The sequence below is a fragment of the Salminus brasiliensis genome, chromosome 23 (genome assembly GCF_030463535.1).
Source record: "Salminus brasiliensis chromosome 23, fSalBra1.hap2, whole genome shotgun sequence".
NCBI lineage: Eukaryota > Metazoa > Chordata > Actinopteri > Characiformes > Bryconidae > Salminus > Salminus brasiliensis.
The window spans coordinates 11,737,226-11,809,314 of NC_132900.1; the positions used below are offsets into that span (position 1 = coordinate 11,737,226).

Below are 72,089 nucleotides of genomic sequence, written 5' to 3' on the forward strand. Positions count from 1 at the left end.
TTTAGATGTTCCTTTGAAAATGTTATTTATTGAATTTTATGGTGAGCATGCAGGAAAGGTTTTTTTCAGGTCTTTTGCAGTCACACAGGGGTTTCATTATGCCTTTCTAAGAACTCTATAAACAATTCTCTCAGAACGTTTCTTCCAGACCTTGCCTGTTCCATCTAACTGCCATTCTTGACTTGTTACTAACTACTAAGGAGGCAGCTACCTGAAAACGCTTTGCTATCTGCTTACAGTCATCTCCTATTTGGGGGCATCAGTTATTTTGGTTTTTAGAGTACTAGGCAGCTGCTCTGAGAAGTCATCCATGGTTCATGATAATATTTTAATTAATAATTTGCATCACCTGGCCTTTCCTAATGGTGACTGTGAACAAGCGAACATAACTATAACAAGCTAATTAAGGTCTATGACCTTGAAAAATACATTAATTTTTCTTAAAACGCTGCAAAGAATGTGGCATCTTTACCTTTATGCACAAGATGTAGTGTTGAGTATTATGGTCTCCATATTGACTTTTATACTTAGCAGTATCTTAGATACTTAATGTAAATAATGTCTCAAACTCTAGACAGTATTTCCATTTCGTGTAAATGTTTCAGATGCCTGGTTCCTATCACCAACACTGTGAACACTGTAGAGTTGAGCTGCATTTCACATCAAACCACTCTGTCCTGGTTCACAGCTTAATTAAAAAAAAATTAAAAACATCCCCTTTAACAGAGAATATATATATATATATATATATATATATATATATATATATATATATATATATATATATATATGTGTGTGTGTGTGTGTGTGTGTGTGTGTGTGTGTGTGTGTGTAATTATATGGCTGTTTCTCATTGGTTCACAGGCTCCCCATGGCTCTTTAATACGAATAGATTTATTAGAGAAATAGGCAATACCAAGTAACACCAAGGCTAAAAATGTGATACAAATATTTTTTATTATATAAGTCTTTCTGAGAGCAGAAAAGCACATTCTTTGATTTCTACCAGCACAACTATACAATACAATTACAATGAATTGTCCTTTCCTCAATCACTAGGTAGGTAAGTACTGACCACTGCATACCAGGAACACCTCACAAGACCTGCCTGATGTTTCGGAGATGTTCTGACCCAGCCGTCTAACCATCACAATTCGACTGGTCAAAGTGGCTCAGATTCTTATGCCTGACCATTTATCCTGCTTTTAGCACATCACCTTTACAACTGACTGTTCGCTCGCTGCCTATTATGTACAGTACCATGTGTTACAGTTTTATTCACTTCATTTCACATTTTAATGTAATGGCTAATTGGTGTAGAGTGCACTGTATCTGTTATGAGAGATTTCGAATGCACAATTCGTCTTATCAGGCTGTCTGTACCCATGTGTGTGTGTGCGTGTGTGTGTGAAGCAGGGAGTGGAGGGAAAAAGTAGTCCCTAACCCAACATGAATATTTCTGTTAAAAATGATTGCCCACTCCTAATGTTTTTAAAATAAGTTCAAATAAATATTGTATAACTTTGTTATATTCAGCACACATTATGGTCATAGATTCTGAATGATAAAGCAAAGCTTTCATAAACATTTCCAACTAAAAACATCACTTGCATTGTAATAACTGGCTGTGTAATGAGCCTGTTTGCAGTATTTCCCTCTGTTCCCTTCGATATGACAATCTGTTCCCTCAATTTAATACATCATTACCTTTATTTAATAAATAATTTCCTCAATATAACAGTCTCTTCTCTTAATTTAATGTATTGTTTCCTCAATTTAATTCATCATTCCCTCAATGTAATAAATCATTTCCTCAATTTAATATATATTGTTTCCTCAATTTAATTAATCATTCCCTCAATGTAATAAATCGTTTCCTCAATTTAATATATATCGTTTCCTCAATTTAATTCATCATTCCCTCAATGTAATAAATCGTTTCCTCAATTTAATATATATCGTTTCCTCAATTTAATTCATCATTCCCTCAATGTAATAAATCGTTTCCTCAATTTAATATATATCGTTTCCTCAATTTAATTCATCATTCCCTCAATGTAATAAATCATTTCCTCAATTTAATATATATCGTGTCCTCAATTTAATTCATCATTCCCTCAATGTAATAAATCGTTTCCTCAATTTAATATATTGTTTCCTCAATTTAATTAATCATTCCCTCAATGTAATAAATCGTTTCCTCAATGTAATAAATCGTTTCCTCAATTTAATTAATCATTCCCTCAATGTAATAAATCGTTTCCTCAATGTAATAAATCGTTTCCTCAATTTAATTAATCATTCCCTCAATGTAATAAATCGTTTCCTCAATTTAATTAATCATTCCCTCAATGTAATAAATCGTTTCCTCAATGTAATAAATCGTTTCCTCAATTTAATTAATCATTCCCTCAATGTAATAAATCGTTTCCTCAATGTAATAAATCGTTTCCTCAATTTAATTAATCATTCCCTCAATGTAATAAATCGTTTCCTCAATTTAATATATCGTGTCCTCAATTTCTTAAATCATTCCCTCAATGTAATATGTTTTCTTGATAAAACAATCTGTTCCCTCAATTTAATAAATCATTCCCTTAATTTAATAACTCGTTTTATAAATCATTCCCTTCATTTAATAAATCGTTTCCTTTATTTAATAAATCTTTCCCTTGATTGAATAACTCGTTTCCTCAGTTTAATTATTGAACTTTTAATTAATTTATTGAACTTTAGTCTCTATTTAAACCTTTTTAATTTATTAACATGAGGAGTATTTATTTATTTATTTTTACTTTGAGGGAACGTTTTAAGTATCTTATTTTTTTCTATCTTCAGGGGCTTTAAATAGTAATAAACAACGTTTTGAAGAATTACTGGGTGGTTCAAAATAAATCGGTCAAAAGTATAAACACACTTCAGCGGAACACTTCAGGGCTGGTTGGTGAGCCGCTGCAGGCTTCGGGCTCCTGGTGGCTGAAAAGAGTGAAAACGTGTGACCCGGAAGTTTGGGGGGTGTTGTTTCTCTCCCTCAGCAGAAGTTGGCAGTGCAGGAGGAAAAGAGCCGCGACTTTTCTGGAGTTGTAAAGAGCAGAGATAAACCCACAAATCAAAACACAAAGTACAACTCACTGGCAGAAATAAAGTAGTGAACGACCGACGCAAAGATGTCTGTCGCTGGCTTGAAGAAACAGTTTTATAAGGCTAGTCAGGTGAGTCGTTTTCAGTTTCTGTCTTACCGCTTCAGTTCAGGCGGAGTCGGACTCGATTCTGCAGTCGACAGCTTAGACTTCTGGTTCATTTCTGCTATTTATTATTATTATAATGTCAAAAAGTTAACAAAAACTGACATGGGCTTAGCGTTTAGCCTTCGTCTGTTGAAATGGCTGTTATCTCAGTTTTAAACCGACTTGCTTTACGTCAGAAATGTCTCTTTCTTTGGGCTCAAATCTTCCACCTTGTTTGGGGCCGGGGGTGGGGGGGGGGGGGGGGGGGGGTGATTCAATTCAGTGATTGGCAGAAATGCACTCCTTCTCTGAGCTCCAGGGTGAAGTTGACAACATGCTGAACTACAGTACATGCCTGTAACCCTGTACTGTAGATTACACTGCTGAACTAACCTGTTGTTAGTAGACTTTAGCAGACATGCCATCATTATATGATCCTGTCCACCCCACCACCACCACCACCAGCACCACCTCACCAGCACCAGCCCTCCTAACAGGCACTGCTTTATGTACAGTTGCTACCCTGACTGATCTGATCTCAGTATAATAGCTCACCTGTATTGTTTACTCTGGGTCAACTGCAGTTTTCTTTTTTTCTTTCTTTTTTTTTTTTTTTTTTACTGCCACGTCATTCAAGCTATGTTTAATATTTTGTCCTCAGGCACATACCTTCATACCCAGGCCCCAGCACCATTAAACCTGAACACCGTAAACAAGGAACAAAGAGAAAACCCAGGCTCACGTAACAGGCCCTAACAAGAATGAGTGCAAAAGCTACAGAACGGCAGTCTCACAAAAAAAATGATAATGGACCTCACAGAGCCAACAGTTATTAAAGAACTGTTATTAGCTTTAGGAGAAATGGCAGGGATGATGGCTGATAACTTAAAATTGTATCGGGAAACTTAATGTTGTGAGTCCAGATTATAGAGCTAGGGGTGGGGAAGAGGTTATCAGAGGTAGTGGTGGGTGATATTGCTAAATTTGATATTGTGATGATATTTAGGTTCACATTACCTCTGCTTTCTCAGTACTGCCAGTACCAGATAAGTAATGAGAATGGACATTTCAGTCAGATTTGACATTTGAACTATTTAATAATGTCTTTCTAGGATAAAAATCAAAATGAGATGCAATTATATCTGGACATTTTTTTTTCAAAATTATATCTGGAAATAAAATCCATGTTGGATTCCTAATACAGCAGACGCACACGTCTAAACTCTAGGTACACACAGCTAGGGACCTCCTGCCCTGTTCAGCGTCTCTGAGCACTACTTAGCCTTTACATTTAACTGGGTTTAAAAGTCCTAAAAGGTGCCAGAGAGGTGTCCAGTATTTTAAGCAGTTCTTAGATGTATAATAGTGAGGTTGTGACTTTGAGTGGGCAGAAAAACAGTCAGCTGCAGATTAACAAGCCTATTTACCCTGTTATTTTGCCTCAGAATGAAACTTGCAGATTTTTCTTGATGGCGATTAAAACCCTTATTTTTTTTTTTTGGATGGTGTATGGCATCATGACTGATCACCGGAAGTATAGCCTAGCCTGCACCAAGAACAAATGAATTTGCCTAATTAATTCCCTGTCTCACCAGATAGCGTAGTAATAGTTTCTATGCTGCCATTTTTGGACTTAACAGTTAAGAAACTCTGACCAAAACATAAAACACTACCTTCTGTACCTCCTTCTGATGAAGTTCAGACTTCTCACAGTTCTCTAATACGAGAAAAGCTCATCTCTGCATACCTACAATATGATCCACCCAGCAAATGACAGGATTGCAGTTGACAGTCAGGTCGAACTAAATATAATTAAAACTGAACACTGTAATTTGAGCACTAAAATAAATATACAAATATTCACTAGGGGTGTCCTGATACAACTGATATTTTGTGTTATTTTGTAGTGTGGTGAATGCCCTATGATTTATTAGCCTGCTCCTATCTGTTTTATTTCCCAGCAAAATGTGTATTTTTCTGCAAAAATGGCTGAAAATTAGCAACTGTGGAGAAAACACAAGAACCAGAGAGTGTTACGTTTTCATGTTCATATTCATACTTTCAGTCTGCAGACTGCAGTAACTGTTCTGTTACTTTAGTTGGTCAATTATATCTGGTAATGGCGCTTAGAGGACACCAGAGGGTGTTCTGCTAGAACACTGCGGTAAAAAACAAAGGATCAGAACTGGATCAGACTTAAGATAGCAGCTACCCGATCCTATTTTATTAGCTTGGATCGGCTTTACTGAAGGTGAACAGGTTGTCTCTGATATCCACCATTAAAAAAAAATAATAATAATCATAATAATAAAAAGGATCAGATCAGTGATGTACGGAAGAGAGTTTATTGTCATTTCAAATATATGCAGAGTACACAGTGAAGCGAACCAATGTTCCTCCAGGACCATGGTGCACCGCAGCATAGTGCGGACAGAACACGAGTGCAACACAGAAGTGCAGACAGACATAACAATACAAAACCGTGCAGACAGACAGACACAACACAACACAGCGCAGACAGACAGACATAACACAACACAGTGCAGATAGACAGACAGACACAACACAGTGCAGATCGACAGACATAACACCACAACACAGTGCAGATCGACAGACATAACACCACACAGTGCAGATAGACAGACAGACACAACACAGTGCAGATAGACAGACAGACACAACACAGTGCAGATCGACAGACATAACACCACAACACAGTGCAGACAGACAGACAGACACAACACAGTGCAGACAGACAGACAGACACAACACAGTGCAGACACACAACACAGTGCAGACACACAACCCTGTGCAGACACACGACACAACCCTGTGCAGACAGACAGACACATACACAACACAGTGCAGACAGACAGACACATACACAACACAGTGCAGACACAACACAGTGCAGACACAACACAACACAGTGCAGACAGACAGACACAACACAGTGCAGACACAACACAGTGCAGACAGACAGACACGACAGTGCAGACATAACACAGTGCAGACGGACGGACAGACACAACACAACACAGTGCAGACGAACAGACACAACCCTGTGCAGACACACGACACAACCCTGTGCAGACACACGACACAACACAGTGCAGACAGACAGACACAACACAGTGCAGACACAACACAGTGCAGACAGACAGACACGACAGTGCAGACACAACACAGTGCAGACAGACAGACATAACACAGTGCAGACGGACGGACAGACACAACCCTGTGCAGACACACGACACAACCCTGTGCAGACACACGACACAACCCTGTGCAGACAGACAGACACATACACAACACAGTGCAGACAGACAGACACATACACAACACAGTGCAGACACAACACAGTGCAGACACAACACAACACAGTGCAGACAGACAGACACAACACAACACAGTGCAGACAGACAGACAGACACAACACAGTGCAGACACAACACAGTGCAGACAGACAGACACAACAGTGCAGACACAACACAGTGCAGACAGACAGACATAACACAGTGCAGACGGACGGACAGACACAACACAACACAGTGCAGACGAACAGACACAACACAACACAGTGCAGACGGACAGACACAACACAACAACACAACACAGTGCAGACGGACAGACACAACACAACAACACAACACAGTGCAGACGGACAGATACAACACAACACAGTGCAGACTAGAAAGTATAATTAAATAAGGCCGTAGTCCGACAGTAGTGGGAAGTAGGGTTGTGTAATAAAATGTGCATACTGTGTTAAAAACAGTAGAGTGCAGCACAGGTGTAAGATTTGCACCTACAGAACAAGGCTTTGCTGGTTATCAGTTATACTGTTGACTGTTTGGTACCACTATCCTCAGGATTACCTTATCCGCAGCTTCTGGTGGGGTGGGAGGGGGTGGTTGGTTGAAGCAAAAGATTTTTACTGGACGTGGCAACCCCATATTCCAGTCATTTGAATCTGCCCTCCTTCCCTGGGTGTTTTTTTTTCCTTCTTTCCTTAAAGCTCAATCAGTGGTTGTATCTTGTATCTGTCTGCTGTTCTCATTATTGTGTCTGTGGGATGTAGATACTACATAGTTTTGTCTGATGGTGAAGAATGAAGAGTGGACAGACTTTTCTTTGGCCTTGTTCAGAGTAAGATATGCGCTCGGTGGCATTCTGTATGTTACAGTTCACAGGTTCTCCTTTACGAGCCTTGAACAGTGCTTTTCAGTAGGTCTAAGAGTGATGTCTTATAAAGAACGGGGTGCGCCCCGAACATGCTGATAACGTACCAGTTTTTTTTTTTGTTGAATCACTTTGTCCATTGCACTGCTCACCTTACATACAGCGATTAGACAGTTTGTGTGCTGCTGGGATTTCTTTTATAATGAACGTCATGGTTTCATTGCATCTGCATTACACACATATTGGTACATATCCTGGCACATTGTGTATATCCACTGCTTGCCTGGCTACTAGTCATTATTAAGGTCATCTGAGAGAGATAATGTCAACTTTAATTTTTATCAGTGAAAGAAATAATTGCAAAAATCATTGAAATAACAGTCATATTTAAAATTTAGAGGCCTACATTAATCTTGAAAGCATCTATACTAAGTCACATTTTCCTAAGTGGCCTTTTATGTGAATGATTCCAGTAATGCTGTGAGGCTAGAGGTGGGCATAATGGCAGTACAGTCACCTCAGCACAACTAATAATGGGTAAGGTCTCCATTTTCTCTCCTAAGAGACCAAATTATTAATGGCATGGGTTCCACAAGATGTTAGAAACCGTTCTTTTGAAATTCTGATCTATGTTAACATGATTGCGTCACACAATTCCTGTACATTTTTGAGGAGTTCTACCTTTCACGTTCTACCACATCCCAAAGCTGTTCTACTGGATTCAGATCCAATGACAGGCCTACTAAAGAACACTGAATTCTTTGTCCTGTTTGTGAAAACAGTTTGAGACGTCAGCCTTTGCTTTGTTTACATGGTGCATCATCATGTTGGAAGTAGTCGTTAGAAGATGGGTAAACTGTGGCCTGGAAGGGATGCACATGGTCAGGCGCAGTACTCAAAAAGGCTGGTGTGCTGAAAATGCCAGTTCTAGAAATACTCAGACCAGCATATCTGGCACCAATGATCACGCCACTCCCAAACTATTAAGGTCATGCTTTCTTTTGCTCCATTCTGATGGTTGAGGTGAACATTGCCTGAAGCTTTTGGCCTGCACCTACTCAATTTAATGTGTTGCACTGCTGCCAGTTGATTGTCCGATTAGATAATTACATGAATGTGTAGGTGAGCAGGTGTTCTTAATAAAGTGCTTGGTGGTTGTAGGTACACAGTACATGAAGTGTATCACTATAATTCTGTTTTTCAGAATGTCTTGCTGAAGTTAAATACCCTGAAAGATCAAATCGAGTAGATTTTATTAATGGGGAAGTGATGGGCACTTGTACATGGCACAGTTTGCATAAATCAAGATTGCTGAGGTTGACCATTTGCATGCAATCTTCAAAGGTGTTCTATCTGTGGCCGTGGATGTTCCCTTTACATCAGTCTGAAAGGTAATTCTGTGCTTTTAGCCTGTAAATGTTTTAAGCAGGTATTTCTATTCACATTCCTGCGATTCCAGACACACGGATCCGGTTTTGTGGTATTGTCCCTCTGGTGAACAGGCTTGGAAATGTTGTGGAGCACAAGTGGAATCCTGTCTGATAGCTTTGTATCGTGGCATTTTACAAAAACAAGGAAGCGCAAGTGTGCATGTGTTATCTTTGGCTGTGTTTTTCCATAGTGGCCTTACAAGCAGCCAAGCAGCTACGGTCAGGACACGGATGCTGCACTCTACTGCAGTCGTAATGTTTGAGTAACAGGTTTTTAAATCGGGCGTTAAACAAGGCACGCTGCAGCCACGTCTCACGGTGAGTCAGAGGCTGTTACGCTGCCAACACCCGGCCTGCAGGTTCCGTAATGCCGTGACATTTGAAGCTTCACAGGTTTTGCAAGCCAGCTGCCTTTTACAGCACAGTCATCTGTGAGCGTGTATGTGTGCAAAAGGGGGATTCACAGTCAGTTAATACAACTGACCCATTTAGCTCCGCATTCCATGTATGCAGCTTCAAAACCCTGGAGTCTTCTCTTCTTTTCCCAGATTCCCTCTTCCCTCCCTTTTTTCCTGTTCTCATTATTGTTCTTCCTGTTTTCCTTTCCCTCATTCCCCCTGTTTTTTTCTCTTCCCATTTTTCCTGTTCTCTTCTCATATTTCCTCGCTTTCATTTCCCTTTTCCTAATTTTCTCTTTTCTTTTCCTTTCTCATTATCCATCTTTTCTTCCTCTCATTATCCCTCTTCTTTGTGACTCATTTTCTGTATACAGGTGGGTGTGATTCTTAAAGCCATTCATCATGTTACTCGTACACTAAGGCTGTTCAGTCTTTTGTCACAGTTGACCTTTAACAGTTACATCAGCATTCTTATTTTCTCACACACTCATGGTGGTGAGGACGGATATCACTGATACATTTGTGTTTACCAAGGTGCAGTCAAACACGATGTACATTCAAAGCTACTACATGGTCCTTAATGTAAAGTTCTGTACCTTTTTAGGGGGCACTACATTCATATGCCCTTTAGAAAGGATTCATAGCCTGAAATAAAAAGCCTGGAGTCAAAGTGGAATGGGAATAAAGGGACTAAAGACCTAACCATAATGGGACCCTTGGTGGTATCACTTAATTTCTGAGAGTGTATTATTACCACTGGTTTTGATGGACAGTGTTTTATCTTGACAACAAGAGACACCATGATGGAAGTTCTGAAATATACTGACAATGATGATGCGGTCTGGACATATAAACTGTTTGTGACAACCCTGCTTGAAAACAGTGTGGTTAGTGGTTTAGCGTGCCTTTTAACCTTGAAACTAAAACGATCACAGTACAAACAGAAGGCTAACACACATGCGCCTTTGTGACTAATTACAAAGAAATGGATTTCTATGGTGACTAACCAAAGAGGAAAGACACAACAAAACTCTCTTGAACCATCTGACGGACCACCAACCACTAAAGCTCACAGCAGTCTGCCACCAATCATATCTAAAGGCATCTCAATAAGTTAGAATGTATAACACTCCAGCCAGCCATAGGGCTGTGCGATATGGTAAAAAAATACTGTATCACGATATTTATCACAATACAAGATTTTTTTTTTTTTTTTTTTTTTTTGGTGATACACGATATTCATTACAGTACATGTAATCACAGACTAAAAGCATCTGTCTTATAAACTACTATTCAGGTCCTCTCCCATACTGAATACAGTGATTTATTTTTTTATTTTTTCATTTATTTAGTTTTTAATTCAGCATCTGCTGATATTCATCTAATAAAACCAGTGTAATTATACAGTCTTTAATAAGTGTTTATTAAGCACTAACAGTATCCTCAATATGCTTAGAAAAGCATATCACTATCATGCTAAGAATATTTATCACGATACAATAAAATATCGTCATATTGCCCAGTTCTAGTCAGCCATAACATTAACACCCCCTGCCTAATATTGAGCCCCTTGTGCCCCCATGATAGATCTGACCATTCAAGGCATTGACTCCACAAGATCTCTGAAGCCGTCCCGTGGTATCTGGCAGGAGATCCTTCAAGTCCTGTTCGCTATGAGGTGGATCCTCCATGGATCGCATCAGTGAGGCTTTGGTGCCCCTGACCGTGTTGCCAGTTCAGTTGCCAGTTGTCCTTTCTTGAATCACTAATGCTCTTGAGGCTGAAAGCAATCAGACCTTCTCAACATTGTTGCTGAGGCGGTTAATACCCTTCATTACAGAAGCAGCATTGGATGAGCAGGTCTCTACAATCGGTTGGCCATTATGAAGATCCATATAGATGCACACATACTTGAGCACTTGCACTACACGTAGCATTTAAGACATAAACAACACTGCGGTTTTAAGTGCAGTGCAGACATATTTCAGCAGCAGTGGATGTAGCTGTTAAAGCCTTCCAGTGGTTTTCCTCAGTGGGCAAGTCTGCTCATGTAGAGATCAGTGTTCATCTTCTCCGTTTGCAGAAGCTTCCAGGAGCCCCCTGTCTGGTTAATGATGTACTATAGTAAAGGTAGAGTCTCCATATACCTAACTATTAAGTTATAAGACCAAGTCTTAAAGCTGCAGCCACTATTTGTTATGGCCTATATTGAGCTTATTGAAGCGTCAAAATTGTCTGGATTAACAGGCCTATTGGACTCTAATCAGAGTGATGGCCTGGGGCATGGACCACTGTCTAAGATGGTATTGTAAGATTCTTGTTGGTATCAAAGAAAAAAGAGGGCCAGATGTTCAGTTTGTCGTTCTGCCTTTTTGTTTTCATCACATTGTCATATATCGGCATAAGGATTTTACATCAAATATTGCTTAAAAATATAAGTCAAATTTAGCAGTCAAAAGCAGTTTGCAATTGGTCAAATAAGTTTATTTTGCACACATTGTGATGTGATGTTTTTCACAGTAATGATAAATCATCATATTACCCAAACTTACTGCACAGTTGCATATTGGTACTTTCATGCAAAAGTCTTATATCCCCAAAATGGAAACTTTACAGGAGAAGCAAGAAACCTTCTTGGCTTAGCTTCTATTTATTTAATAAATAGACATCAATGTAAATAGATGTAATACAAAGTCATCATCAAATTGTGACACTATACTATATACTAAACAGCTGCTAGATTCACATTATATCAAAAACCTGACCTGAGGAACTGCAAAAAAAAAAAATCAATATTTTGTTCGAGGTTTTTTGCGTTCGAACAACGATATGTGAATATAAAACCCCTCATCAGCCCATTCGTCATATTCACACAGAGTTCTCCTACAGGCAGAATATGTCACCACTGTGTAATTAAAGCAGCATTATGCAGGAATTGATCATTATTGCTACTGGGCTCCCCCTACAGTTGAGGAGTATAATTCATTTTTACTTCACCGTCATCAATACAAATCGTCCTCCTCATGGATCACTGTACACATGAATTTGTTGACACGCTGAAGATTTGCATTAGAGTAATATTATAGTAGGAGTTTACACAAATATGCAGCTTCACATTGAGAATGGGAATTGCTGTGCTGTGTTAGAGGATGGATTGATGATAGATTGAAACTTTGAACACTTTGACTGCAACAGTAGTATAAATGTCAGTGCACATGTTAACAAAACTGATGATTCTCCCTTTTATTTTGCAGATGGTGAGTGAGAAGGTAGGTGGAGCAGAAGGCACTAAACTGGATGAAGACTTCAAGGACCTGGAGAAGGTGAGGAATCAATGAGAACCTTCCTGAAGAAGAGTTACTGCTTCTTCCCTTTTTAAATGTCTATTTTAATGTCTATACTTTTAAACAGGCAACATTAAATTCCATCCTAATCAAGACAGTGTTAAGATGGTGCGGTCTCATGTGGCCATACATGTTGCTGTCCCCTTTCTGAAGGGCTTTATGGCCTTAGTATCCCTTTATTGAGCTTTATTTATTGGTTGGCTGTAGATACAGTAGGTAACCATGACTCAAGTAATACATGCCTCTTTTATTGTCCTCTGTGTTTAACAGAAAGCTGATATCACCAGTAAAGCCATTGTGGATGTGCTGGCCAGGACCACAGAGTACCTGCAGCCCAACCCAGGTATTGTAAACAAGCATCGTAAGGACAGATGGATACAGTCGGTATTTGCACACCTATGTGGTGAACCTATAGAGTGGGTGGACTAAACAGGGTGACCAGTGAGTGGTAGAACACTCTGAGCTTCTTGTAGTGGACCATGAGTGTAGTAGTTGTGTATAATTAATGCATTCATTGCCAGAAGCAAGATATTTATGGGCACACAGTCAAAAAGGAGATCTTAAGTTCACACCTGTCGCAGTGATTTGACTTTCCTTTAAATAAGTGTTTTGGACTACATTAGACGGTAGCTTTAGACTGTTCTGGTGGTCAGTTTTAACATGTGCATTTAAGACCATGGTCCCTAGAGGGTTTTAGACCCAGCAGGTCAGCACTTCTTTCGAGACATCAGGGGTGGGGATCTCTAGGCACCTCACAACTCTAATCCGGTTCTGTCCATGGTGTTTTAAAGAAGGCATTTAATTGCCTTTAAAATATTTTTTTTCCCTTGTAGTTACTTCACATGTGCAGCCTTATGAGAAATAACACCCCTGTTCAAATAACATGTATTTTTATTTGTGAAAAGACATCCTTTACAGAGAACACTCATATTTCCTGGAAACCATGTGTTTATTTGCACTTGAGAAATCCACCAAACATGTCATCTGCCCTTTGGCATAACACTGTGTTGTCAGTTTAGCTTAGAGAGAATTTAAATGGAGCGCATGTACGTATAGGTTTCAGTTATGGAAAGTTGTAGGTACACAATAGCACAAGCTTATGTACAACGTTAAATGTACACCTGCTTTGGCAACAATGACACAATAAAGGAAGCTTTATTATAGAAAGCATTGAAGGTTTTACCAGACATTCAGGTAGCATTTTTACTAGGAATGTCCAAACGCACTCCTCAGTACTGGTTTAAAAACAAAGAAAGGTGTGAGGTTCTCCCGCTGGTAAAACGGAGCGCTTTTTAAAGTTTCAGATATTATGGTCTGTTTTCCTGTTTCACTGTAAAGTAGCTCCACACTGTAGACTCTAAACTCTTTATTAACCTACTGAGAACGTTCACACTGGTGCCGGCTGGGAATAACCTCAGTTAATGGCGTCTTGAGGACCCCAGATGACGCTCTGAACAAACAAAGAATCAGACCTGGATCAGGATTAAAAAAAGTCTATACCTGATCCATTAAAATATGCCTGGATTAACCCCAATCCCAATCCACTGTATCGGATCGGGACATCCCTAATTTTTTTTTTAAGTTGCAGTTTAGGAAGGAAATATGTAAACCTAATTATAAACCTAACATGATCCATTAACTTAATTTGGAAACTTCACTATTTAAAGCCTGACTCTAAATAGCACTGCCTTTAAGCAGCCTCCTGAGCTAGTTGTAGAATGTAGAGCATATATTACATAAATTATAAGCAAATATATTACATGCATTACATTTTTATTAATCTATGCAGGCATTTTTGAAAGAGAATTGTGATGCAAGAATGTTATATTATATACTATTATTTGTCCCACCTCTGCTCAGATCTCACTGTGAAACAGTTGATCATTTCCTAGAGAATAGGTTGCTAATCTTTACATATGGGCAAAATAATAAGAATTCAATCTGTCTGTCTGTCTGTGTGTTTCTGTCTGTGTTTGTCAGCATCTCGAGCCAAGCTGTCTATGCTGAATACCATGTCCAAGATTCGAGGGCAGGTCAAGAGCACTGGCTACCCGCAGGCAGAGGGCGTGCTGGGGGAGTGCATGGTCAGATATGGTCGTGACATGGGAGAGGAAACCAACTTTGGTAGGACTGTGTGTGTGTCTGTGTACAAATGTGTGTGTGTGATAGTAGATGCACTCAGTTAGAGTTAGAAAGGACACATTAGTAAGTATGTGTAAGAGGAACCGTAGGAGAACGTGAGGAAGTGCACTGTGTTTGTGTGTTTCTGAACTAGGAGTGTCTATTTTAGTGGAAGAGGGAAGTAGTGAGAGTATGTGAGTGTGTGTGTGTGTGTGTGTGCACGCATGTGTTGTTTTGGAGGAACACCAGCTTTAGTTAGAGAGTGGAAAGTGTGTGTGTGTGTGTGCGCGCGCATTGTTTGTCTGTTTGTTTTATTTGTATGTGTGGGTTTGAATTTCCATAAGGGCTTTAGCTTTGAGCAAGAGAAGGGCCACATGGTCAAAGGGATAAAAAGATGATAAAGGATCTGGAGGTATTTGAAGAAATAGCACCCAATTATAAATACTTCATTACTCTGATATAAATAAGCATCTGATTTCTGAAATAGAGTTGTGATACCAGCTGTCCCCAGCTGCATGCTTCTCAGAGCCTTAAACATTGGGAGAATATTGCGCACAATTCTCTTCCAATTCGCTGGACTGTCCATAGAGGATCACACCATCCAATCAGCTCTACTCTGTTAACTGAGTTAGATGTTGATGAACTAATATGAACATAAATGAGTAATCTGTAATCTATTTTTTTTTAAGTCAAAATGACAAAAATGGACTTAAACAAATCATGCATAGCCTGAAATATCAAAATATGTATTTATAAAGACAAGCAAGAAACCTTGACTACTGTCCTTCAATGTGTGAAAGTAATGCTGTTTGCATCTTTTCTAGTTGTGAAATGCTGTAAAACACTCTTATTGATAGAGTGTAAGTGGTTATAAATGCTGTGCTAAGACACAGTATACAGTACCTATAAGTGCCCATAAGTTTTCACCCCCTAGAATGTTTTCCCTTTTTATTACTTTTATAAAAGGACTTGTGACTTTTCACATTTTGGCTTTTTTTATTATTAATAATTATTTCTCATTTTACCCCATGTTTTCTACCCAATTTGGAAGGCCAGTTATCCAATCCAAATGCATGTGTAATTAGATTTTAGAAGAAAGTGAAGTGGCCTAAAAAAGAAAAACATCAAAGGGGCTTTAATGAGGCTTTAACTTTCAATAAAATATATAAATTATAATCTGTCTGATTGGATTACAGCATCCAATCCAATCTACGTCTTGCGTACAGCATCACAGTATATTGAATCGTAACCCCTGTATCGTGATTCATATCATATCGTCAGGTTCCTGCCAATACACAAACCTAATATTCTGTGTCTGTAGGTGGAGCTCTTATGGAGATGGGGGAGTCCATGAAGAGGCTTGCCGAGGTGAAGGACTCCCTGGATATTGACGTGAAGCAGAATTTCATCGACCCTTTCCAGACCATCGTAGATAAGGACCTCAGGGACATCCAGGTACAGCTTTCAGAGGATTTAGGAGGAGAAAGATGAGAGTCAAGATGGATCTGAAGTCACTGTAACACTCGAATGTTGATAGTATATACAGTTCAGTGTGTAGCGTATCCAGCTTTACTGTGTTATCAGACTCTGTTGGATTAAGTGGGCTGTCAGTGCTGAATTGTGCAGCTGTACTGAGCAACTTTTTTTGTTGTTGTTTGCTGACATTTACAGACACCGTGTTATAATCCAAAAATAGTGTCATGAATCATCGTTCTGCTCACCCACTTTCCTTCCCTTGCTTTTGCCTTGCGCCTTTTTTAGTCTCCCCCTTTCTCTCACACACTCTTTCTCTCTCCACCACCCACCCCCCCCTTCTCTCTCTTGGGTAGTCTGTCTCTCTCCTTGTCTCTCTCCCTGTCTCTCTTGCTCTCTCTACCTTTCACTCTCACTCCCTATCTGTCTCACTCCCTATCTGTCTCACTCCATTTCTTATGCTCTCTATCTCTCCTTCTCCCTCTGTGGCTCGCTCTTTCCCTCTCTCTCTCCTCCTCTCCCCCCATTTCTGTCTCGCTCCCTTTCTTGCTGCTACTCCATCTCTCGCTCTTTCTCTCCCTGCCTTTGTGTTTCTCTCTTGCTCTCTCTCTCTCTCTCTCTCTCTCTCTCTCTCTCTCTCTCTCTCTCTCTCTCTCTCTCTCTCTCTCTCTCTCTCTCTCTCTCTCGCTGCCTCCTGCACATTCTCTTACTTCACTTACTCTCTTACTTCGTCTCTCTCTCTTGCTTTCTCATTCACTCTCTCTCACTCCTTCTCTCGATCTTGTTCTTGCTCCATCTCTCTTGTTCTCTGTCTCTTGCACCCTGTCTCTCTCATTCTCCCTCTCTCTTGGTCTGTCTCTCACTCCGGCTCGTTCTCTTTCTCTTCCCTAACAGCACCAGCTAAAGAAGCTGGAGGGCCGCCGGCTGGATTATGACTACAAGAAGAAGCGTCAGGGGAAGATTCCTGACGAGGAGCTCCGCATGAGTCTGGAGAAATTCCATGAGTCCAAAGAAGCGGCAGAGATCAGCATGCACAACCTCCTAGAAACTGATGTGAGTATGGCTCCAGAACAAATGTCCCAAAAGCATCATAAACCACAGGTCATTTCAAGGTACTTGAGTATGCTTGCCTCAAAAAGGCCCAGTTATGCGGCCCCTGGTTCTGGACAACATAAACCCAGCCTGACATGTCGGTGGACATGTAGCTGTTGGTGGAAAGGGAAAAGATTTCTTTTCTACGGCAGAATGCACTAAATATACAGAACTAAATATACAGAACTAAACAAAATATACAGAACTAAATATACAGAACTAAATATACAGAAACATACTAAATATACAGAACTAAATATACAGAACCGAACTAAATATACAGAAACAAACAAAATATACAGAACTAAGTATATAGAAACATACTAAATATACAGAACTAAATATACAGAACCAAACAAAATATACAGAACTAAGTATACAGAAACATACTAAATATACAGAACTAAATATACAGAAACAAACTAAATATACAGAACCAAACAAAATATACAGAACTAAGTATATAGAAACATACTAAATATACAGAACTAAATATACAGAAATGAACTAAATATACAGAACCGAACTAAATATACAGAACCGAACTAAACAAAATATACAGAAACATACTAAATATACAGAACTAAATATACAAAACTAAATATACAGAACCAAACAAAATATACAGAACTAAATATACAGAAACAAACTAAATATACAGAACTAAATATACAGAAACAAACTAAATATACAGAACCAAACTAAATATACAGAACTAAGTATATAGAAACATACTAAATATACGGAACTAAATATACAGAACTAAATATACAGAAATGAACTAAATAGACAGAACTAAATATACAGAACCAAACAAAATATACAGAACTAAGTATACAGAAACATACTAAATATACAGAACTAAATATACAGAACCAAACAAAATATACAGAACTAAGTATATAGAAACATACTAAATATACAGAAATGAACTAAATATACAGAACCGAACTAAACAAAATATACAGAAACATACTAAATATACAGAACTAAATATACAGAACTAAATATACAGAACCAAACAAAATATACAGAACTAAATATACAGAAACAAACTAAATATACAGAACTAAATATACAGAAACAAACTAAATATACAGAACTAAATATACAGAAACAAACTAAATATACAGAACTAAGTATATAGAAACATACTAAATATACAGAACTAAATATACAGAAATGAACTAAATATACAGAACTAAATATACAGAAATGAACTAAATATACAGAACTAAGTATACAGAAACATACTAAATATACAGAACTAAATATACAGAAACAAACTAAATATACAGAACTAAGTATACAGAACTAAGTATATAGAAACATACTAAATATACAGAACTAAGTATATAGAAAGGAACTAAATATACGGAACTAAATATACAGAACTAAATATACAGAAATGAACTAAATATACAGAACTAAATATACAGAACCAAAAAAATGTACAGAACTAAATATACGGAAACATACTAAATATACAGAACTAAATATAGGGACACAAACTGAAAATATAGAAATATATAAAATATACAGAAACATTAAATATACAAGTAAATATACAGAAATATACAAAATGTATAGAAATGTACTAAGTGTACTATATATAATGAATATACTACATTATAGAAACAGAGGGTCATGTGCATATTTTTATATTCTATTTTTGTATATCAGATTATCTTACTGTTTAATGTGTACACCACATTAACAGTTGTGTTGCTGTGGTTATACAGAGAGAGGAAGTTCCATCTTTCAAGTTTCATTAATTCATTAATTCAGAAGGTATATAGAACAAGAAATGCTGTGCCACTCTTGGCCTTGTTCTCTCCAAGTGAGTGGATGGCGCTCTCTCTTCTCATCACTCTAAAAATGATGTTGGATGGCACAGTCATCTGTTGTTGGGCCCTTGAGCAAGGCCCTTTACCCTCTCTGCTCCCCGGGCGCTGGAGTTGGCTGCCCACCGCTCTGGGTGTGTGTGTACTCACTGCCCCTAACACATGTGTGTGTGTGAGTGTGTGTTCACTACCAGATGGGTTAAATGCGGAGGACACATTTCGCTGTACAGTGTACAGTGACAAATACGTGCACCTTTACCTTACCTAAGCTGATGCGGCAGGCTTTGGGACCCAGGCTTGGGCTTTACTCTGAGCATGTCAGTAGTTTGAAAAGGGGTGGTGGTTGGCTTTGCATGCATCAGAGGAGACATCTTTACCCTCCTGGTGCCGGGAGCATGGCTAGTGTTGGGGGGGGGGGGGGGGGGGAGTTATGAACGGGTGGGTTAATTGGCAGTACCAAATTGGCAACCAGCATCAGCAGAAAGTGTCAGTGAGCATTGTTCTGTGGAGGGTTGTGTAGCAGATGTGGAGGTGAACATCACATTGAGATGGTTTAGGAAATCTAAAGCTTTCACATTGGAGGCCTGGTATTTCGGGCTGTGGTACCATATGTGCAGCTGGAAGTACCATGTGCTGCCACATGAATTCCCAAAAAGGGAATTTAGACAATACCAGGGGATGTTTTCACTCCCAGCCCATTAAACAACAGCCCCCACCATCTGCCTGTCATTAACATATGCCTCAGACACTAAAGTCTGGAGGGAATAGGGTTGGAAGCATATCCCCTGAAATATAATCCTGTGTGTGTCTTCAGTGCCATCTTTGCGAGTGCAGATATGGATTCAGCTGCCTGTGTATTTGTCTGTGTTTATTAGATATCTAGATTAGCGTTCTTGGGCTGAAACACCACTCTGTTCCGTCACCCAGTGTCTCATTCTAGCCACTTTCAGTTCTATACAGCAATATGGCAGAATTAATAGTTAATATCATCGATAACCAATAATGATCGGTTGTTATACATAGTTTTAGGGCTAAAATTCAGTCTGATTGATATTAAGAAGAAAAGGAAAACGCTCCTGGGTGTTCTGCATTATCTCAGCTTTAAGAAAACCACACAGCAAAACATCACAACCACAGTTCCCACCTAAAAATGAATAAAACACTTTTTAACACGGAAAATATCTAGTGTAACTTGTGTAAGTGTCTCACTGGTGTCTTCTGCTGGAAGTGAGGATGTCGTATCCCACATATCAAGCAAATAAAAGGAACATATCGCCACCTAGTGTGCATTGGTGTTATTAAAATATCAAGCCTGTGCTGCTAATACCAGATTAAGCATTACAGTTTTGATGAAAATGCCTCTAACATGGATTAACATTCGTTGCTGTCATGCCAAAATCATATCTCCAAAATATCAAACAGCAGTAAAGTAAATAATGTAGTTTATTTTAGCACAGGAGTTTAAATACAAATTCAATTCAGTGGTTGAATATTCCTGATCTTCTCATAAAAATGTCTTCTTCATACATTGTAATGCAATTTATGAAGGAAATGACAATCCTCATATTGCCTAACCTAATTATACAGTCACAAAAGGTCACTTTCATGCAAAGTCCTCATATCTTCGATGTGGCAACTTTACAGGAGAAGCAAAAAAAACATTTAATGGAAGACAATGCAGAAAGATTCTATTCCAAGGCATTTTGGAGCATTTCTCTTGGTCCACTCATCATGAAATAAGACATTTTTATGTCATAAAATAACAACCAGTGAAAATGTAGATGCATTTTTTGCGACAGTGTTAATATTATTATAGCAATTGTTACATAGTCGTATCATTGCCTATTAATATTAATGAGGGTAGTTCAGTTTTGTCAAAACTCTGTTTGTATTATTTTCATTTTGAGAAAGATCAAGGTACACTGTATGTCCAAATGTTTGTGGACACCCCTTCTAATGTATGCGTTCAGCTACTTCTAAGTACTTCTAAGTACCTCCTACTGGCACAGCTGTGCAAATGCACACATAGCTTGTCTAGTTCCTGTAGAGAAGTACTGCCAATAGAATAGGACTCTCTGGAGCAGACAAACATGAACCTTTGACAGTGTTGATATTATTATAGCAATTGTTACATAGTGGTATCATTGCCTAGGTATCTCTGACTTAACCTGGGGCCTGTCTTACAATGGACATTTTCTTGCTTGGCCAACTAACTTGAACTTTTTGCACAGCTTGTTTACACAGCAACAAATATCACACACCTAACCTGCTCCAAAGGTTTGGGATTTCACATGAAAAAACTACTTTTAAATCAATCAATGTCAAGCTTCTAACCAGTCTTTGACCTTCTTCTGGCCAATGCTTCTTTTTTGCTGTTGTTTTTTTTTCCTGTTTGGGTTGTTTTGGTTTTTTTCCCCCTCCCTTCAAACACGTGAAATATCTCTCCTCCTACATGGGTAACAAAATAAATCATGTAAAACTAATAACCATTAACACATACAGCAGTGCTGCTGGAGGTTTTATACCCTGTGTCCACTCACTGTCCACTCTATGAGACCCTCCTTCCTAGTTGGTCCACAGTTTGTGTTGGTCATCTTCTTGTCGTCCTTAAGTCCATTAGTGGTCACAGGACGCAGGTTAGTGGAATATTCCCAGTTCAGCAGTGACCCTGAGGTGTTTAAAAACTCCATCAGCACTGCTGTGTCTAATCTACTCGTACCAGCGAGCACAACACACACACTAATGCCATCACCACGTCAGTGTCACTGCAGTGCTGAGAATGATCCACCTCCCAAATAATACCTGCTCTGTAAGGTCTTGAGCATTGAAGAACAGGGTAAAAGGAGGCTAACAAAGTATGCAGAGAAACAGATAGACTACAGTCTGTAACTATAGAACTACATATATGTACACACACACATTCTGATTAAAAGGCAGATCCCAGTTGATAAGTCATTTTTAATATGAATAATACACCTGGGGATATGAATATATCATACCCAGGTGTATTAATAGAGGCCTCTGAGTAGCTTGTGTAGGAAACAGCTGGGCTTGGACCAAACCATGTATTACATAATGAGCAGTGGTATGTGTGTGTCTCTGTCGCTCTCCTCGCTCCGCTGCTCTGTCTGTGCTGCCCCTCTGGCTCCTTCTGGAGCTGTGTATTAGCTGCTCTCTCAAGCAGAGAGAAATCTGTCTAGAATGAATTGCTGCCAGCTCACTGTAGAGACACTGCCCACCACCAGTGCAAGGAGATAAACCTACACATATACACAGTCTTATGCTAAGGATTGTGCACCCCCACTAAAATGACTTGTTTTCTAAGTGAAAATAAGGTGGACCTATCCTGTACAGAAAACAAACTTTACTACAGTTTGAACACACTGGAAAAATAAAACATGTAATTAAATGTGACTGTCAAATGTTAAATTCAGCAAATGAACAGTAATTATGCTTGAGAATGTGCAGAATGTGTTCTCTCATTCAGATGTGAACTTATTTACTTAGAAAGTCAAGAATTACTTCGGATTGGATTTGTCCAAACTTTTGCACAAGACTGTATATTTTATTAAAAATAAAAACCAATATTCTGAGGGTAGTTCAGTTTAGTCAAAAGAGGGTAGTTCAGTTTAGTTGGCACAGCTGTGCAAACACATACATAGCTTGTCTAGTTCCTATAGAGAAGTACTGCCAATAGAATAGGACTCTCTGGAGCAGACAAACATGAACCTATTGGCACCATGCCTAATGCCAGACGTGGGCTACATTGCCCCCTCACCAATAAGCTTTTGAGCACTGGAAGAACTGTGTTCTCTGGAATGATGGTTGGTGCTCCATCAAATACTTTTGGGGGGAGTTAGGGAGTTCGGGATGGTGAAGTTTGGTGATCCAACATCCTGACCTCACTAACTTTCGTCACTCAGTGCAATCTCATACTCCCAGCAAAGCTCCACAATCTATTAGAAAGCCTTCCATGGACAGTGGAGACAGTTGCTCTAACACCTCTAAAGGGTGTTTTTGTTTGTTTGTTTGTTTATTTGTTTGTTTGGTTTTTTAATAATACCCTTGATTTTGAAGGAAACGTAAAGAAATTATTAAGCAGGTGTCCCAATACTTTTGTCAGTGTAATGTGTCAGTATTGAACCATTTTGAATGTGTGATAATGCTCTGTGTGCTTTTGTGTGTAGGTAGAACAGGTGAGCCAGCTGGCTGCTCTGGTGGAGTCTCAGCTCCAGTATCACAGACAGGCGGTGCAGGTGCTGGAGGAACTTTCTGACGGAATGAAAGAGAGGTAAAGGTCCTTTACTTTAGTCTCTTCTCGTCCCTTTCTTTTAAGGGTGTACCAGTCACCATTCAGTTCATACCACGGTACAGCATAATGCTAGGTTTCTTGTCCTCTTGTCCTCTATAGACCATAGTGCAACCAGTTTCACCTAGTGTTGTATAGTCCTCCCTGATGTAGATGGTACAGACTGTACTCCTGTGGTTGATGTGGCAATGAGGGATTTGAGCTTGTTCTTTTAACTGTCTGTAAATGTGTTTGCTTCAGACTGGACAAAGCCCAAGCTCAGCCGCAACGGAAGCGAATGCCCAAGCCGATGCCCAGCTTCGACTACTCTGACCCTGAACCCTCCAACGGCGGCTACAGCCCAACAAATGCTCCCCCAGCTTACTCTGCAGGTGGGCTTCACCCACTACATGCACACCAGTACAGCATCAGTACAATCTTATTAGCATAGCCCTAACACAGATGCACAGTAAATGCTCACTAAGAGTTGAGCTAGTACCTGGAAGCTCTCCTGATGATGCTGTGCTGATATCAACAGTGATAAGATGATGGCCTCAGTTACCAGGTCCTGGCTTCGTAAATGCTTTTTTCCCAAAATCATTTTCATTGGTTTAGGCAGCTTGGGAATAAGCTTAGAACACATATTGTACTGTAGCATTAAAATGTTTAGGCGATCATGGTGAAAAACATGTCACTGTAAATAGCTAGGTTAGTGGTAGATGAAGTGATCTCTAAAAGGCATAAAGCAAGATTGTGTAGTGAGGGGGGGAGCTATAGCTTGTCCACAGTCAGTGTTAAGAAAGACCAAGAGATGCACATTTTAAATCTTTATCAATACTTTATCAACTTTATCCCAAGAGTCAGCAGCCACAGGCTGCTCTAAGCAGCTGCCTAGAACTCTGTAAATGAAAATAATTGATGCCCACAAAGCAGGAGAAGGTTATAAGGCTACGTTTACATTACCAGGCTGAATTTACTCAAATCTGCATGCACATAGTGCTGTTTGTGATTGAGGCCTTATGAGAAAGTCTGTTCACTTAGCAGCCATCTATATAGTCTATGTATATATATATATATATATATATATATTACATGTATATTATATAATGCTAGTTATATTACTAGTTATATTATTACTAACATTATTATTAACAATTATTTTAAATAATAATAAGTAGTAATGTTATTAGACAAGCAGAAGCTGTGCCCCTCTAAATTCAGTGTGTGCCCAATTACAAGTAGTCTAGAAACGCTCCTGCATACAGATGACATGATCAGTGACTAATACTTCTTTTTTTTTCTCCATCTTTGCAGCTCCTTCACTGCCCAATCGACCATCCCTGCGTCAGAAACGGCACTGTGAGTCACGCGCACTGTACATTCATACCCCCCCTCAATACAACACAGCTTCTCACATACAAATACGTCTAACATCTATAAGTAGCCTACACCGAAAAGCAGACAAACAACTAAACCGTGATTTTATCTCTGTCTTGGTATCCATAGCGACAGACCAGCCGTGCTGTAAGGCTCTCTACGACTTCGAGCCCGAGAACGAGGGTGAGCTGGGCTTCAATGAAGGTGACATCATCACGCTGACCAACCAGATTGACGAGAACTGGTATGAAGGGGCACTCCGCGGCCAGCAAGGCTACTTTCCCTGCAACTACGTGGAGGTGGTGGTGCCCCTGCCCCGCTAATTCCAGTGACAGGTGGAATGAGCGGTGGAGAGCAGGAGATCGGGAAATTGAAAGAGAATTGGACACAACGGAGATGAACGACAGGAATGCAATGTCTAAAATAGGGTGAAACAGAGGACAGGGACTTGAAACCGTAGGACCAGGCCATAAGACGCTATCATTGTGGTCTCTTTCTGTGCACTTTTGTCCGTCGCCAAGATTTCCGTTTGGAGGGAATTTTTATATGATTTTTTTTTTTTTTATAGCCAGGGGTTACTCTATAGAACACTACCAGATCCTGAACTCCCTCTTAGTTGAGTAACTGAGTAAATTAACAGTATATTTTCGATGTTTTCCTTAAATCCCTTTTATTTCCCGAATATGTTAGAAATAGGTATATTCTTTACGTATTCCCCCCCCTTTTTTAATAATATATACATATAATCATAATGTCCTCTTACTAATTTAGTCTCTCTCCCACTTTCATTGGTTAGACTAAGCAGGGTTTCTTTCACTGTTGTGGTTGAGTGGACCTCACCTTTTGCATGTGATTTCGCCCCCCAGTGGTCATGCCTTGATATATCGCAGAAAATTCAGATAAGCCATTTCACCTTCATACTGATTCTGATCATGCTATACTGATCTGTGCTATCATAAAAGACTGTTTGCCCTGTTTGATATGAGTGTTACTAATTAACGTAGCATGGCTGTTTTGAACATGATGAAGGTCTGAAGCTCAGATCATTTTTAGCCTTGCCTTTACTGCTGGGTCTTTGCTTCTGTGTGCACCAAGTTGTGTGTGTAGTTTTCTTTTGTTTGCTTGTTTTTGTTTTTGTTTCGTAATGTCATTGTGCAGGCGTCCCTTTTTTTTTTGACCCATTTCGCCAACAAACCCTGCTTGTCGGTGCTTGACCATTCCTTTTAGCTGGTTAGAGGAGACGAAACAAACCTGTCGGCTTGAGTTTGACGCAATTTTGTCTTTAGTTTGAGAATTTTTGTTTACAACACGCAGCGGTCTACGGGTAGTGAGCGCCTGAGGTAGAGTGGTGAAATTGTGTTAGCCTGAGTTGAGTGTGGGTTCAACCGTGTGGTTGGTGGGGGTTGTAAAACCCAGGGGTGTGCTTTTTACACGTCTAAGCTCCGGCTTTTCTTTTTTCTTTTTTTTCTTTTTTTTTTTTTGCCCTCTCACTTTTTTCACATTGCATCTCTCTCTCGCTCTCCAGTTCCTCTCCAGTTATCCATGCTCCACCCACAAATGCACCCGACGCTTAAAACCTTTGCTAGGTTGGACAAAGAATTTGGATTGGAATTGATGTTAAGCTGTATTTCATTGAGTTGCCAGTTTATTATGTACTCTACCAAGATGGGCCAAGATGTTGCAGTTTATCAAAATTAATCAGAAAGCAACTAACCATGCTAAATGTAGGCCAGAAATATACTTCATGCATGCATGTGAAAGCAAATGATGCTGGAATGCAGGAAATACATGGTTCTTCTGAACAAATTTGACCTGCGTTCTTATGTTCCAGTGGCGGCTAAACTACCCAGTACTCAAGGGGGCAATAGAGGACAAATCAGAGCTTTAGACTATGGAAGAGTAAGCCTGCTGTTTTTACTGATTCTACTGGAATTAGGAGGCCAACGCCACTGAGCGAATAAGTTTTGCTGATTAATAAGAAAACTGCTGGTTTTCTGTGATATCTGATTGGCCGAGAACTTGCTAGCATTTCAGTAGCTTGATAGTTTGGCCAGTCTTGGCGGTTCCTCCAAGCTTTTGTTTGAATACTTGCAGGAAGTATGTTTCTGGCCTTAGCTCGGGTAGACATCAAACAGACTATACTCCATCCGTCCTAGCAGTGTCCTAACAACGTAAATATGGTTTAAAATCAACGACTAATAAATAATAAAGCATTTCCTTCATAGCAACTGTTATAAAGCTGTACATTCAAGCCACATTTAATCTAATGAACTTCAATTCGAGTTTATATTCATTCCTAGGGGTGTAAGGGTACACAAAGGTCAGGGCCCACACTGCAGTTTGGACAACGGGTTTACAACCCAGGTTTCTTTTCACTGATTTTGAACTGTTGTATAGTTCAACTGGAGGTTGTTGTACAGCCTATAATTTATGTAGCAGACAAGACAACACTTCACTTGGCGATACTCCTAAATCCACTACATTTCCCACAATACCTTGCAAATTCAAGGACTTACAGCTTAAGTGTTCCCGGTTGGCACTAAAGCTCGCTTATGCAATGACTGTATTACACTAATAGGACATATCATACATTCTCTGCCCTACTGTATGCAGCAGTACTGTGAGAGATCAGTGCAAATACAAGTACCGTTACACCTCTACTCGTTCCATGGAACATTGAGTTTCCAGTTGGACTATGATATAGAGAGAGAGAGAGAGATCATTTGGTTTGATGTGCGCTCTTCCATTGCAAGATTTGAGAGAATTTTTATAGAATTTGTTCGTTTTCAGTTTAATATATTACTCTGCCAAACTGCGACATGTGGGGTTGTATCTAATCAAAACTAGGGAGGTTACAAATGACAGACATGCTAATGCAAACTCATTTCATCAAAAGGCCATTTTTGTGGGCAGAGCATGGACTGGACAAGTGCCTTACTGTAAAATGGCACTCCACTGGTCTACAGAGGGCCAGAGAGTGAGTTCCAAACAGATAGAGAGAGCAAGAGAGAGAGAGAGGCAGGCAGGCAGGCAGGCAATTAGTATGAAAAGGTTAATAAACCCTTATTATCTGAGATGATGTTTACAAGAAACCCAAGCTTTTGTCATTTTGTCGGTCGCCATGTTCCTCTTTTAATTTGACATCCCCTCACTATTGTCTGTTCACACTGTTGTTTTGTGGTGTGTTCTGTATTAAACACTATCCTCCCCTCCCCTACCTCTTTGTTTAAAGCTGCTTCCCCTTTCCACAATGAAAATCTTTTTTGTTTGTGTGTTCTGTTAACATAAGCACAAATATATATCTTAAATATGGGTAAAATAATAACCTGCCGGCCCTAACAGTGTTTACATGTCTTTTTGGTTTGTGTGGTTGTTGTTGTTGTTGTTGTTGTATGTCTCAATATCTGTAGATCATCTGGCACACAGTGTTAAAGGGCTGGTGCGGGTTTCATCTGCAGTCCTGTAGACTTTGTTCTGCGGTTTGATGGTTTCTAACACACCAGATTCTGATTCAGGTCAAAGACGTCTTGCTGATGAGCTGACTAATGATGTTTTAAAGCCAGTATATGCCACCACGTGTCTTGAACAGGAGTTAGCCTCTTTGCTGAGATGTCAGTGTCCACTATTCTGGGAAGGCTTTATACTAGATGTTTAAACATCTAGGTTTGTGAGGATTTGGTTGTGTTCAGGCACCCTGATGTTAGATAATTGGTTCTGGATCTCAAACCACACTGCAGCTCCCCCCCCAAGATATTAGATAGAGCTCCATTATTCATAGAAGGAGGCTTTTGCAGGTGCTTTCCTGTGAGGAAAGAATAGTTGAATTCCTTAATTAGAAGGTGTGTCTGGTTGCCTTTGGGCAGTGTATGGTCTTGAGTCTCATGAAGAAGTGGAACCCCCCCTCTTGCCTGGCATACTCAGACATTAAACTGTATATCAAGAGAAAAACTGGATTTTTCAATCAGGGACTTTCACTATTCTGCTCTGGGTGGAACTGACTTATCCATTCTCTTCCTATGGCTTCCTTCTTAGCATTGAAATTGTGAGTTTGAGGCAAGCGCTGGCTGAAATCTTCTTATCGAGAAATTGTAGAGATTGTAGTTATGATAAAACGATATCTCAAACATCAGGCAACTTATCATTAACCGTTGAGTGCCACAGCTTTCTGAGAGGTGGCTGCTAGTCTGGTTCCGATCACCACCACTGTGAACAGTTCTGTCTCTCTAGAATGTGGCCTTTCACACCCAACTACTCTGAATGACTCTGAATTATGTTTATTGACTGTTATTAGAAAAATCTTTGGAATTGCCTTAAAATTACCAGTATAAAATGCTGTGATACTGAGCTGGTCTGTGTTCTAGTAGCCAATCAAAACTGACAGGTATTTTGACTCTTACCCTACATTTTCTCATTAGGTTGAATGGGATTGTTTTTTTTTTTGCCAGCATACTTCAAAGCTTGTCCAACCTGGCAACAGTTGCTACTTCAAGAACACGTTAGAGGACGGAGCAAGAATAGGTTCATCTGATTCTCAGTGTCGATCTAAGATCAGCTCTGCTTGTTTGAGTCTGTCATTTATTGACAGTCAAGAACTGCTCTTGGATCAGCAGCAAACGGCGAACTCCATTGGGGAGCTCTTTCATGGGCCTTGTCCCTCATTAGCCGGTATCTTTTCATCTGGTATAATTACATTTCCTCAGTTAGTCCAGAGAGAATTATGTGTGACAGGCAGCACCAACATGCACCCTTTTGTTAATGGGCTTTTAATTAAACTAATGAAATTAGGTGTCGATCTTTCACGAGTGGCCTACAAGGACGTGCATTGTTGTGGTGTTGGTTGGAGTCAGATTGTTCCCTATAATTTGGAGTGAGTGTACTATCAAACTGTGTGTGTGTGTGTGTGTGTGTTTTTGTGTTTGTGTGCAGCATTTGTACGAGATCTTGTTCTACAAAGCCAAATGCTGAGTTATATTTTTGTCTGATGTGTGTGAGATCCTCTACCAAAGTGTAATAGCTTTATTTTAATACAGTGCAAAGAATAATAGGCCTAATGGGAAACATGATGGAATATGGACTCAATGCAATTCTTTATAAAGCTTTATAATCTGTTTTTTGCAGGGCTGCATTTTGAAATCTGGTTTGTTCTTTGATGGATATGATGAAATCTGGACCTGCTATTGTCTGCAACGTTTGTCATTGTTACAAATGTACAGAGCTAAAAGTATATTTTCAATAAACAGAACAACTGTAGAAAAGGACCAACCCACCATTTGTTGCTGAAATCTTTACCTGTCAATAACCTAGTAAAGCCTGAGGTTTACTAACCCGATAGCACTGACTGGAAATGTAACATGGACATTTTATGTACTCATACAGCTTATAGTAGAACACGCTTTTGGATAGAGCTGTGATACTACATCACAATATTTAATATTTTTTTCGCGATACACAGTATTCATCACGATACATGTGATCACAGACTAAATACATCAGTACTGAATACAGTGATTGTTATTCAGAATGTGCTGCACTTCAGCTATTTAAACCAGTCTAAATACACTGTTAGTAAGAAAATTAATCACAATAAGATCAATATCGTCATATTGTCCAGCTCTACTTATGGTCATCTTATATTTGGTCAAGCTTTCGGTCACTGTTAATAGCTAAGTCCAACTGATCTCCCGAAATATTTTAAGCAAGAATATTTTATTACAGTTTTACAGTGAAGTAAGGAAATGATGAGGGACTTTAACCACAGTCTCAGATCACAATTGGCTTCTCGGGGCTTATGATTTAGTTTTTCTTTAGTTTTTACTGGGATGTTGAGAATTTCAGAATTTTAAGTAGGATATTTTAATTGAAACACCCCCTGAGTTCAAAGTCCAAGATGGCCGCGGGGCACATCAAAAGTAATACAAACAGTAGTATTATACAGTTGATTAGCACGTCTATGTATTCATTAAATGTGCTTCATTAAATCTGTCATACATTCAAAACAGCACTGTGATGAAGGTACCAACAGAAAAATAATCTAGAATATAGAATATAGAAAAATAATCAACAACATGACTCCACCAGCGCTAACCCAGAGAATCATGGGATACATAAAAAAGGGAAGGTTACATACACCCTACCTTCACAAATCCACAAGACGAAGGTCCCTTGGGCAGCATTTATTACAGTTCAGACACAGCCCTCGAACCCTGTTCCAACAATCAGCAGCAATGAGCTCCTCTAAGCAGCTACCAAGCACTCTGAAAACACCCACAAGGCAGGAAAAGGCTGTATGAGGATTACAACGCTTTGACCACAGTGAGCAAATTACCGAATTTCATGAAAAGTTCCCCTCTCCAACTGTTAAAGCGTTCTTTGGGTTTATGTTGCAGCCAGTTGTACAGGGAACTTTTCACTGGTAGAGGGACGAATAGATTCAATTAAATACCAGAAAATTCAGAAAGCAAACATCACAGCATCTGTAAAAAAGAAAAGCTGAAGATGACAAGAGGATAATGATCCTGAACACACCTCAAATTCTACAATGGACTACTTCAAGAAAGGTAAAGGTGCAAGGTGCAGGGAACAGAGCGGGCAAAAGGCCTTTCTCAAGGGCCCAACAGTGGCAGCTTGCCAAGCCCAGGTATCAAACCAACAACTAACCGCTGAGCCACCACTGCCCCTAGGCGCTAGCTAAAGGTTTTGTCATGGCCCTCACAGATGCCTGACCTAAACATCATAGAAAGTCTGTGGAGAGACCTCTAAAGTGCAGTGCAGCAGGATGGTTGAAGAATCCCACAGACCTAGAACATTTTGTCAGGAAGAATAGGCGAGACCTATTTAGGAAAATATGGAAAAGGTAGAAATACAAAATATTTTGTTGCTTAAATATGCCTTTTGGAAATCAGGACATCTTTATTTGTTTAATTATTATAACTAGAAAATGATAAAATTGCTCTCTCTTTTGAGTTAAACTGTTCTATTGAGATCTGCAGTCGTGAGCCACACTCTGATAGTGTTCACTTTCTCTGTACTCCAGAGAATCCAGTCTTTTTACCTTCTCCTAGTTAACAATTGCCCACTTGGCCTGACCTTGATAGAAGATTCACCGCTAGGTTCTGCTGCTACCCGCATCAGACCAGCTGCCCACCCTCCTGCTATTGCTTTTAGCCTACCAACTATGTTGAAGTTTACATGGACTCAAACTATCTGCTACTGTTGTTATTATTCCCACCATTAACCATCATTACTTTCCTTATTCATACTGTTCTCTATTTTGATCACATTAATTAAATACTTTCATGGCTATATCGGCCCTCTTTATGTGGTGGTACAGTGACTTTTTATTAATATTTATCAACAAACGTGGTTTTGACCAGAGGGGGTGGGCCGCCTTTGTGAGTTTTGGTTCCTTCCCAGGTTTCTTCCTCCAGCACTGAGGGAGTTTTTCCTTGTCACTGTCACTTTTGGGCTCACTGTTTTTTTTTTTGTGTTGTTCATGTTTTATGATTTGTTGATCTCTTGTCTTGTTACTGGATTCCTGTAAAGCTGCTTTGTGATAATGTCAGTTGTAAAAAAAAAACAACACTATACAAGTTCATTTAAACTGAATTGAGATCTATTTACAGTAACATACGTTTTTAATAGGGGTGTCAAAACATTTGCATGCCACTGTTTAGCCTAAATATGAAATAGGTATTGCTGTGCCACTGGAAGTGTTTAACTGGAAAGTGTTTTTTGTCAATGTTTTTGTGTATGGATAAAAAAATTAAATAATATATATATATATATCATATAACAATAATAAGAATTTAAAAATATATCTTTTGGACACATCACAGATAATACAGTAGTTGTATATTTACTTACTGAATCCAGTAACACAGAAAAACGTGTGTTTCGCAAGTGTACCAACCATGATTATACACTCATTATTTATAGATTATTATTATAATTAATTATTATGGATATTATGTCTGCACGTCTAAATATATATTTTATATTTTATGTATATATATATATGATAATGTATAATATAATTAACTAGTAGTAACTAATTACAATTGCTTGTATGATAATATTAGTAATATAAAATATATAATAATTTGGACTGAAGTCTTTCGGAGTGTCTGGGAGAGCTGTCATTGTTCTCTTAGACGCCCTATATGAACATAAAGAAGAGGGCCAGCCATAATGCGCGCACACACCCAGACGAGCACACTAGTTTTTGTTCATGGGCTGCTCGTTTTTCACAATAGAGTTCATCCAAAAAAAAGGCATACTTTATACTCCAGATGCCTTGAGGGCACAATCTAATCGAAGCCTGCCATATTGGCCTCTCTAAATGTGAGCTGAGAGCGGACCATTGTCTGCCTGCCTCGCTTTACCACTCACTTCAGCGTTATTTCTTGATACCCGTATTCCGCCAAACCCCGCCTCCTCCTTCAGGATTGGCCTCTGCTGATTTCTCTCACGCGGTCCGCCCAATAACATCGACCCAGCCGAGAGTCCTGATAACACGAGCCAATCCCAGCGCGGGGAAGCATGGAAGGCGGGGCTTGTCTCAGAACGGGTGGGAAAGAAACACAACAACACCCCCTCGCCGTGAAGAAGGCGTGCCGTTTTCTCGCCCAGTCGCCGCAGTCCAGCAGTGGCGACCCACCGAGCTGGCCAGGCCCATGGCGACGGCACCGGTAAAGCCGCGACCCGGCGGAACCCGAGCACAGCTACCGCCCTGCTATTACGAGGGATACCTTGAGAAACGGGGACCCAAGGAAAAGGTAGAGGAGTGCTGTTTCCTTCTTCTGTCACCTCAGACCGGACTGCACACACCGGCATATCGCCTCCATTGCACATGTCTGTGGTACTGAGTGTGTATTGTGTGTGTGTGTGTGTGTGTGTGTGTGTGTGTGGATGGGCGAGGCGAAAAGGAGAGGAGCATGACAGCGGCTGTCTGCTCGTTTCTTCATCAATGTTAGGCTACTAAACTAACCCTCCGAGACCCCCGAGCTGAATATGTGGGGGCTGTGCTTGTTTTAAGGAGCTGGAAGCTCGTTTAGGTGGGAGTTATTGCTGAAGTTCAGCGGTGTCATATGGTCTTTATCTGAGTTAGCTCTGTGTTTGACTCTCCTGGCAGTCAGGGGAGGTGGATGGGATGGGATGGGATGGGATGGGATGGGATGGGATGAGATGGGATGGGATGAGATGGGAAGGGATGGGATGAGATGGGATGGGATGGGATGGGATGGGATGAGATGGGATGGGATGGGATGGGATGGGATGAGATGGGATGGGATGAGATGGGAAGGGATGGGATGAGATGGGATGGGATGGGATGGGCACACCTAAACACAGACTATACACACAAGTTAGGTTCCTGTCTTGTCTTGGTGTATTTCCATTCACTTCGGTATAACTGGATCTAGGACTGGGCAATATGACAGTGTGCTATTATCAGCATAATGTGGGTATTTGCTACAGTCTGCATTTCATTAGACAGGCCATCATTAGTCTTAGTCTGTTTACTTGGATTCATTGGAGAACGTCCAGCACATTTTGGGTATGGGACAGTACTTGTTTGTCCAAAATATCACAATAAAAAAGTTGTGTATCGTGAAAATGTCTTTAAATATTGTGATATCACATTTTTACTATATTCCCAGCCCTAACTGTAACTAACTGCTGCTGTTTACTTTATACCTTCACAGAAGAACACATGTAATTTCACATAAATATTTATCCTAATACTTTTTATTACAATATTTCAACACGCAGACCAAATGCACCAGTAGCAGCACGTTTACAAAACCGCTATCCAAATACCGCCCTATACATACAGTATAATATAGTATAATAATTACTCATAATCGGGTGCACTTTATTCACTTTGTTCACTCTTGAACACTCCTGAAACGTGCAGTTGAAGCACTGTCGATATCTACAGTATGTTCAGAAAAAGCACATGATGTATAACCATAACAAAACTGATCACAATATGCTAAAGTATTGACCAAAAAGGACACCAGGAACCAAAAGGACACATTTTGGCTTTTCCTTTTTTAAACGATGAGGGAAAATGAGAAGTTATATTACGTTGTTTCTTATGGAAGCTGTACAAACGTCTGACAGAGTCGAAATATTAATGCACTGCATGAACACCCCCCCGTAGTCGGGAGCTAAATTCGGACACATTGAACGTATTGAAGCTGCCCAAGCTGAAAGAGTTGTGACTGAACACTATTTAATACAACATGGCTGAACAGTCCAAATGTACAATTTCTATGTTAATTCTGACAGTAACATTGTTTTTATATCTACAATCAACATACATTTTATGTGTAATAAAATTACTTTAGAATAAAAAGCTTCATGTTTTTTTTTTTTTTGTTGTTGTTTTTTTGGTAACTTTCCCAAACAAACCACATGAACATGACCAAGTTGGGTGAATGAGTGTCACCTCAAAGAAGCTCACGCCCGACATGCACTTATAAGCGCCATAATATCATAACATTTTGAAATGCATAAATGTCAGATATGTAAATTTACATTAATAAATGTAATGGAATTATGAGTTGCACAAATAATACTTTTTTCAGTAACTTTCGTTTACTTAAGATTCAGTACATATCAGAATTTCAGTACTTTAAAAGTAGTGACAGGTTCTCATAGCATTCATTCAACTAACAATCAATATGTAAATAATTATTTAATAATTTTAATTTAAAGGATTTTTTCTGTGTTAAGCCTGTTAAACATTTGGTGTTTAGACGTGTACAGTGTATCAAAAGTCCAAAACATGTTCAGTACTGTAATTTGACAGTTTGCAACATTTCAATGTTTAAAACTTGATTTAAATACAAATTATTTTTCCAAATTAAATTCAGTAAATATTTGGTGTTTTGTTACTACACTTGTTATTGAAATCAAATTCTAGTATTGAGACAACTTTAGAAGTACATAGTGGATTAGTTTCCTATGAACCTATAGTGTTTGTTTTAAATTGTTTTGCTCTGTTTGTTTGGGACTGTACATACATTTGAATTATTAACAGGATAGGAAGCACATCCCAATTGTTAATAACGTGTTTGGAAACTATGAGTAACTGGAAATTTTATTAAAAAAAAAAAAAAAAAAAAAGGAACAAACCTTGGCACGACTGCCATCATGGATGTCAGGCTCATTATGTGTCAAATAAAGGGGTGTGACTAGGCCTGTCTGGATGCACTTCTATTGACTGGAATCACAGATTAAATGAAATAATTTCTACTTGCTGTAAGAGAGTGTTTTAACTCACTAAAGTGCTCCTGCTTATAAAATGCTTGGTAGATTCGAACCTTAGCTAATGGGTGTCATTTGGGAAAAGCACGGTTCAGATAAAAGCAGCTAACAGCAGTTGGCTAGCTAGCTGACATTGTTTTGAACAGACTGACAGCTCCAGAGCTAATTTATTACAAGAGGGACCTTCTGGGAAATGAATGGTGGGGGTAACAAAAGACATGGGAGACCAGTCAAGCAAAGGGGACCACCACCCCAGTGAGAGAATTGACTTATTAAAAAAGAAATCGTATTTAATGGTAAACCTGCTGATTTATTTACTACGACTACATTAATAATAACATTAATAGCAGCAATAAATATTATAATTTTTTTTTTTTTGGTGGTCATTTGGTCCCTGATGCTGAAGAGGATTCTTCCATTAGCAGTCCTCCATGATACCTGCTGTATTAGCACATTCAACCATCACCAATCACAGTGCCAGACCTATCAAAAATATAATTCAGAACTAGTTTTTATACGATAGACTTTTAATTTAGTTCATTTTAACATGCTAACCTATCTATTTTGGTTTATCAGAGCAGATGTTCTCACAGGTTCTAGAGACAAGGAGCCCTTCCTGTGTGGGGGAAAAATCATGGATCTCCTCCACAGATTTATTTTATAAATATGATCCTACTGTTCCACTGGTAGGCTCATTAGACTAATACGCACCATCATATTTATTTAATGAGAGCAATGGAGTTTGGCTTTTAGCTTTTACCAGTCTGCTGAAGTACTTATAATATCCAGAGTCACTGTTTGTTTGCTTGTTTGCTTCTTTCAGTTTTATACTCCTCATTCTTGCGTTTTGAGAACTTCTTTTGCTGCTAAAATCAGGGTACTTTGTAACCAGATAAATGGCTTTGTACTCTAGTTGGACCTTTAGATGAGTTACATTTAGGTCTACTGGGGCTGTTTTCACTAAAACTGTACCTGATGTACTCTTTGTACTGAAATTTCATTTCCTGGGTGATGAGCGTAGTGATGTTGTGACCTTACTACTCTCGTTGGCATATAACAATGTCTGCGGGTCCCAAGACCCCACTTTGGGTACTAGTGCATTCAGCCTTATAAGAGTACAAGCTAACAGCCTGTTTGCAAACTTACATGTATTATTATACACTACATTTATTTCATTTCCTAATAAAACAATTCTGCCGCTGTTGCTTTACAATTTTATAAAATGGCATGAAATCTCAATAACAAAACTCTTTTCATTTTAAACGTCAGACACAGTAAGTAGAGATGCATTAGCCGAAGCACTTGGGCGTAGTGTAGTGTTGAGTATTGTGGTCTTCATACTGACCTTTGTGTTTAGTAGTATTTAAGTTTAAAGGTATCTGTTGGATCCTAGCCTTTACAAACAAGCTAAGGATTTTTTCTGAGTAAAGAGCAAAGCACTAAGTCACTCTGGATAAGAGTGTCTGCTAAATGCCTTAAATGTAAATGTAAGCCAGCCTTCCTGTCTCTACACGACCAACAAGAGGTAGGGAGAAATAAGGACAGGGAGAGGAGAGAAGAAGGGAAAGGTAGATTAGGTAATGCTAAATTAGATTAATTTTACAGTTGAAAAGGACATTCATTCACAATGTAAGGTAAGCCCGTCACACGGCATGTGTTGCGTACAAAAATTCAAAACCAGTGTAACGGAGGTGTGCACACGGAAACCAGCGTTGCACATCGATGCACAATGCACCACGCAGCATTTTAATAGTACTGCATTAAATTCAAGCCATACCGAGACACAGAAACCCACACATGTGACTGGAAATCCATACAAATAGGCAGCCAGTCTTTTTTGTAAACAATCCAATGCTAAGGCCAGGTTACTTCAGCTAACGTTACTGTCCCAGCCCTGTCCAGCTTGTATCTTTCAGCTCAAAAATAGCCAGTTCACGCAGTGGGGGAATAATGCTATATGTATAAAACTGATGTAAATAATTCGCTTAAAATGCTTATTTTACATGCAGTTTCTCTGTATTTCATCTCTTATGTCATATTTACTCATTTTAATACATTTTATATGTGTCCTCTAGGATTGGATACATTGTAACATTACATCCATATGTATTGCTAAACATATAGCTAAAAGTGATGTTGAGCATAGCATGATTGTTGGTGCCAGACTGGTTGTATTTCTGTAACTACTGATACTAAGATTTTAATGTATAACATTCTCTAGATTTTTAGTATTACTATTACTTATTACTATTACTAAATCTTGAGGTGTAGCTAAAGTAGCTGAAGACTCTAGGGGGTTCTCCTTCTCTCAGCCAAGAACAGAAAGCTGAGGCTGCATCAAGCTCAAGTTTACCAAAACTGGATAGCCGAAGACTGGAGAAACATAGCCTGGTCTGAATAATCTCGATTCCAGTCGAGGCACACAGATGGTAACATCAGAATTTGATGCCAACAGCTTGAGTCCATGAACCCAGCCTGCCCTGTATCAGCAGTTATGGTGTGTTGAATGTTTTCTTGGCACACTTTGGGCCTATTAATACCAGTCAATCGTTGCTTGAATGCTACAGACTGTTAACTAACCTTCTTCCAAAGGCTACTGATAATGCACTGTGTCACAAAGCAGAAGTCTTCTCAAACTCTTGCATGACCATGACAGTGAGTTCAGTGTTCTTCAGTGGCCTTCCAAGTACGGGGCTGGGCGATATGGTAAACATACTATATCACGATATTTAAAGACTTTTTTTTCACAATGCACAATATTTATCATGATACATGTAATCACAGACTTTTATTCAACATCTGCTGCTCTTTATTTAATTAAACTAGTTTAATTACACTGTTAGTAATGAAACCTGCAGTGGATCAGTGTTTATTAAGCACTAACAGTATCCTCAATATACTTAGACAAGCATGTTGTCATCACGATAACAACATTTATCACGATACAATAAAATATTAACATATTGCCCAGCTCCAAGTTCCAAGTAGAATGCCTTTGGGATGTGGTATAAGGGGGCAGATTCCTGAAAAGTCTGCAGGAGTCATGTGATGCAATCACATCAACGAAGACCAGAATCTCAAAGGAATGTTACCAATTTCTTGTGGAATTCATGCCGTGAAGGACTGAAGCTGTCTTGAGAGCGAAAAGGGGCCCTGTCCAGTATTAGTATAGTGTTTCTAATAAAGTGCTTGGTGGACGTCTATAAGATACCTCCTGAAGAGTTTAGGCTAAAACTGATTCAACACTAAAATACATCTTCTTCATAAGAAGGAATCGTTTGGTGCGTAGTGGAATTTCTTAGAGCTGCTCCGAGGAGAGCTGGATCTTGCCAGCTGCAAGGTGACACAATCTGCTCCCACAGTTCTGTAACAGGGGTTGTTTCTTCACTTCTGAAATTTGGTGACAACAGAGTTTCTGGATTGATTACTGTACACACACGTACACACACACACACACACACACACACACACAAATCCACAATGGAGACAGCAGGTTGATTTATGGTTAAATGTTAAGCATCAGCTGGCTCTTAACTAAAATGTAATTGGGGGAAATGCAGGACAAAGAGGGACAGACGAAATATTGATATTCAGGGGGGTGGGAAGGGGACATGAGGTTCAGGTGCAGAGGGGCTGCGTGTATATGTGTGTGTATATGAGCAGAGGGGGTGTGTGGATTCGAGACAGCTGTGCTCTGGGAGTGTGTGTGTGTGCGCGCGTGGGTGTGTGTTTGTGACAGCCCTTGGGGGCCGTAAGCTGCCACTGAGCTGTGGATTTGGCAAGACAGGCCGTAGAGACTTAGGAGAAAAAAGAGAGCAGAAATCACAGCCCTTTTGCCTCACAATCAGGGTGCTAGCAAGACAGATTAAGTGTGTGCCTGTGTGTGTGTGTGCGCGTGTGTCGGGGGCAAATGACACGATGGTGGTGATGAAACTGATGAGGGCTCTATTTGCAGATAGTGTTGGGAGGTTCAGTGTTCAATGTGATTCACTTAGAAGGACTGATGGAGGAGTCTTTTCTTCCTGCTGTCTGTCGCTGGACGTCGCTGACCAGCGTGGTGCCCCCTAACTCAACAATTATTCATTATCGAAAAACTTTATTAAAGGATAAATAGCACTGGCTAAGAAAATATATTGTTTTAGTTGCAGATCCAGGCATAATTATAATGGATCGGGTATCTGCTATGTTAATCCCAATCCAGCTCTGAGTCTTTGTTTAACCGTGGCGTTAGAGCACCATCTGGTGTCTTCAAGGCACCATTAACGGACATTATTGCCCGGTTGGCAGCAGTGCGGACATTCTCAGAAGGTAAATAAAAGAGTTGAGTCTGCAAGGTTGTACAGCCATGAAGTGAGTTGACTGCAGTGTTGTAAAGGAACTGGGAGCTGACTGGTCAGGGAGGAGAGTCAGACTGGATTGTAAGATATTAAACACGCTGTAAAACACTCATTTTAAGAAAACGTCTAATCAATCAGTCCAGAATGTCTCATTATAGAAACTGATACTAAAAATAAAGGGATTTTACTGAAAGTATTAATCAGCAGCTTATCTTATCTAAACTGAGTGACTGGATTATTTAGACAAGCACAAAGATCAGATTGATATCGGTTGATACTCAGCATTAAGAGACTTGGATTTGATTGGGAGGTAAACTGGCTTGATTGGCACATGCCTATATTACTTACTGCATCACCAAAAATTATGCACCAAAAAGAGTTTTTAAATGATGTAAATATCAGTAGTTTGCTACTTAGACCATGTCCTAAATCCAGACTTTAAAACTTCTCTGTTCCAATAAAATGATACAAAATGTTCCAATAAAATTATAAAAAGTGATCAATTTATTAACTTAAAAACACACAGAATGTATTACTTACATGTATTCTTACATATTTCTGAACAATGTATTACCGTCCCCAACATTACTGTAACCACTGCAGCTGCCTGTGGTTTCTGTAAGGAATTGTTTAAAGGTGACACTTGTTTTTATCATAACCACAGAAACAAAGGCTGACAGAGCAGCACATGTCCATGAGAAGAGGCACATGGTTTTATCTGATGATTTTAAAAAAAGGGGTTTCCTCTTTGCACACCTCCCATGAAAATCAATGTGTGAACATGTTCATGTTTATCTGCTCCAGAGAGTCCTATTCTGTTGGCAACGCTTCGCTACAGGGACTAGATAAGCTGTGTATGTGTATGTCAGCGATAGGCACTTAAAGCAGCTAAATGTATTAATTAAAAGGGGTGTCCACACACATTTGGACACATGGTGTAAATTAGTGTTTTCAAAAATGTTAAAGTTTCTGAGAATGTGCAGTAAAGTCTCTTTCCTCTTTTTCTGCAGGTCTCGCGGCGTCTGTGGACATGTTTGTGTGGAAACACTTTATATTTCTTCAATAATGCCAAGGACACACATGTAAGCATTGCAGTGGATTTGAATGAGAGGCTGATTAGGCCAGAATTCAAAACTCTCACTTTCAGTCGTCTCACACGCTCTGTCAAACCTCTCACACTCGCACACTATCAAACTTTCTGTTCAAATTCATGATCAAGTTGTGAAGCTTTTATGAAGCAGATTACAAGGGTATTGAGGATAAGAGAAGAGGACAGACCAGGAAGACCAGTTTGTTTGTTATTTTATAGCATTTTAAATCATTTACATCAGTCTAAAGGGCCCTTTCACACCAAGTCAGATTTTCACAGACAGACAGAACACACCTATATTAATGTTGTCTTCCGAAACATATATTTTTCAATTAGAGTCTGGATGCATCCTAGTCTGTTAATGTCCACAAAGAACCTCGAACTATAGCGTCCCTCGCTAATGTTCACCTGTGTGGAGTAGGGACGTTAAAGAGAGCAAAAGCAGACAGGGAGCAGAGAAAAGTTTCTAGTCCTGTTTACAGAGCACAGGAGACAAAAATACAGCGGGTATGAAAGTTAAAATCATACTTCATACCACTCATTAGATTGTATACCACTGTATTCGATTATAGAGTATTTCAATCTTATCTTCACTACAGAAGAAAGGGGGTGCCCTGGTCCATTTTTTATATGCATGCTGTGTGTGTGTGTGTCCTCTATGGCAGTACGTGGAGAAGCTGGACTTGAGTGGGTTTGTCTCCCTGATTGACGACTGCAGTCGAGACAGAAATCTGGAGGCGGCCAGACTGAACCTGCGCATGAAGGATGGAGAGATCAAACTCACTGTGAGCAACGTTCAGCACTAATCAGAAAAGCAGTTCAGCATCATGTAGAACGATTCACTCGGTACAGTCGGGGGGAATCATTTGTGTTCAGAAGCAAACCTAGTGGTCAGGTGAACCAAGGCAAGCTGGTCAATCTGAGGTTCACTGTGATAGGTTTTATTAATGAATGAAGCCTCACTGATAATATTGTGCAGTCTACACTTCTGTCAGGATTTGGAAAGACATGTGCTCATAACTCTGTATGTATAAAGCTGATAATTGCATATTGTATGTTTTATACTATATGTCCAAAACTATCCAGACACCCCTTCTGATGAGTAAATTCCTCTAATTAGTTGTTTTAAGATGCTGACAGAGGCATGCAGCTTGTCTGTTCTCCAGTCTTTGTCACTGCTTAGCCATTATAATGAGATGCTCTTGGGCAGCCACACAAGACCTAAGGCAGTATTGGGCTCTGGAGCAATGGACATGCTTTGTCTGGAACGATGGAGCTCCAGCCATTACCTTCGGGATAAGTTGGAGTGGAGTTGTCATGAACTAGTCGTCCAACGTCAGTCATGCTCACTAATGCTTCTGTGCCTTAATGCAGTGTGTGAAACCTTCCCAGAAGAGTGGAGGTACCCTTGATTTCAGACGATATGGTTGAGCAGGTGTCTACTAACTATTGGAAATAGTTTTTCAGCAGTACAAGCTAAACTGGTTATCATAAGGGTAACATGTTCGAACACAGCAGTCTTTCTCACAGGTCTGGAACAAACAGGGATTGGGGGGGTTCCTTAAATATGTGGATATCTGAACTCACATCACATTCGCTGAGTAGCGAATTAGTGAAACCTAAACCTGTTTTAGATGTGAATCTCCTCTGTGATTTATGATCCTTTACATCAATGACTTTTGTTCATTCATAACAACGTAATAAATGAGACAAAATAGATTAGAAAGAATAAGATATACTTGGGTGGTGGTCAGTATACTTGGGGGAGTGCCCACATTTAGCTTATGTATGGACAATACTTTATATGGGAGAACTGTGATGAGGAAAAGCAGAGATGATTAATAGAAACCAGCAGAAGTGCTACAAATGCCGGGAAGTTCCACATACAGTCCTACAATATTAATCACATCAGACCACAGTAAATGTAACTAGCCTGCTGGCTATGTCTAATTAGCCTCTGTAGGAAGGATGGTGAGATCTAATTCACCATGAACCTCACTTACCACTAAACCCATCCCACTAACCGCAGACAGCTATATCACTAACTATAGACAACTCCGCCACCGACCATATATAACTTTATCATTAATCATAGGCAGCTCTGTCACTAACCACTGACCAGTTGGGGAATTGAACCCTCGTCTGCCTTGGGAAGGGCAGTGTTGTTACTTACCACACTACATCATCTACTTGATGTGTTCTGTTCTGTAATACCTCTGTGTGTCCAGATTTATTTAGACAAATGGGGATTCCATGTGTTAATCTTATATAACATACATTATATGTTTGTGTTATAGTCCGACATCTTGGCTTTGTTTTCCAGACAGGGATTAAGCCTAGTTGTGGACCTTTTTCCTTTCAATGGAAAATCTATGTTGTACTTGCTGTGGAGTCCGGGACTAGGCTTAATCCCTTTCTGGGAAACTAGCCACAAAATGTCTCAGAACCATAACAATGATTTTTAATATCATTTTCTAAGAGTTTTTAAGTTCTGCTGCTGTTTTCTTTTGCTGACCTTGGCACATAAAACAAGGAAACAATTTAAACAGTGTAAAATATCTTTATCAGTTGCTGGAAAACGAGCTGGCACTGAATTAAAGGTCATATGAATTTACTGGAATAGAGGCAGTGTTACTGTAGTGTATTCTGTTTTACTGCTTATTTACTTCAGTGTCACGAGTCAGAGAGGGCAGTAAACTATATTAAGATTAAGATCTAGCTTCAGAGTCCACAAATGTGGGTTGTGGTTGGTTTTTGCTTAAAATGTTGTCAAACGTTTGTTGTTTAAATGAATCAAATGTACCTAACAAATGTGCTCACGAAGGCCGCAAGAGTGTGGAGATTGTATTTTCATGAGACTGGCAGTTGCTGTCATTCTCTTTCACCATATTTCCAAAACTGCGTGCTATAACATAATTAATGTGCTGAACTACGGGATATATACTATAAATATATATATATATATATACTAAAACCCTTTATATAGGCCCACACCTTATTGCTATTGTCATTTTATTATTTCGTATTCTATACATTTATAATATTATAAGTCATACATATTATAAGTTAAACAGCAATGCAATAGTTTTCACTTTAGGATTAATACCTGATTAATTGACCTAAGGTTTCAGGGGTTAAAGCACCAGTCCCACATGGAGGCCCTAAGTCCTCTTCTAGGTCAACACACTCTGCTGACATACACAACATGCAGCCTTATTGGGTAAGAAATGTAGAGAAGTGTGTTTGAGACAGAGTCATGCAACTTGCAGGCTTTCTTTGTGCCTACTTGCCAACTAATCAATCAAATGCTCTAACCTGTTTTCCCTCTTTTTTGTGTATTTTGCTTAGGCTCCTAACCTGGAGGCTCGTGAGCTGTGGAAAGGATTCCTCTATACTGTGGTAGATGTGAGTGCAGTGTGTTTATGAGTTCCATAGAGCCAGTTCTGTAGAAAAACACCACTGAATACCTAACCCAGCTGCCCTCTTCTCTACATTCGTCTTTTATTTTCTCGGTTCTCTGTTCTAGTGTCATTTTCTTATGTTATTAAGTTAAGTAAAGTAAAACCCTACAAGTAATTTACCAATACATGAAATTCAGATATACAGTACTGTGAAATATACACGGATTTGCTGTAGCATTAACACACCTCCTTGTTTCTACACTCACTGCCCATTCTATCATCTCCACTGACCATATAGGAGCACTTTGTAATTCTATAATTACAGACTGTAGTCCCTCTGTTTCTCTGCATACTTTGTTAGCCTCTGTTCTTGAATGGTCAAGACCACCACACAGCAGCTATTATTTGGGTGGTGGGTCATTCTCAGCACTGCCATGACACTGACATGGTGGTGGTGTGTTAGTAACGTGTGTTGCGCTGGTATGAGTGGACACAGCAGTGCTGCTGGAGTTTTTAAACACCTCAGCGTTACTACTGGACAGAGAACAGTCCACCAGCCAGATATATCCAGCCACCAGTATCCTGTGGGCAGCTGATGTCCTGTGACCACTGATTAATAACTAGACGATGACCAGCACAAACTGTGTAGCAACAGATGAGCTTCTGCCTCTGACTTTACATCTACAAGATGAACCAGCTAGGCAGGAGTGTCTCATAGAGTGGACACAGTGCTTAGATATTAATGGAGCGGCTTTAATGGAGACTAACAGAAAGCTGCTAAAATGGACAATGAAAGTGGAAACAAGAAGGAGGTGTTAATGGTATGGCTGATTGGTGCGTAATGTGTGTATATACATTTATAATATGTAATTTAGGGTGTTTTTACAGTATGTGATCAAACACACTTACTTCTGAGACCAATTGTTTTGATTAGAGTTTTGCACAAAACTGTAAACAGTGTACACTTCCCAGCTTATACCACCTATGGTGTTGGAAATATGACATTTTACATCATGCACAAGAAATATACAAGCACTTTATCTTGTAGCTGTGCTTCTAAAATAGCACTATATCAGTCTTTGTTCCACTGTGTGGATATGCAAATTTGTACGCTTCTGTAATTTCGTTTTTGTTGTTAAATTTCTCACTGAAGCAAAAGAGTTCAGAAACTCAGCCAATCACATAATATAAATCGAGGAAATGTTGTCTGTATATTGCCATTCAGTCTTTGTATTCGAGAACGAGGTCAGATGGTGTATTTTTCGAATCACCCCTAGCTTAGCAGAACAATGGACCCCATAAATCACATTAATCATAAGCTCTTAATCCTCCATTAATGCATTGTTCTGTATGTTAATGCTTTTGGAATGTGCTGTGTGTTAGGCTTTCTGGAACGTGCCCCCACCACCTCGGTTTATAGCCTTTGTTGATTCTGCGTTTGTTAGGCGATAAAGAGTTGATTGTGGAAGGGTTTACACACTTTAAACCGGCTGAATGGACTTTATTCTGACTTTAGTTATTTCCTGGTAGTCAAAACACTTCGGATTCTACAATTACTTCAGGGGAAAACAGCTTGATTATGATTTAGTAGGGAGAATGGGAGAGGAAAAAAGCCCCCAATGTATATTTACTATAAAACTAAACTGTACATGTACAGAGTGGTGAGGCTTAACCCTACACACAGTTAGGAAATAAGGGACGCATTAAGGTTGGGAAAAGCAGTCAGTGTTGTTTTTATAGCACAAAAATACAAATATGTAAAGTAAAATGTCCCCTGAACCTTTAATATCAAGGTTCTTTATCAATTTAAAGTTCTTCACACTCACTCACTCTCTGTTACAAACATGTTTCTTTATGGGACTGAAAGTGGTCTTTTTTATAGCCTCACTCAAATAACCATTTGAAGCACCTTTATTAAAAAGGTATGTACAGTGTAGCCCATACATGGCCTATTTGAGTTGTTCTGGTTCTGCAAGGACTGTATTTGAGGCGACTAAGAGGTTAAAGTGCAGGATGTCAGCTTTAATTTGAGGGTGTATTTTCTAAAGCCTGGCCAGCTGTCACATTAAAGCTGTCAGTTCAACTTCATAGTCACTGCGCTTCAACTTCACGGTCATGGGCTCATGTGTTTTTGGCAAATGTTGTGTGGTGAAGTACAGAAATCTGCTGGAACAGAAATGATCACTCACTAAATACGGAGGGACGTCAAGATTTAGTTTGTTTTTCAATATTTTATAAAATAAATGATATAAAATATATAGAAAATATATATATAAAAAATGAGGACTACATTTTGCCACAATGCAAGTATTTGTGCTGCTAGTGGAAATAATCTTAGATAAGATGAAGGTCCATATCAATACCATGTTGACTCACCATTCCTACTACCGTGGCAGCTGACAGCCTTGCTACTCATCGCTACTGCATCGTTAGCCATGCTACTACACTGACCGGCTGCCTCGCCCAGCATTGCTACTACACCATTAGCACAGAACCTTTTTTAAAATCACATATGTTTGGACCCAGACTCTCTATTGTTGAAATGTCATTAACGATTCTATGTAGCCAATGGCAGTCTGGAAAATTTTTCTTGTATTTTCAAAATAGATAGCAAAAAATTATCCTGGTCTTGGTGTACTATATTAAAATTGTTACACCCTTAGAAACAACACACATGACATTACTACAGGAACAAATATTGACCTTCTAATAAGGGTGCTTTGGTAGTATGGGGAGTATGCACACCATTAGGGTATATGGTTATTTCACAAGCGCTTACAAACCTTATTTGCATACTATCAAGGGAACTGTAGTGGTATTGCTATGTAGAGTATTGCTATTGTAACTGTAGTCTTACTGGCCTCACTTTATTCAGGTGGGTAGGCTGGCCCTTTTTCTTTACCCACCCCAGGGTGATGCTAGTCTGTGGGGGCGTCTGTTAGCTGATGTAACAACACTGGCAGTTAACATTTTAGTGTCGGAGCACGTTAGCGGCAGTTGACAAGATGCTTCATGTGACTTGGAGGAAGCACATGCTAGCTTTCACCCTCCTGGCACAGGTGGCATCATGTGGTTCTAAGCACTGGGTGGAATTGGAAATAAGTGTGAGGACAGAAATGTCACAAATGAAACTGAGGCACACAAAGTAAATAGGTTGACATTGTGAGTCAACATTTTCCAAATCTAAAATTCACTGACCATCTAAATGAAAACTGCTTTTTGGGGGGCAGTCCCACTGGGTTCAGTTTTAGGGCCTTATTAATTATGAGAGAAATGCAGTTATCAGAGTGAAGAACTGAATGATGGGCCTAATTACAGTGTTTAATGAGTGAAAGAAACATTTTTTTAAACAATATTTTCAATAAATTTAAACATCTTCATCAACTGAACAATTTCTGTTTATCTTTGAAGTCAATATCAAGCATAAACATTTGGCCTGTATGCAGTCAGATGTGTGTATTCTGTTGGCCGATGCTGTATAGGAATAATTAATAATTAATTGCAATTATGGTCCTCAGCTGGCCGTGCCCACCACTCTGACGCTGCTGCCGGGGCAGCTTCACATGCTGAAGGAGGTGGTGGAGAAAGAGAGGCAGAGACGAAAACGCTTACTTTCCAGAGCCCCCTCGTCTCCCCTCTCCCTGCCTCTGGTGGGGGAGATACCTGCGTGAGTATATTAGTATCTGTGCATGTGTGTGTGTGTGTGTAGTTGGTACCAGCAGATTAGTGGGACTGGGATCAGTAGGGAAGGTGTTCTATACGGTGCTGTATATCAAACCTAGCAGACCTCTACTAATAACAGTTGTATGGAACTTTTTCCCCTCTAATCTCTAACCATTTCTTTGCTTTAAGAAGCTATTGGGGTGCTTTTGCAGTATGCTTTGGGCCATTATCCATATGTACGGTGAAGCACCATCCTATCCGCATAGCAAAATTTGACTGAATCTGAGCAGAAAGTAGAGCTCTATACACTTCAGAATTCATACTGCTACTTCTATTGGCAGTCACTTCATCTACAAACACCAGTGACTCAGTTCCACTGCCAAACATACATGTTCATGCCTTAACAGTGCCTCCACCATGTTTGATAGATGATATACTTCAGATTATGAACCCTGCCTTTCCCTCTCCATACTTGAATTAATCTTTGTTTTATCTGTCCAAAGAATCTACTTTTTAGGAGTCTTATCTGTTGTTGTATATAGAACCATGAAATCTCAAAGAACCACTTGAAAGCTTAAAGTAGCGTTTTCTAGCATTTCCACCTGTAATAGGGAGAATAGAGCTTATTTTGTTGCAAAACAAAATAACTCTGTTTACTCAGTTTCATATGATCACAAAAACACATTTATTTTACATGCAAAATCATCTTTTACATGATAATGTGCTTTTTTACACGTGGTCAGTTTTTTTATTCACATTTTGTACTGTAAGGAATGGAAGACCTCTTGTTGTTATAGGTCAAATAGTCCCTTTTCATTAGTAAATTTTTTGCTTAGAGTCTGGCTAAATGTAATTTATTATTGATACATTGCATTTCTTTAAGATTCTATTAATAAATACGTTAATATGAACTGTATATTGTCTGAATCATTTTTGTCTGAGGGTGTGTTTAGTTCTTGCTAATGTGTGTATGGATGGGTGTTTCTGTGTGTTTACTCTGGAGCAGGTGTTTCAGGCCCGTCTCTCGTACAGAAGCAGAAGTGCTGTTAGAAAGGCACCCGGACTGTGGGAACATGCTGCTTAGGCCAGGCAGAGATGGGACGTCCCTTGCTGTCACTACACGACAAGACCTTAATGGGTACGACACAACTAAGGAAATACTCATTACCATTCACTTCTATTTTCAGTTTTTATTGTCTTACACCATTTGGAAATGCCAGCGTCCTTGATGTTGTAGGAACATTTCATGACATGTGGTGCAATAGAAACTCTTCACAACTGCTTGGAACAAAATGACATTACATTAAAGGGCCCATGTTGTACTTTTTCCATGGGTTTATTTATTTAAGGTCTGCTTATAATGCCTGAGTAATTATGTCCAAAAACAGAATTGTACATGGCCAGTGATTCATTTTTCCACTGCCATGTTACACAATATGCTGCAACATAAATGGCCAACCTACTAATAGGGGGATTTAGTCTTTTTTATGGGCTGACATGGGCTGATGTAAATGTAGTCTGTTCTGATTGGCTTCCCAGTAATGTGCCTCATTCAATAGGAAGCAGTCCAGCGTTAACTTGAGTAGACAGAGCCTAAACAGGTAGAGCTAAGCTGCTGAGGGCTGAATGTGTTAATACTTTGTTGCAATGTTTTGTGATGTCACAGAAATTATATATACAAAATTGTCTGTGTTTGAGGCTGTGTCTTAGTTTTTAGAAATAGACCGACCAAGGAGTGAATAGTACAGCTGTGTTCAGACGTTTACATACACTTATCATTGACTTGACTGAATATAATGGCAATATTGGACTTTTCCGTGAACTTTTTTGTGGGGGGGAGTGACCTGAAATCAACACAGGTTACATCTAATATGTGGTTAAATGTCCCTTTAGAAGGCTTTTTGTGTGGTCAGCTGCAACCTTTAGTTGAGCTTGAAGATTTTTGAGATTTTCATTTTTAAGCAAGAGCTTTTTTTTCTTGGATTGCACCCTCTCTCACTAAATGGCATTGTGAAACTTGCTTGATTGGAGACAGCAACACTGGTGCTCCAGTGTTTCTAGTTAATGGCAGGCCTGTGCCTTGGTGTTTCTTGGGTTATTCTTGACCATCCGAACCAGTTTCTTCTCAGCTGAGGGTGACAGTCTGGGTCTTCCTCCAGACCTTCACAAAGTGGTAACTTGTACTTACAAACAGTTATTTAAACTACAGTTATCTTGGACTCAGTTATTTACAGATGGCTCTAAGATATTCCTGACTTTTGATGACCATCTTACTCAGATCTGCACTGAGCTCATTGGACCTTTCTATTCTATTGTTTGTTGGTGAATTCAAGAGAGTTGTCAAACAAACCCTTTAGTCCATCATGATCACTAACAGGAAAAGGCTGGCTTTGGCTTTGGAAAGTTAAAACACATTTTGGAACTTTCAGCACTGAATTAATAATGTAGGTGGGTGTATGTATAACTGTGACCCTGTGCTGATTTCAGAAAGAAACTTATGCACCAATTCATTTTATATCTGTTAAAGACATATGTTGTACAAGGGTTCAAATAAACCACTAAAAGTCCAGTATTGCCATGACATTCATGTTCATGATGAGTCTATGTAAATGTCCAACCACACCTGTATGTTGTGAAACTTTAACAACGTTCATACATACTACATCAATCTCTTTCATTTTGAAATGTTGACAATAAGGGCCCTTCATGCAGGAGAGGGTTTCTCATCTATATTTGGTCAACAGACTCTAAACTGTATTTAGATTTTGGAATGAATGTAAGGTGGGTTTTGCTTGAGCTGCAGCATTAGAATGGGAATATGTTATAGTGTGGAAATTAATAATATCAATAATAATATAAATAATCCAATCAAACCTATTATTAGTGTAACTGTGATTGATGTATATGAATTTAGAGACACCCCCCCACACATTTTCTACTTCTGTCTTTATCCCTAGCTCTATTTTTTTTGTTAAATCTGTCCTTTCTATCCTCTCCCCATGTCTCTCAGTTTTCTACTTTTCAGTATGTCCCTCACTATATGACTATCTGTCCGTCATTCACTCGTCTCCCCTCACTCGGCCTCACACATACTCAATTACTCACTCTGTGACTGACTGGCTGTCTGACTCACTCACTCACATTTTGCTGTTGGCTTCAGAACATGTTTTGTTCCTGTGTGTGTGAGTGTTCTCTTGAATTTGTCCTCCACCAGTTCCGTCTTCAGACACTACCGGGTGACCCAGAAGCAGCAGGGCGGTTACATCATTGATGTAGAAAACCCGGTATGTAAGGCTTCGTCTGTTTGAAACAGATAAATGTGATTAGACAGCGAGATGAGGTAAAAGACTAAGGGGACTGCTGTCCGTCTCTCTCTCTCTCCCTGTCTCTCTTTCTCTCTGTCAATCCAGATACCTTGTCCAACCCTGCATGACGTCATCAACGCTCTGGTGGAGAAGACGGCGGGCACTCTTCAACCTTTTCTACTGGAGGAGCCATACGAAGAGAATATCAGTATGCTTGACAAACACATATATCAGAGGTCACTGGCAGACCTGGACCTATAACCGATAAACTATTGAGAACTGTTTAAATTTAACTATTTAATAGTCCAGTAGTAAAACCTCTCCACAGCAACAACCATGCAGATCTAAAATGGACAGCACAGTGAAGATTTTCAATTTTGTTTGCTACTGTGCATCCCCTACAGTTGGAGCGTGTAATTCACCCCACTGTGGTAAATACAAATCATGTTTTGAAACCCCTCCTTGTGCACAGTTTTAAACGTGTCGGGAGATAAAGAACCGGCTTCTGAAAGTGAAAGAAGCATGTGGACTGACTGACTGACAGAAATATGACTCCAGTATGCAGCGTTTCATAGTGCAGAGAGCAGACGAGAGAACAGAACAGCACAACTGGTTAAAATCAACATCTCTATATAAAGTTATAATACATGCTAGTAAACACAATGGGTATTATCAAGGTCAGCAAAACATATCGAGGTCATGTCCAAATATTGTACGATAAGTCGGTTGCATAATTATAGTGACGGGCCTGTTCTTCCTTTCCAGTGTGATACATACTTTCTAACAGGTTTTTATATATTACAAGTTTATCAGCTTAACAATATAGACACAAGACAACCATATTCAGTGAGCAGTGGGCAGCCCAGGGAGTAGAGAGGGTGCCTGGCCTTGAGGGTGCCAGGCCTTAAGGGGGCCAGGCCCTGTAGTTACTGAGTAATACACCTTAGTGTGTAATAAGCCTTGGAGTGTTAAGGGGTTGGGGAGAATATCAGTATACGCATACACATCGCCTTAAGAAGAGCATTATCTATAGATACGATCCACTACACATACGTCCACAACAGCAGGTGCTTTTGTACTTTGTATTCAGGTACTGGTTAACTGAGGTGACATGTTGTGTTCAATGACCGAATTCAGTACACTGTTCCTCCTCCAGCATACATTTCGTCTAATGATGAGAATGGAGAGAGAACTCTGCACTGCGCACCTACAAGCACTTTCTCCAGAGGACCCGCGCTGCCCCCGAAAGGTACAAGACTACTTGACCACTCTCATAAACGCTCTCATGTTACAGGATGGGTTAAAGGAGGTTAGGCATTGGACATCAGTTTTTAAGTACTAGGGCTGTTGCAACTCGTCAGTGTAATCGGCTGCGCTGGTGTTGTCCAGTAACTGTATATTACAGCCAAGTGCAGTGCAGCCTTGAATTCAGCAACCTGTACATAGACCTGTTAGTGGCAGTTACCTCCACTGCATGTTTCTTGTAGCTGCATATTGAATTTGCACAACTTTCAGTAGAAGTTTGGAACCATTGCTCACTGCAAATATGTTTCCAGTCCATTACCTATAGGCCTATTGATGATTTTTATACATTGATTAAACACTTGCAGACTTACATTTGTTTTTGGTATTGTTTGATAGTTTTTGCTGTGGATTTAATGCATATAAATGTAGATAATGTAATGTAAATGATAAAAAAAGAAACAAATGGCAGTTAGTCAGTAGGGTAAATAAATTAATACATTAATTAATAAAATAAAATAAAACAAATGGCTAAGGCTTCCCCAGTTAGTCTTAAGGGTAATGTTATTGCAGCCTTATTATTTTTATGTGTTGTTTATGATTGTTATTAGTGTATAATGGTAAAACTAAAATGTCAAAACAACTAAAGCATAACTTTGATTTAACAAAAACAAATGTTTCAGGTCATTTTTCTCCAGCCCTCCTCCTGGAAACTACCTTCCTGCAGCCATTCATAGACTTCTAAAGGTAGTAATTAGTTGGATCAGGTGAGGGTGATCAGGGTTGGATCCAAAGTCTGCAGGGAAACTAACTCTCCAGGAGCAGAGTAGGAGGCCACTGTTTTAGATTTATTTATGGGTTATTTATGTGTGTGTGTGTGTGTTTTGTGTGTCTGTGTGTGTGTGTGTGTGTGTGTGTGTGTGCTTGCGTATGCATGCTTTTTCTGTTTTTCTGTCCAGGGCCAGAGAGATGGACGTTGAGATCACAGACTAAATCTCCAAGCCCCTCCACCAGATCATTAAGCCCTCCAGGTTCTCCATCCAGCCCACTGAGACGACTGGTGCTCTCCCCATCACCACTAAAACAGAGTGAGTGTCTCCCATTTGCACAGACAAGTGGAAAATATGACAGAACTGCCCTGACATCTTAAATACAGTAGAAGAGAATTTACAAGAAGGAGAACTGCCACACCAATGATGCCTTTTGTCTTGGTCAGACGAGGGAACTAAAGGGGGTTTATGAGCACTCACAATGAGTCCACTCCTTTGGAGCTTTTTATGCAGTGTTCAAACCTTAGTTTTCTAGGTTCTATCTTGCATTCATAATATCACTGAACATGAGCAAACTTTATTGATCCAACCTATCTGCACTCAGTAGCTTTATTGTCACTGACCATAACATAGTTTTATTTGATCTACATTTATTCCTTAAATTAAAGGAAATTCCTGTGTCAATTCCTAGATCCATTTTCTTACGTTGAGGACTCGCTATAGTTTGGCATAGTTGGAATAATGGGAAATGGCCAGACTCCTCGTAAACTGGCTCTGACAGTAGCATTGTCTTTCTGGGCCAGTTGAGGACACTTTACTGACCTGCTACGACCCTGTATGGATTTTCAGTAGCATTTTGGCCTACACTTCTAAAAATAAAGGTGCTACAAATGGTTTATTGAGTGATGCCAAAGACAAACCGCTTTTTTTTTTAATCATCTTAGTAAAAGAGATGTGTAGGTATGAAGAACCTTTTAAAAGTCACCTGATGTGAAGGATCTTTATCAATTTAAAGGTTTTTCAAACTCATACTTCTCTTTTACAAACATGGTTCCTTATGAAACTAAAAGCTAACAGTCCTGGTAATTAACGGACAGTTTGATCCAGGTGTGTTTGTGTGGGAAAAGTGCCAGACTGTGCAAAAACGTAGATAAATTACCACTATATACACAATATAAAATAATAGAAGTAAAAAAGCAATAACAACATTATTTACTGATTATTTACAGATAATTGCAAACGACTCATAATTGCACATGTTTGTGTGTGTGTGTGTGGGGGGTGTTTTGCACATTGTAGTGTGGGGGGTAATTGCACATTGTAAAAAGTGATGTTTTTACAGATCTGAAAAACTTTGTTTTATGGCATCATCATGGAACCATTTCTTGTGTAGATCTAAAAATGAAGGACCATTCACTGGAGGTTTTACACACACACACACACACACACACACACACACACACACACACACGACTACTTAAAATTAAGACTTGCCTGTGTCCCTCTCCCTCTGTCCCATCAGCTGCCTTCGCGGAAGAGCTCAAACAGAAGCTAGAGAAGAGACGCACCAGTCAGGACTGACATCCTCCTTCTCCTCAGCCTGTCAGCAGCCAGCTGTCTGATTCTGCCAGTGCCTTGTGATAAAGAGGTCGGACCAGCTGCCTAGAGATGGGGTCACCGTTCTTCGGCCGTCTGTCCCATCCCCCTCTATGTTTGAATCGAGCTTGTTCAGTGAAGTCACAACTGTGGAATTAGTGTCCTGATGATTTCCTGATTTCTGTGCATCCTTTATCAAACTGATCAAAAAAGGGTCCAGTGAAATCTCCTGCCTCGGGATGCCGCTCCGATCATCCAACTGCGAGAACTTCACATGGGCCAGGTGCTTCTCCTGATTGGATCAAAGATGCCTTTCTCTTCAGGTTCCCTCCTGACTGCTCACGCCAGGGTTGATCAACATCTTCACCTGCTGAGAACAACAAGCACAATAAACCAGCCTTATGCTGAGAGACTAGACTGAATCCTTGCTGATCTCAGAGAAGCACTGGCTGTACAGTGATGTATGTTCTGCTGTTCTGATTTATCTGCTCTAGATGTTCAGTGGGTTCCATAGAAGTAGAACGAAGCAGAGTCTGTGAGTTTCCTGAAGACGTGAACGTTGCGGACAGTTTTCAGATTCGTTTGATTCATTCAGTAACCGAGAGGAAAATGACCGACCTCTGAACTGTTATGCTCATGTTAGAACAAAATAATAGCACTGAAGAGTGAAGAGGGGCTGTCCGATCTGTAAGTAGAGAGTGAAGTGTTAGTGTCCTTGTGCTCCAGGTTGACTCCCTGAACTGTGGTTGTCATTACTGGTTTGTCTGATGAACGTGCATGGTGCTACTGTTTGTAGATATCTGAATTCATGTGTTGCTGTTGATTTCTGTTGTATTTATTGATATTAAATGGACATTTTTCACTAAGCAGTAGCTGTTTTTACTCACATATGCACATCAGTACAGCCTGGTAGCTGTCACTGCAGTCTGTCAGGAAACCTGTTCCTCACACAGTATGAGCATTCTGGTTGGTAATTAATAAAATTCACAAGCCATAAATGACTACTGCAATATACTGCAATAATATAATACTTATAGACTGCAAGCTGCAACCTTTACTTAACCAGAGGTAGACCATTTACATCAGACAGATACACAGTATGGACAAAAGTATTGGGACTCATTCATTATTTCTCCAAAAATCAAGGATATTAAAAAAGAGTTTATTCTGCTTTTGTTGGAATAACTGTCTCTACTGTGCACGGAAGACTTTTTACTAGATTTTGGAGCATTGCTGTGAGGATTTGATTGCATTCAGCGGCATTGGATGATCATCACACCACCTCATTCCCCACTCTCCACCTCATCCTAAAAGTATTGTACATAGTTCCACTGCCTCACAGCTTATACCCCTTCAGCCCATGTTTGGCATTAGGCATAGTGCCAATAGGGTCATGTTAACCTGCTCTTATTCTATTGACAATACTTCTCTGCAGTGACTAGTTGCTAGTCATGTAATGGATGCACCCTCAAGTAGCTGAATGCGATCATTAAAAGGGGTCTGTAAACATGTAGTGTAGCTCTAGTTAGTTCAAACCAGCATTTTTTTTTTATCTAAATCAGCCGTTACACTGTCCGCAAAAGCATTTTAACTGCCAACATGGCCAGGCCAGGCCGTCCTAGCAAGTTCAGTCCAACAGCAGACCACAAAGAGGTCTCAAACAATCCTAAATTGTCATCATGGGATCTACAGGATCAGCTCTTGCCACATCTAAAGTCAAAGTACAGCATCTACCATTAGAAAGAAACCACACGTTTGATTTTAATGGGAGGTGTGCAAGGAGGAAACCCTTACTGTCAGCCAACCACGGACAGAAGTCTTCCAGGGAACACCTAAGACCAAGACCAGGACTTCGGGAACAATATGCTTCAAACAGATAAATCCAAAGTTGGATTATTTGGACACAGTAACAGAGGACACGTTTGGCGTAAACCAGACACAGCATTTGAGGAACACAAATGTTTATATTCATAGTGTTCCACTTTTTATAGGCTGTACTTTTTTAGATCTTCTCCCAAATTAGATATAATCAGCTTGAAAGATCAGCGTTTACTGGTGGAGGAACTGCACATTTAAAAAGTTTCAGAACTATGAAAAAATAAACATTTCCACAATGCAGAAACACGTGCAAGTAGGGAAGCATAATCTTGCTGGTTGTAAAATTCACATTTCTGAGCAGTGAAAGAATGCAGATTTAGAGACAGAAAGTGCTTATGCAGCAATTTCATATTCAGGTACATTTACATCATTACACATGTATAAAGCTACTAAACAACCTGCTGAAACTCAACTTTTGGTTTCAGAACCAAAGACGAAGATGGAAACAAAAAAGTGTAAATATAAAAGTTCAGTTTAATGGTAATAACTATTTATGACTGGCTTTTACTGGTTGTTTAAACGTTTGGTTTCAGAACATAGTATGCAAACAAAAATGTTCTACTAAAAAAAGGGCATCAGTTGGACGTTGGGAAGCTTCATGGTATCGGTGCTCTGTTCTGCTGATATCGATCGGCCCCGAAACCAAAATAGAAACACACACAGGTTATTGTACAGCAAAACAGTCCCCATGGAATATTATCCTGTGTTTTTTTATTATTTACTTCAGCATTATCAGAATTACATATATAGTATAGTATACTGGTGGTCTTATATAATAAATATCTAGATTTGCCTTGCATTACAACATCATATTGACAACATCAGGGTCCTAATACCACCACTGTGAAGAAATCTGACTTGAATGGCTGAATTTATTTCAAATTCTGAAAACAATATTAATAAGCTATTGCCTGTTTTGCTAAACTGTAGCCACCAGATGGAGCCAGTGTTTGCTGATCACTGAGAGCACCCTCCCCATCCTGGAGGTTTGCTTAGGCCAGGTAGCTGTCACAGTAATCCCTCAGTGATGAGCTGAGACCTCAGTCTTCAGTCAGACTTGGAGGGCATTTCACAACAGCGTTTGCTTCCTCAGTTAGCCTGATTAACTTACCTTAAAGGTAAGATCATTCCTCTTGAGCAATCTTCGGTTTGGGATGAAGTATCCCGTCTTTATTGGGAAATCTTGTTTTGTGAAATACTGCCCTGGATTCCTCTCCAGCTGTGATGTGTGTGATTGAACAGTGGTTATTATGGAACTGACATACGGGGAGACTCTGGTTTCTGGTTGTTTCCTCGTACCCTCAGTGTCGTGAGAATGATTTCACACGCAGATATGGAGCAAACTAAGTCATGCGTGCCTGGAAAAGCTTTGAAAGCAACCTCGCTTCATTTACAGTTTCAGTTTTGCATGCAGCCCTTTTTTTTCTCAGGGTTGAGAAGTACACAGACCACAGCAGGTCGAACTGAAGCCGGTTTAAGATGTTAAGAAGACACACGGAAGACACGCAAGCGACCATAAAACCCACCTGTTCGTGTTAAGACTTGCCACACACGCTTTTGTGGACGTCCTGTACCATTATGTGGCAAGCTTAGACTGCACGAAAACAATGTAAAACACGAAGCTTCAAGCGCTTCTTGAGTAAGACATGAAGAACTTCAGCTGACGAACACCGGACATGTATTATTGTGTTTCTCAGACTAATCTGCTTTGGTGTTGGAGAAGAACCCCAGGACATCCTAACTTCAAGAGACGGCCTAAATAAATAAATTAATTAATTAAAAAATAAAAATAATAATACATAATAATTTCATAATTATCAGACAGTACAACCGTGATATTTCTTTTCTTTTCTTTTTTATTAAACCAAAAAATATATATATACATTCTTGAAACGCCTACCGGACGATTGTCCAATAAGAATTAACTTCTAACTGGCTCTGGGTAGCTACAGCCAAGTGAGCTCTCCCATTGGTCACATAAAAAGCGTAACCCAAAATTGACAGTGGAATCAACCAATCACGGCTTTGATTTCCAGTGGGCGGGACAAACAGTTAACGTATTTTCTGACTGATAGCTTAACAAGCTGCGGGTCTATGTGCGAGGACTTACACACAGGACACATTAGCTACCGAAAGTGTGACTGTAAAACTGCTACACACAAGGTAAAATATTAAATATATGTATAACACGTCTTAAATAAAACATGTATGATCATATACAAGATTAAAATATCCATGTTTACTCTAGAATGGCCAAAAGTGTCCGTTACCCTTAGCTTTGTGCTAGCTAACGCACTCCTAGCCAGCTAGCTAGCTAGAATCCTACGAGTAACGCTATGCTAGCATAAATTAGCATTGTAGTGGAGTCTCTAGCTAGCACTGCATTCAGTTTACTGGGAACACACCCATGATTTAAGTGAGTTAAATGCGTGAATAACCTCGCAAACCATAAACCACAAACGTTTGGACATGTGTGAGTGTAGTGTGGCTAGCTACCATGTACTTAGAGAACATGTCCAAATTAGGTTGAAAAATGCTGTAGAAGTCCTTTAACGTTCATTGCCTCCAATAAATAAATAAAGACCTTTTTGCTCAGCAGCTCCAAGTGCCTCCACTCGCCTCAAAGCCCACTGTGTGTTTGGGGAGGTTGGAATAGGCACATTTAACCAGTCAACAAAAGTGTAGCTAACTACATTTCTACAGGAGGACGCAGTGTGAAGTGCCTCTCTTCCGCGCTCTCTTTCTCTGCTGCCTCTTTCCCTCCCTCCTGCAGTGACATGTGGGTGTGTGTGTGAGAGAGAGAGAGAGAGAGTGTGTAAGTGTGTGTATCTGTGTACTCTTTCTCTTGGTTTCGTAGGCTGAGGAATCTAACTGAAGCTCTTTCACTCTTTCTTCACCGCAGGCTCCGAGCAGTTTGACTTTTTCACAGCAACAATGCCGGTGACTCCATGAGCTCCATTCACTCCGGCTTGGAGGAGAGACAGCAGCTTATCCTTCACACACACAAAGATTTGCATAAAGGGGACGACAGGTCGTGTGTGAGTGAGTGTCAAGTCATGCTGTAGAGTATTTCACAGGACAAGTGACAGACCCAGATTGGTGTACAAGGTAGGTTTCTTATCTGGATTGTCGCCACTGCCATTATACTGAAGTTAGACTTTGTACCGACACACTGAACTGCCTCAAGAGAGATTTATTACAAGCCACTCAGCGCAAGGAGTGTTTTTCAAGCTCCTCACCATCATAAACTCAGTGTAGTAGAGTTGTAAATATCAGTTACTGATACTGATATGATTGAAATATGGTTACTTAAAATGGGAAATGTGTGCTTGGTAATTTATAATAAGCCTGAAACTCAGTAGAACTTACAGAGGAAGTGGACAGAGGTAAACTAATTATGGAAATATTGGCCAGTCTTCATGGTAGAGCATGCCTTCTCCTGTATTATTAGTTTTATATGTATTATATTTTTATTTGATTTTGTAGACAACAGAGACAAACACTGACTAACAAAATTTACTCACGCCTGTGAAGAAAAATAGGTTTAAACTGTGACGTTAATTGACAGCTACTGCATGTAAACACTGAGGGTCCTACAGCTCATGCACACAGAGCTTGCATTTAAGTTTAGGATTCTTCTTCTTCGTACTTTTCTTAAAAACATCTTCATTGCTAGCCTAACTAACCACCCCTTCTCTTCAACGCTTCAACGTTCAGGGGTCAGCCCTAGTTGCTTGTTGTTAGGACACAGTACTAGTTCATGATCAGTTTGTCCTGTTTGACAGTTTCAATACCTGTGGCTTGTTACACTTGCCTATTTAGTTTTTTATTTGGCTTCCTGACCAATGGTAGTCTACATCTGCACAATGCAGGTGAATATTCACAGAGATGCTTTTCGTGTGCCATTATCATGAGAGTGCCTCTCAGCGAGTCACATTGCAAGGTCAGAACTAACTGTGTTATAATTCACATTAACTATATACTACTTTTTATTAAATAAAAGGGACCCTTTAAGGCCATTTAGAAGTGTGCCATTAATTCACTGTCTAAAGTTCACCAGTCTGGAAGGTATTTCTCTAACAATTGCTCTGTTGTCTTGTCTCTCCTTGAGAATTCTTGGCAGGAAGAGAGAAATTTTGCAACTCTGTCTAAGCCTGTGCATGCTTGTCCGTGTGTTTTGTGTGTGTGTGCGCACATGCATGTGTACCTGAGGTTGAACTGTGTGAAACATCCTAAGTGCAGTCCGACAAGCTTCGCTCGATCTCTGTAGTGCCAGTTCCTGCATCACACCCATGTTGTTGCATTAGTGATAACAACTCCACTGCCATAAAGACACAAACCTCCTCGATAAGAGCCCTTAAACCAAACAAAGCTACAGTGGTTTATTAGTCATTCTTGGTTGACTGAGGTAATCCTTCCTTTTAACATCTTTAACAAGAAACACTACAGCATCCTCTTTTGAGACACAGAGGGCCGTTTGGGGCCTAAGCTGTCAAACCAGTCGACATTTTTGCTCTGTTCTTGCTTCCTGCACACCTGGATCGCTTAGTCAACTGCCGCAAGACACTTATTAGAGGGCTCACGTGTGTCAGGAGGCAGGTTAGAGCTAAAGGTGGACTGGCTTGTGGTTTGAAAGGGCATTTTAGTTCTTTTAAATGTGTGAATATCAGCATTTTCATCTGCATATCCCACAAAGTACATTTTTTATTGTTATTATTGAGAAAGTTTAGCATTCCTTTGATGTAAATGCAGTAAGAGTGAGGCATGATATTATCTACTTGCATTCCAACATTCTTTGTGGTTCTGTGTTGCAGACTAAAGCCAAAAAAAAACAAAAACCTATATCAGACAAGGCCTGTCAAGATAATTGCGTTACCGACTTATCGTACACTATATGTACTTGACTTCGTTCATTTTTGCTAACCTTGTTACTGCCCATTGTGTATACTCGCATTTTAGTTTGTGTTTTTTATTTTTAGTGACACTTGTCATGTGCGCACAGTGACCAATACATCATATAATGGTACCTCCACATGCACAGAGTGGCCTGTGACATGTAGTGGTGTAACATCTTACCCATCCACTCACGGTTCAACAGTCTTTCACACTGTTTATTGAAATCATAAGCAGACATTTGCTTGTATTCCAATGCAAGACAAACAGAAAATTCCTTGCAACATGTGTATGTCTTATTGTGATACAACAAGTGTTGCAGAGGGGTCCCGAGCCATCAAGCGCAGTGTAAAATGTGTGTAAAACTAATGAGTCTCTTGGGAAAAAAGAGTAAAGACTTAGCACCTAACCAAATAACTCAGTATAGTGAGTGAACGTGGTCAAACATGAGAAGTGACTTTACCCTGGTGTTTTAGTGGACAGCAAAATGTCTCTCAGTTTATTCTTTTTTTTCTGATTCAAAAAAAGATCCGATCCATGCCGAAAAAACTTGTTCCATTCTCAGTTTTTTTTATTTGTATATTGAAAATTGTGGTGTAATTGCATTATTATGCTATTAGATCAATTTGTGGCATAAAATGTTATGTTGTAATATCGTTTATAGCAGTTATTTCTGAGACACTAAATAAATAGCCACCGTGTACTCATATGCCAGACTGAATACCAGATTAAAGTGAGCAGAATTCAAAAAGTATAATGCGTTTTCCTTTTGTACACTGAGTGAAGTTTGTGGAACACAAGGGTCAAATAAGAAAGACAAACCCAACACAGATTAACAAAGCATCTCCATAGAGTGCACCACCTACAGTGGCATGCAAACGCTTGGGCAGCTCTAATCCACATTTTTGTTACTGTGGTAGGATAATGATCCTAATCTTGCCTTACAATCCACAGTGAACTACCTCAAGCTGAAGGCTTTGTCATGGTCCTCACAGTTCCTCAAACTAAACGTAATTGGAAAAAACCCCAACCAAGAACTGAAAGATGCTATTTTTAAATAACAAGCTGGGCAAAAGTTGGGGTTATGTAAGTATTTGCCATGCAGGGTGCACAAACGTTTGCTTTGGGCTTTTTTTCCAGTTATAAGTTTGCAGTTTGTAATTTTAAGATTGTAAAATGTAGAAATAAGAAAGTTTAAAGTTTAAATCATGAAAAAATGCTTGATATTTAGCTTCAGGTCATTTGGGATATCAGTTTATCCTGTATTCGCTGAACTATTCCTAGTAACAGACATTTTGACCAGGGGTGCCCAAACTGCCACGGCATTTCTAAATTATAAAACTGTCTACAATTGCTCTACAACAAGTCCATGTTGCACGTCGATGTTATTAGAGAATAACAACATTGTGCATCTTCATTGGGCACAAGAATTTTCCTGTAATAAAAAAAGATGTCTAGTGGGATGAATTCAGCTTCTTTTTGCATGAGGCTGATGAAAGGATCTGAATGTGGTTCAAACTAGTCCAAAGACTATCCTGCTTGGTGTGGAATCTACAGGTCGGTGCTGGTGTCTGGAATGTTTTACTGGCACACATGAGGACTTCTAATACCTTCTGGAGAATATCTGGACTGGTCAAGTACATCCTTGCATGGCTACAGTGTATACACGTTCAGACAGACCTTCCATCATGATGATAAAAGCACATCACTGAAATGTTCCAGAAACATAACAGCAGTCTTCAGATTCAGTAGGGGGAGGTGGAAAGCATTCTCAGTAGGACTATGCAGAAACTGTGCAGTGCAATCATTTCCACATGGAACAACATGCCTGCACAATGTGTTCTGCATCTTTTAGAGTCCATGCCCAGGCAAATTCACAACATGCTTCCAGATGAACTGGCAACTCTGAGTATGTTACATCCACTAGCAGACTCTGTCATGATCAGCATAAAATGAAATAACACTGTTTCAGGAAAACGAAAAACAGAAGTCTGTGTTTAAGGCTGTTAAGAGGAAGGAGATGAGGTCAGCTTCTCTCTAAATTTACTCTGAAGGTAAAGCATCATGCCCGTTCAGCAATAACTGTACACTATTTGAACAGGGACGAACGACTGACACTGATTTTTTCACCCTTAGTCGGAAAGCTTCTTACAACTTCTCTTCTTCTTTTTGGAAATTTGTGATTAGCCAAGGTCATGATGTAGTGCTTCTCAAATCCAGACTTGGAGGACCATGGCACTGCGCAATTTCAGGCTTTACCCAAAACACGTCATTCAGCTCATGATCATTAATTGAATCAGGTGGATGTCTCATCATGAGTACACAGGAATACAGGATGCAGTGCACCACCTACAAAAGCTGCGTGTTCGTTGATGGAACCTAACATTTTTTGCAGAAGCATATTCTGAGGCAGTTTGTTCATGGTAGTATGTGTGTGGCACTAATATGAGTGTATCAGACATTATCAGTTAAAAAAAGTTCACGTATGTACTAGTTATTAGGAGTAGTGGCCACTTTACCAAGTGCAAAATTGGTATATTGGTTCAGGAACAGCCCAAGAACCAATAATGGACAGGCTTATCATAAACTGGAAGCTGCTGGAACAACCATGTTAGCCGTCAAAAATTCTGTCCCAGAAAAATAACAGTTCTGAGAAATCTGTGATGAGTGTATGTAAACATTTGATCTGAACTGTACTTAAATGACATCATTCATTTTGTTCATTCATGCTGTTCGCTCTGTGTGTCTCGGTAGAAATTCATCAACTTTTCTAGTCTTCAGCTGCCCAGTTTTGGTGAGCTTCTACTCGCTGCAGCCACGGTTTTCTGTTTCTGGCTAACAGAAACCAATCCGCCTTGTTTGACTAATGTTCAGGGTGCTTTTCTGCTCACCACAATTGTACACAGTGGTTATCTGTAGCCTTTGTGTCAGCTCCAACCTGACTGTTCATTCTCCATTGATCTCTCTCTTCAACTAGCTAAGTGCAACTCCACAGACTGTTGTGTTGAAAATTTTGTGAGCATTTGTAGAAATCCTCAAACCAGCACTTCTGACACCAACAATCATGTCATGATCATAATTACTGACATTACATTTTTCCATATTCTGGTGATTAATGTGAACATTACCTGAAGCGGCTGATCTGTGTATACATGATTTTATGCATTTCAATGCTGCCACACAATTAGCTTGTTTGATAATCACATGAATGAGTAGGTGTACATGTCCACTTAATAAATTGCTCAGTGAGTGTATATTAACTGCATCAGCTCTACACTAAACAGTATGCAGTTGGGTATATGCCTAGCATATTGACCACCTCCAGCCTCTGATATGACAGCCTGAACATTTGAACCTGTACACAACGAGTTGACGAGTGACTGCAACACTGGATTAAGTGTTTCAGTCAACGGCGCTGGCTTTTGTTTCATCCCATAACACGTGAAAACAGACCTGGGTGTCTCCTTGCTGCGGAAAGAGCTTTCTGAAGCCACATTTACATTACTATAGCAGTGACAGAATTACTGCCGCCACTACTGTTGCCTCTTATGCCTCTCTGTAACTCACTCACTGCCCCCCCCCATCCTAATCTCTCTCTCTTTCTTTCTTTCTTTTTTTCTACCTCTCTCTCTCTCCACTCTTTCTCTCTCCCAGATGGCCTCACATGGTTCCTGGGTCTTTGAAGAAGCAGCCCGCATGGACAAAGCCAAGTCATATATCTCTTTATGGAGGCACCGTTGACTGGAGGAGAGATCCGTTGAAGCCGTTGCTTTTCGGAACCTCCAGCACGGCTGAGCTCTTTTACAGTCTGAGCCTGAGGAGGCTGAGAGTGGGCTTTGTTACGTTGCCTAGACTGGGATAGCTGAAGAGCCGAAGACATGTTGCCTCTCCTGGTTCTGTGTCTTTGGTGTCTGCCTCTGCTGACCGCAAAACAGATCTCGCTCAGCACACCCCGGAGAACTGTCCCCCTCAGTGGTAAGTGAGCTGTCACTTACAGTCACTTGTCTTCTGTTTTTCAGAAGATCACTTTTGTAATTAAACTGGACTGTACTGTACCATGCGCCAAGTCACTTGTCATGTCAATTACAGTAAAAGTTACACTGTAAAAACCTTTTTCTTGGAATGTGAAAGTGTATTAAATATAGTCAGTATACGTAATATTTCTACATGTGAGTGTTTTTTTTTTTGGTTTGAGATGGTTAATGTGTAATGCCTGAAACAGGTGAAATTTGTAACATTTGTATTGTCTGACAATAAAATAAATCAGTTTTACTAGACAATAACTGGATCAAAACAAGTAAAAAATCTTAAAATAAGTTCAATATTTTTCTTAAAACAACATCATAATATATATTTATTAGATTTTGGTTTGTTTGTAGTGTAAGACTTGATCACCACTTTTTAAAAACACATTTGGAATTGTAATTTTCCTTGAACTTTATTTTAGCATGGTCTGTAACTCTGAGTCCTTCCTACTTATGGCTTGAACCACTTGCATTTCACAGTCATTTTGTACATTTACCTGCAGTGAGATTGGTTTTATATTAAACAATGTGTTAATATTTGATTGTGCCCAAAAATATTGTGTTGTAAAGCCTTTGCATGTAGTGTGCAGTAAATTTACAGTTGAATTATCTTATATTACTAAATATTGGACAGATGAAGTTTCCTTTGTTCGGTAGGCCTGTTACAAACAGCACGTGTGTCCAGCCCAATAGCTTATAATACACAATGGACACTAAAGAGCGTTGTGTCCCTGTTGCTAGGTAACGGTGGTCATGTCTTTCGAGAGGAGGGGGTGTGGAACTACTCCACCATGCTGCTGAGGGAAGACCTTGGGCTGCTCATCCTCGGAGCCAGAGAAGCCATCTTTGCCCTGGACCTTTCCAATATCACCCATAAGAGGGCTATGGTCAGGAGAACAATTCTCAGCTTTGAATTTTAAGAGTTTTAAGAGTTTTGATCTGGCTGTTTTTATGTTTTGGTGTGGTGCATTTGTGAGTGTGTGTAATAATAATATTAGTAATAAAATGCTGTTTTTATATTTGCTATACTTAATATAGTGAGAAGTTCTACATAAAATGTGCTAGACACTGAAAACACCACATGTGGTGAAAACACCACATAAACCACTCTCACTGTGAAGAACCTTTTCTTCAGACTTACAAATCTCTATTACAAACATGATTCTTTGTATTTAAGAGTGTAGATTAGCGCTGAACAATATTGGGGAAAAAAAACTTTTTTTGTTTTGCAATATATTTCCAATACTAAAAAATATGGAAATTGAAAGGCAATGATCCAACAGGCCATGATATCAATAATGCTGTCTGTGTACCAAAGATTATGTTAAATAATGAAATTGGGCAGATATAATCTGCCTCTGGCATACTCAATGCGTCAGTGATACCAAAATGGCAGTGTTAATGTGTGTCCGTCAGAACAGCATTTGAACAGCCATTGGCTTTTTATCGCTGTGTTCATGTACTGGACACTTCATTAGACACACTAACCTTGTTGATATTTTTTTGTACATCCTGTATTTTGTACACTCCTGTATATGTGTAGATATCTGTAGATTATAGTAGTTTATATTTGAATATTTAGTAAAAGTGACAGTGTATAACATATTATTTTGCCATTTTTTTTTAGGTGAAATGGCAAGTTCCCCAAGAAATGCAAGACAAGTGTTCACACAAAGGAAAAGATTCACAGGTAATGTCTCTAAGGTTTTTGGTTTTGGCTTAGTCTGCTTTTAAAAATGTACCTGTGCACTACATATGAAAATATGTTCTGAAAATAAGTGAGCCATAAATCAGTCTAATAATATCTAAAACATTCCGAAAAGGTGCCAGTGAGGTTAGCTGCCACCCCAACTGCTCTGATTAGATTCTGTCTGTTTCTATTCATTTCCTGTTCTTTCACATGTTCTAACCTCTTTTTCTTTTCACCATGGCTTACAACTTATGCACATTCTGCACTGTATACATCCAACCTAATAATATACCTCAACTCGCTCATAAGATCTCAACTACTTTCTTCAAAAGAGTTCTATATTGCTGTATTTGTGTTTAGTTGCATCTGTTCTAATGTGTTGTAGAGGTTTTTAATAGCAAAAAAATATATATCTTATTGTCTATATCTCTTATTACAGAGATATAGGGTTATAAACTCTATATATCGCTGCCTGTCTTACTGGCTAATCCTGGTGTGTAATGATTATTAGGACGTATTAGAATCAACCATGCTATTTAATTGACTTCTGACATCCAGAATAAATGATTATATTCCATAGCCGATCCACTGTTTTGTTCTCATTCAGCTTCCTTAACAACTGGGGAGGGTAGGGTGGTGTTTAGTTGAAGGTCATGCTGGGCTGGTGAGGACTGAATTGTTAGACTTACTGAATGCTGTTTGTCATGGTTAATTTTTACTAACTATTATCTCTTTTTCAGATCGAGTGCCAGAACTATATCCGGATTCTTCATAAAATTGCTGATGGTAGGATGTATGTTTGTGGGACCAATGCTTTCAGTCCAACCTGCGACTACATGGTAAGCCAGAGCTGGTGTTTGCAGCTGCCACAATATCCTCCTGTCATGTTATTTCTCACGTAGTGGTGTACATTGTGCTAATGCTTAAACTCACACAGATCCTTTGCTGTGTTTTCTCTCTTTCAGTCATATACAGATGGCAGGCTGACCCTGGAAAATAAACGAGAAGATGGAAAGGGAAAGTGTCCGTTTGATCCTTTCCAGAGATACGCCTCAGAACTTGTTGGTATGTTCTCCAGCTCTGCCTTAAGTTCTTGTAAGTTTGGTACAGTATGGACCCAAAGGTGACTGGCTTACCCTGCAGCACTTAATGGCATCATTATCATAATAAAAGGTCCAAACCATGGTATCTCCCTCCAAAGTGAGGAAACCATTTGGCTTATTTAGCATACGACAGAGTAACACAGGAAGAGCTGTTTGACCAAAAGACGTAATCAACCTAAAACTTCATTGACAAAGGGAACTGGTCTAGACATGAAGGTGACAACTCAATTTCCATTAGGTTGATCATTGTCTGAACTGGGTACCTATGTTGTGTTCTACTACTGGTTGTTCAGCCTAGCGCCGCTCATTCTGAGGTAATAAAGATTTACCATTTTTCATCAAGCTTGGACAGACATCCTTTTTTCTGACATCTTGCAGATCCCTTTTGATGTAAAGAAGAGATATATCACAGTAGGGAACACAGTGTTCTTTTTTCATTGCACATTGGTTGCAGTATTTGCCTTTTCTGGAGTCTGGAGTTCTTTTCCAGTTTTGCACTTTACGTCAGTATACAGATACAGTTGTTTGACTCTAAGTGACACTGTGCAATATATGTAACTATAAGTGGTAGTGCTTTTGAATGTTTTATGCAACCAAAATAGGGGTAAACCTTAAGAAATAATGCAGGCAAAAACAAAGCAAATCATTTTACATGAACTATTTTTTTTACATATCGCTTACTGAAAGTAGGAATTGCAATTCAGCCAGTAGTTAATCAGTTAATTTGATTTATTTTCATTCTTAGCAGCAAAACATGCTAAAAATGTGTTGAACCTGTCAAAAGATACTGGAAGAAGGAGAAGAACCATTCAGTATCCATTTGTGCTGCACACATAGGAGTGTTCTCTGCATTTAACCCATCTGTGCAGTGAACAGTAAACAGTGAACACACATGCCCGGAGCAGTGCGGCGCCTGAGGAGCAGTTGGAAGTTAATTATTAAATTATGTCATTGTTATAGTGCAGAGTAATGGCATTTGAGAGTTGACCTTGAGCATTTAACGCTGAGAAGAATGTAGTAAGTTTTCACGTTTTTGCTTTTTTCCTCTTTTAGATGGAGTTCTGTTTTCAGCGACCTCAATCAATTTCCTAGGCTCAGAGCCAGTAGTGATGCGAGGCTCCCCTGAACCTATCCGCACCGACTTCAAAACCTCCTGGCTAAACGGTAAGATTTCATGCAAATACATATAATGTACATACAAGCACAAACAACAAAGATTTGAAAAAAGATACAGCTAAAATATTTTATTTGTAAATGGTTCAGTGATGCCAGTCTTAGACAGTTGATGTTGGTATATTTGTCTCTTTAAATGTTTTTCTTAGTAATCTTTTAAAAGTTTAAAAATCTAGTTTAAAAATGAAGAACTACTGGAATAAAACAGTGGCAAACAAACAGTGGTAAAACAATTTAAGTTCTGTATGTTTTATCTGAAGCTTAAAACAGACTTTATTATGTATTCTTTCCTTGTATGAAGCAGTTTGTGTTTCAGTCACTATAAAAACTCTAAAGGGTCCTGGCACATGACTCTTACAACAGACTAAAATCCATTAGTTAAACTTCTGCTCGTGTTCACAGTCAGTGATGTACTTTTTTCAAGTAATTAGTCACACTCACTGGAAATCAGGGCATGATTGGTTGATCGCATTGTCATTGCCTGTATTACACTTGCTGTTAATTTAAACATGGAAGTTTTTAAATACAGCTCTTTAAGAGCTAAGCATGGCTAATGCTAGAGGGAGGGCAAGTTAAAAATAGGTGGGTAAATTGGCTGTACCAAATTGGGAGAACAAGAAAAAGAAAATGATAAAACAAATAAAGAAACATTGAAATTTAGTATCTTTCTCATTATACATATCAGATGAACTCAGTACAAAATTGTGCCCTGTTCACTGTAGCGTAAAGTGTTTTGGCATCGCACTGTTTTTTCTGTTAGTCTGAATATCCACTCTTACAATCCTACAATGCACTGCAATCAAAAGATCGCTTAGTCAAGTCAAGCTTGCAGCCAAGGTCCTTGGACGCCTTGCACGCTCTGCTATCCAAAGACTGCTTTAGAATGCTCAGTCACACACATTTGAGGCTGTACTGTCATTAACATGCATTTCCATTTATTTATGTTATATTCAAAAACTGACATTAAAAGATATGTTTCATTACATATTCTGCTGCAATATCTCCCCTACGTCAGTCTTCAGTAACCTATTAAAATCTACCGCAGCTGCCTCATTGGCTTTAAAACACCACTACTGAATCCTAGCAAGCACTCATAATGTACTGTCATATGTAACAAAATGCACCTTGATAATTTGATGCAGTATGAGTCAGTAAACTAGTATGTGAGCTTGACACGCATTTGAAATTGTTAGTGATTAAATGCTGTTGATTTTAGAGCCCAATTTCATTGGCATGCAGCACATAGCTGAAGGGGAGCAGAGCCCAGAAGGGGACGATGACAAGATTTACATCTTCTTTAGTGAAACAGCTGTGGAGTATGACTCTTACAGCAAGCTGGAAGTGTCACGGGTGGCCCGAGTCTGTAAGGTAAGCCGCACCTCTACAGGCAAGTTTTTCTACCCAAAGTCTGGGTATGAATGTAGAGACGTAGTGGACATATAGATCTATAGGCCTATTTCCCAGTACTTATGATTGTGTAAATTAGCTGGTGTCATCTTGCTTCCTTGTGTTTCGCCTTTTTTTTCTATATCTGGCTCTCTTTTCCAGAACGATATGGGTGGAATGCGGACGTTACAGAGGAAGTGGACGTCCTTTGTAAAGGCTCGTCTCGACTGTCCTGTTCCTGATACTAGCCTTCCTTTCCTCATTCAGGATGTGTTCCGCTTCTGCCCTGGCGACTGGAGCACCTGCGTCTTCTACGCCGTCTTTACCCCTCAGTCGTGAGTGTGATTCACTACAGACCAACACAAAGCTTACATAAAGCTTGCATAACTCTAGTCTACCAGGATTTTTGTCTCTTTTTTTATCAATTTTTTTTTGCCCATTTCCTCCCCAATTTGGGGCCACCAATTACCCAACCCATACAGAAAAAACG

At 39.5% G+C, this 72,089-nt stretch overlaps 3 protein-coding genes across 5 annotated transcripts in view; all 3 read left to right on the forward strand.

Moving 5' to 3' along the window:
• The first annotated feature begins 3,041 nt into the window (after positions 1 to 3,041).
• On the forward strand, positions 3,042 to 30,029 carry sh3gl1a (SH3-domain GRB2-like 1a). Its single transcript, XM_072669005.1, has 10 exons — positions 3,042 to 3,212; positions 12,492 to 12,560; positions 12,852 to 12,924; positions 14,562 to 14,705; positions 16,024 to 16,157; positions 17,070 to 17,228; positions 23,299 to 23,402; positions 23,661 to 23,791; positions 24,714 to 24,758; positions 24,906 to 30,029. The coding sequence occupies exons 1-10, from the start codon at positions 3,168 to 3,170 to the stop codon at positions 25,097 to 25,099; spliced, it is 1,098 nt and encodes a 365-aa protein (XP_072525106.1). The 5' UTR covers positions 3,042 to 3,167; the 3' UTR covers positions 25,100 to 30,029.
• Positions 30,030 to 33,375: 3,346 nt separating this feature from the next.
• stap2a (signal transducing adaptor family member 2a) lies at positions 33,376 to 56,317 on the forward strand. Its single transcript, XM_072668832.1, has 11 exons — positions 33,376 to 33,550; positions 41,395 to 41,466; positions 42,140 to 42,259; positions 44,823 to 44,879; positions 48,394 to 48,542; positions 49,545 to 49,676; positions 51,753 to 51,822; positions 51,949 to 52,051; positions 53,000 to 53,092; positions 54,045 to 54,173; positions 55,378 to 56,317. The coding sequence occupies exons 1-11, from the start codon at positions 33,449 to 33,451 to the stop codon at positions 55,434 to 55,436; spliced, it is 1,086 nt and encodes a 361-aa protein (XP_072524933.1). The 5' UTR covers positions 33,376 to 33,448; the 3' UTR covers positions 55,437 to 56,317.
• A 2,055-nt stretch (positions 56,318 to 58,372) lies between these two features.
• Positions 58,373 to 72,089, forward strand: part of sema4e (semaphorin 4e) — a 20,254-nt gene continuing 6,537 nt past the window's right edge. The window contains exons 1-10 of one of the 3 annotated variants that reach the window (XM_072668325.1): positions 58,373 to 58,447; positions 60,232 to 60,437; positions 65,877 to 66,197; positions 66,989 to 67,134; positions 67,875 to 67,937; positions 68,678 to 68,776; positions 68,903 to 69,002; positions 70,094 to 70,204; positions 71,430 to 71,581; positions 71,762 to 71,934. In XM_072668325.1, the coding sequence (XP_072524426.1) occupies positions 66,101 to 66,197; positions 66,989 to 67,134; positions 67,875 to 67,937; positions 68,678 to 68,776; positions 68,903 to 69,002; positions 70,094 to 70,204; positions 71,430 to 71,581; positions 71,762 to 71,934 (941 nt within the window). In that variant the 5' untranslated portion in view covers positions 58,373 to 58,447; positions 60,232 to 60,437; positions 65,877 to 66,100. Of the gene's footprint in view, positions 58,448 to 59,419; positions 59,493 to 60,120; positions 60,145 to 60,231; positions 60,438 to 65,876; positions 66,198 to 66,988; positions 67,135 to 67,874; positions 67,938 to 68,677; positions 68,777 to 68,902; positions 69,003 to 70,093; positions 70,205 to 71,429; positions 71,582 to 71,761; positions 71,935 to 72,089 lie in introns of those variants that run through there. The other 2 variants (XM_072668326.1, XM_072668327.1) reach the window with 2 other exon arrangements.

Coding starts and splice junctions, on each gene's coding strand:
- sh3gl1a (XM_072669005.1), top strand. CDS start 3,168: ATGTCTGTCGCTGGCTTGAAGAAACAGTTTTATAAGGCTAGTCAG. Junction 12,925..14,561: donor GTACCTGCAGCCCAACCCAG/GTATTGTAAACA, acceptor TGTGTTTGTCAG/CATCTCGAGCCAAGCTGTCT. Junction 16,158..17,069: donor AGGACCTCAGGGACATCCAG/GTACAGCTTTCA, acceptor CTTCCCTAACAG/CACCAGCTAAAGAAGCTGGA.
- stap2a (XM_072668832.1), top strand. CDS start 33,449: ATGGCGACGGCACCGGTAAAGCCGCGACCCGGCGGAACCCGAGCACAG. Junction 41,467..42,139: donor ATAATGCCAAGGACACACAT/GTAAGCATTGCA, acceptor CCTCTATGGCAG/TACGTGGAGAAGCTGGACTT. Junction 53,093..54,044: donor ACCCGCGCTGCCCCCGAAAG/GTACAAGACTAC, acceptor TTTTCTGTCCAG/GGCCAGAGAGATGGACGTTG.